Below are 72,089 nucleotides of genomic sequence, written 5' to 3'. Positions count from 1 at the left end.
GCTGGTACTGACAGGTAAGCAATTCACATGTGCTTGGAGAATAATTGAAATAACTGCAAGAGGTGAGTCTGGAATTTCTCTCACTGAAATTATAATTGCAAGAAGGTTCATAGAAGCCTTCCTTCAAGTCTCCTTGTGCTGATATGCCTATAATGAATAATACAGCTGCAATAAATGCTATTAACTTAGAAGGTAAATATATCCACCTGTAAGTGAAAACATACAAAAAAGATTGAAATGTTCCACTTTGAGAGAGCGCTAGAGGCAAAATAAAAAATACTAACATATATGTGCAATACTTTAGCTTTTTTGTAGGAAATGTTTGGAAGCATTAGGTGTTTGCACCCCAAAGCTCAAACACACATGCGTGTGTGCATATATATATATATATATATATATATATATATATATATATATATATATATATACACTGTATATACACAAATAGACACACTCTTATAAATGAATGTAAACAAACGTGTTTTAAAAAACAAATATATTAAAACACGCTGTCAGTAGGGCAGTGGACGGTGTCAGTAGAGCAGTGGATGGTGTCAGTAGAGCAGTGGACGGTATCAGTAGGGCAGAGGCTGGTTTCAGTAGGTCAGTGGAAGGTGCCAGTGTTTTGTTTTTTTTTTAATTATTTTAGTTTTTTATTTTAAATTTTTTTAAATATAAATACAGTAATTATTGAAGTTTTCAAATACTTTCATACAGTGCAAGACAATGCTACAAAAAACAGTAAGCACCAGAGAGAAAACAAGAGAAAAGGAATATGGGACATTAGGCCTATGACAACAGAGGCAATACTAAACAAATTGGTCAGTATCATAGCAACACCATATATATCAAGTACAACCAGAACACGAGAGCGCAGTTGAGCGGAAAACTGCCTGAACTTGTGTGGTCTGCACCTTATATGTGATCGGCACCACCTACAACCCAAGGGGGAGGTGGTCCAGGCCCAAAAACAAAAATACAGCAAGTTGGGAGAAGAAAAGAGAAAATAAGGGATAAGTGAAGAGGGGAGGAAGGGTGGGGAAGGGGTTCCCACAGGGTACAACCACACATCAACAGCTGATAACTAAGTTAGAATAATCAAGTTCAAAGCAAACAATCCAGGTTCAGATTGTTGATTATTTATGATCCACAGTTCCCAAACGTTTAGATATTGAGTGTGCATGTCTTTCAGAATGGAGCTGAGCTTCTTGTGCACCATAGTCTACATGAGTTGATGTTTGACCTGTGCATATACTGGTACCAATCCCCTGTATTTTTCCTTCTGTGACAGCTGAATGCTGGGGGTAGGGAGAGGTGGAGAAGGCTACTTTCATCTGATGCACATGGATTCCAGTAAATGCTGCCCCTCCTATCAAGGTTCCAGGGGTTGGCAAGGAAGGATTGTCACTTTCCCTCAATTGATGGGTTGCTGACCCACAAATTAGGTTGAGCCCAGGCACATCCGGCACACCCTGTGTGCCCACCTATGTTTGGAAGGATATATGATGGTGGGAATTTATCAAAATTGGAGCATCCAGAATCTGGAGAAGTCTTGTAGGGCAACCAATCAGCTTCTAGCTTTCATTTTCAAAGCTTAACTGGCCAAGCTGAAGACAGAAGCTGATTGCTTGCCATGTACAACTGCTCTAAATTGTGGCTGCTCCAGCTTTGATAAATTTCCCTCAAATGTCTCCTAAAAACTTGGGTTTGTACCAGGAAAGAGGCATGACTATGTGGTACATTAGTTTTAAGTGCTGATCTGAGATTGGTGCATGCACAGATCTCCCTTCACAGGTAGTGATGCCCTACTCTAAGTCCCAACACATACATTAACCCTCCTTGCAACCCTAAATGAAACACTAACATTCATTTATGTAAGCTTACAATTTCCCATTGTTGGTGTCCATTGGAGGAAGAATGGTGCACCCAAGCGGAGAATGCCCCACCCTTGGTGTCAGCGTGAGGAAAATAGCACATCCTTGGCACTTTGGCGTATCCTTGGTGTCAGTAGAAGGGAAAATCCCCCATCCTTGGTGTCAGCGGGAGGAAGAATGGCATACCCTGGGTGTCTGTGAGAGGAAGAATGCAGTATCATTATATCATTGACATGAGTTATCTGAGGAGATGCTTCATGTACCATGCTGTTGCCTGTAAGTGTCAGGTCAGCAACAGAATTATGTAGGTACTGTTGGGCAGCAGATTAACTTGGGCCATCCAGGTAGCCATGGGCCTAACTGAGATGTTTGGACCTCTGATATCAAAATGCTAGAGGTAACACTTTCTGCAGCTGGACTCTCACTTACTGATGGGGGTATCACTTCTAGTACCCAAACAAATGCCTACATCAGATATACATACAATATAAGGTAGCTGGATCAGTATAAGTACAATTTTACAGTTTCTACATGCGACCATCTTGAGTAAGGGCAGATAGTTCATGTAGCATTTACTTATGGAACTCATCTGCCCTTAGCTTAGGCTTGCAGGCAGGAGGATGTGCTTAGCTGAGAAAGCACCTCCACCCCTTCCAGATGTAAGAAAATACAATACCCATGAAAACTCCTGGGAGGGATGACATGATTTTGGCCTAGGCCAGAGACCAGAAAGCAACTGAAGAAATAAAAAAAGTGAAAACAGGAAAGTATACAGTAATATACTTTCCTACTTACTAATGCTAGCGGCATGAGGATTAAAACAGTTAGGATTTAGGGATTTAATAAAACTGGAGTGAGCAAAATCTGGTGCAGCTCTGCATAGAGACCAATCAGCTTCCAGTTTTTATTGTCAAAGCTTACCTGAACAAGTTGAAGATAGAAGGTGATTGGCTACCACACACAGTTGCACCAGATTCAGAGTGCTCCAGTTTTAGTAAATCAAGCCCTTAATGTTGATTGAGTGAGTTTAGTTCCACTTTAATGTGGATCAGTTTGTATAGGGGTACATTATTACTGCACCCCTTTACTAACAGATCCAGAGAGCTCTACTCTCTAGAAATGTTTGGTTAATTAGAGCAGTAAAATCTCTATGTGCTGTACATGGTAAGCTTGCACAATGGAGGCGTTGCTGGATACATATACTGTATGCTTTTTGATCAGGGTAACAGGAACTTGCTGAGTATTTACACAATTACCCACCCAAGCCCTTCACGTGCATAATGTTTAAAAGTCTTTCATGCTGATTGCAGTGTACACTGTAATAAATGCAACATTCCTGTTTTTTAAATCAACAAGTAACATGTGTTAACCTAAAAATAAAGAGTCAATTATGGTGTAGGTGGATAGCATCAAAAATTGCTTCTTAAACATGTCTACCATACAAATATAAGGACTGACACTTACACATGTCCCACCTTGGACACACTGAAATGTGACAAGTTTGTATAAATGTTTTGTTTCTGAATAAGAGGTTAGTGATTGAGATGTTCATCCCAATTGACAGTGATTAATATGACATGACTGGTATTTCAGGCTTACTTCAGGTGTAAAAGGTTGCAAACATTGACAACTTTAAAAGCTGTTAAGTTGACCTATATACAGGCACAGTGCAATACGTTTGTCCCACGGGGAAAGCATGAAAGCATTCAGATACCAGAAAATGGGCACTAACTAACCCACTTTATTTAGTAATACCTTGTTTGCTTAGTGTTATGTGACAACCCAGAGCTCATTTTTCTTTTTCACCTCGTAAGAAAGGAAAACGTTTTTATTTGCTAATCAAACAATTGTACCTTTGTGGTTCATTGAGAGCAGATTTTTTTTTTAGAATGGAATGTTAATGTTATTGTAAAGTTATTTGTAGAAACACAAAGGAGCAATAAAAACTAAATGGGCAAGTGCAGTTCATCGGGTCTTTGGGATATTCTATGACTGTTGTTTTATACTTGCTGACTAGACAGGAAAATTTTGAGTACGGCTACAACATGCTGTACAGTCCTGTATAGTCCAAGGAAGGTTAGCCATTGACATTCCACAGAGGTAGGCCTAAAAGATAATTTGCGTCAATCCTTAACAGATGTCATGCCCGCCTAATACCGATTTTAATGTACACACTTATACCCATGCATGAGTACGTACAGGTATATTTATTTGGAAAACAGACAACAAGCCAAAAAGTTCTTACATCGTCAGTAGCCTCTTCTCCCAGTAGACTTCTGCTAAAGATGTCTGCTAAAGTTGTGGTACATAATGACTTCTTCATTATCTAACTGTTTACATTGTAGGTTTAGACAATGATCACCTAATATTTATGACCTTACATAAAACCTATGAATATAACGTTTTGAAGCCTTATGATTAATGATAGGTTGCTCCAGTCTGTAGGCCAGCTTTGGTCCAACAATACCCAAAACCCCTGGTTTTTCTGTAAATACAAAGTTTGAGTGGTTGCTGCTGACCCAGGACTGTAAAGGGCAGCCTCCACAAACAACAGTAACAACCATTGAGCAGAGAAAGGCTGGCAAAACCAGCAATAGAAGCACTGAGAGGTGCCTGAGTGTACAACTGGGGACCAGAGGTGGTGTAGAGGCAACTGGCTGTGTTGGCTGTTTAAGGTTATCATGGATATATAACTTTTATTTATCACAGGTGCACACACCATCTATTCCTGCCACGATCAGTGGTCAGGCTTGAAGACTAGTTGCTATAGCAGTTGCGTGACTACCACCAACCAGCTGGATAGGTACACAGGCAGTCACCCTGGCGGACGATGCAGGCTCACCTGAAGTGCGGAGTCTAAGTACTAACTGGTGTTCACCAGAGCTCCTGATGGTGAAGATAAATTTTGCTTCATGTTAGTACCAGGTTGTGGTCCTCAGGATCCCCTCACCAGGAGCGTAGTCAGTAAAACAAGCCAAAGGTCAGTAATGAGTAATTGCAGTTTGGGATCAGGCAAATGCTTAGGCGAGGAACAAGCCAAGGGTCGATAATGAATGGTAGCAAAATGTGGAAGCCGCAGGGAAGACAAGAGCGAGATACTGGCTGAAGCGAGCACAATAATCTGGCAAACAGGAAGTGCAGAGACATGGCTTAAATCAGGAAGTTTATGGGAGGAACAAAGGGTTCAAGGTTCAGCAGAAGTCAAGGCACAAGGCGGGGTTGTCTAATGGATCAGGCAAGGCAAAGTCCAGCATCTCAGGTAGCTTAGCGAGAAGAGTCATCGCCAGACACAGCAGCGGTCCCAGGTTCAAGTCCAGGCCCTGACAATGCCAGCCTTGTCAAAATCCCTAAACATTGTAGATGTGGATCAAGTTTAACTCTAAGTTTGGTTACCCAAAGTCATGGGTTTTCATTCTACACCATTAAAATCTTCTAGCTGCGGACATCCTAAACCGCTTCTCCTCCAATCTCATTGTGTGGCTCCGTGTCCTCTTACACCCCCTTAGATTGAATAGCTTTTTTCTATGCTGGGATCACCATTGAGGTATTTGTAAATCGCTATCATATCCCCTCTCAAGCATCTTTTCTCCAGCGAGAATAAATTTAGTGCATGTAGTCACTCCTCGTATTTGAGATCCTCCAGTCCCCTTATTAATTTAGTTGCCCTTCTCTGGACTCTCTCCAGCTCCAGCACATCCCTTCTGAGGACTGGTGACCAGAACTGGATGGAATACTCCAGATGTGGCCAGACCAGAGTTTTATAAAGTGGCAGGATTATAGTTTTATCTCTGGAGTATATCCCCTTTTTCATGCATGCTAATATTCTGCCAACTTTGGTAGTTGCAGCGTAACATTGCATGCTTTTGCACAGTCTGTCCTCCACTAGGACCCCCAGATCTTTCTCTGTCCTTGACTCCCCCAGAGGTTCTCCCCCCCCCCAGCGAGTAGTTTGCATTTATGTTCTTTATGTTCCAAGTGCATTACAGGTGGTCCCCAGGTTACAAACAAGATAGGGACTGTAGGCTTGTTCTTAAGTTGAATCTGTTTGTAAGTTGGAACAGGTACATTTTTTAAGTATAGCTCCAGCCAAAAAATCTATTTTTAAGCTTTTTGGATAGCATAGGGAAGAGTTATCACCCCTGTAACATTTGTTTTGCTGTGTGTGCCCCTGTTCAGAAGATTTCACCTCACTTTCTGTCCCAATGACAATTGGATTTTGAAAATTTTAGGTTATTAGGGAAACAAGGATTGGTGATAAAGCTCCAGTAGAGACCCCTTTTTTCCATATTAACTCTTACAGGAGAGAATTTCCCTTCCTAGGGGTAGATTTCCTCTCACTTCCTGTTGTCTCCCTCCATTTGTAAGTAGGAGTCGTTTGTAAGTCGGATGTTCGTAAGTAGGGGACTGCCTATATTTTAAATGTTTCCACATTAAATCTAATTTGCCATGTAGTTGCCCACTCCATTATTTTGTTCAGGTCTTTCTGTAAAATTTCTATATCCTGCTGTGAAATTATTGCCCTGCTTATTTTTGTATTGTCTGCAAAAACTGAGATTGAGCTATGTATCCCTTCCTATATGTCATTTATGAATAAATTAAACACAATTGGTCCCAAGAGAGAGCCCTGTGGTACCCCACTTACCACTCCAGACCAGTCTGAGTACACGTTACTTATCACGACCCTTTGGACGTGCCCCTATAACCAGTTTTCTATCCAAGAACAAACCTTATGGTCCATGCCTGCAGACCTCAGCTTGTATATTAAGTGTTTATGAGGAACTGTATCAAAATGCTTTTGCAAAATCCAGATACACCACAGGCCTTCCCCTATCTACATGGCAGCTCACTTCCTTGTAGAATGTTAACAGATCGGTCTGGTGAGAACAACCCTTCCTAAACCCATGCTGATTACTACTAATCATACTGTTTTTATCAGCATATTCTTGGATATAGTCCCTTATCATCCCCTCCAATAATTTACCTACTATTGATGTTACGCTGACCGGCCTGTAGTTCCCCTGAATTTATATATGTCCTTTTTTGAATATTGGTATAACATTGGCTTTACTCTAATCAGCTGGTACAATTCCTGTCAGTATGCTGTCCAAAAAAGATTAGTAATAATGGTCTAGCTATAACCCAACTGAGTTTTTTGAGGACTCTCAGGTGTTAGCCATCTGGTCCTGGCGATTTATTTGTGTTAAGCTTATCTAGCCTTTTCTTGACTCCGGTCTCTGTTAGCCACAAAGGTATATTATGTGTTGTGTTACTAACAATACTGTCGTGGTCAATACACCCCTCCTTTTCCTGTGTAAAAACTGAGCAGAAGAAAGCATTTAGTACAGTTGCCTTCTCTGTGTCATCTGTAACCATCCTACGTTTATTGTCTTTTATTTGGCCAATGTGCTCTGATTTTCATTTTTTACTGTTAATATGTCTAAAGAATTCCTTGGGATTTTGTTACTCTCCTCTGCTATGTGTCTCTCGTAGTCTTTTTTAAGCCACCCTGATTTCATTCTTACACTTCTTATTGCATTCCTTGTAGTGTTGGAATGCTGACAATGCCCCTTCTGCTTTATATTTTTTAAAGGTAATTTTTTTCTCTCTAATAAGAATTTTTATGTTAGTTTAAGCAAAATAAGAATTTTTACGTCACGGTTTAGCCACCCAGGTTTAACCTTTGCTTGTCTATATTTATTTCCCATTGGAATGCACTGTGAGATACCTTTGTTTAAAATGTTCCTAAAACATTCCCATTTATCCTTGTTGTTCAATGCTTCTAGAATTAGGTCCCAATTGATGTCTTTCAAAAAAGTTGTCGCTTTTGAAATTTAGGGCACACTATTATGGAACTGGTGACATGAACACCTAAATCATTATTACTAATACATGGGATTTATATAGCACCAACAGCGCTTTGCAACATGAGGGCAGACAATACAGTTGCAATACAATAAAATACAGGAGAAACCAGAGGGCCATGCTTAGAGAGCCTACTGTCTAAAAGGGACAGAGGAAGGGGGGTCAAGTGATCCAAAAGGCAATAACTGTAGGGGATGTGCTGATGAAAATAAAAAGTACAGTTGTTAGGTGGAGGCAGCATAGGCTTCTCTAATGAGAAAGTTTATCAGGGATCGCCTAAAAGGGGACAGAGTAGGACATAGATAGACAGATTGGGGTAGGGAGTTCTAAAAGATGGGAGAGGCCCTGCAGAAGTCCTAGAGCTGAACATAGGAGGAGGTATTAAAACCAAAATTATAATATATTGCAGCTTACCAAGCATTAGATTTGGTGACTGCATTCGTTTCCCCCCCCATATAATTTCACCTGGTGATCTGGCCAATGACACATCCTGTATTAAAGTGACCCCACTTAGATAGCAGCATAGCAGGGTGAGATGTACTAGCAGATTTAAATGCACTAAACTCCAGCTCACACTTTATAAGCAGTTACAGAAACAGCTTTTCGTCTTTTGGGATAAATGTTTTACATAAATAAATAAAAGCTAATCATTGTAAGTGCTCATGTCCAACGGAAACAGTTTGTCTTAACCCTCTAACTGCTACATCAGCAGGAATCTTCTGTTGAGAAACACCAGACTTTTGGCTGGATCACTTGGTGAAAACATGAGCAAGAAAGCTTAACCCTAGGTTCACACTTGTGAATAGGCTATGGACCAGTTTGATGATCCAGAGAATGGCATTGACATAAATAAGTCACATCTGCTCTCTGAGTCCTTAACAAGGAGCTCCATGCTCCCCCTCAAAAATTAAAAGTCAGCAGCTACAAATACTGTAGCTCCTGACTTTTAATATAAGGACACTTACCTGTCCAGGGATCCATTGATGTCCTCACCTGAGCCAATTCTTCAAAGGCTTCTGGCAGGCGCCAGCACTGTAAGTAGGGGAAACAGGCAGTGAAGCCTTGTGGGTTCACAGCTGGTTTCCTACTGCGCATACGCGAGTCGAGGTGCGCTTTGTGAATGTTCCTGTAGTCTTCTGGGACCTTTGATGTTTCCCAGAGGGCTGGTGGGAAAGAAGGGGGGGCGAACTTCTAAACTGGGTACCTGCTCCCCCTTACCCCCCCAAAAGTTCCAAAAAAAGTAGAAGGCTGTGCTACATATGACTGGATGAAAAACATCTGGAAATATAAATGACTAATAAAATAATGAGAAGCATCAAGAGGGTTGGGTAGACGTTGTTATGTTTTTTTTTCAATTGTGTGTAAGGAATGTTAATGGCTAGTAATCAAAGAGATATTATGTGTTTAAGTATACTATACAAAAATCATGTTAATGATTTCATAACATCAAAGCAGGGTCCCTCCCTAACTATTAGGTAAAACATTAGCCAGTTGACACCAGAACCCTTTGAAGGTGACAACAACAGAAATAAGATGTTTCTTTAGATGACAGATTCATGTTCAAACCATTCCCCCCCCCCCCCCCCTTCTAACTGTTATTTATAGTCCCATCAGCTACATAGGAGAGCAAGTGCAGCCAAGATGTCATAGAGGGGGAAAGGACTTTGAAATGTGATTGCCATCTGTTATCTGTAATAGAGTAATTAAGAAGTTCAGTGACACACAGCAAGACAAATGAGACAATAGACCTCCCGCAGAGTTGTTATCTTTGTAGAAATGGCAAAGCCTCTGTGGTAAATGTATATTTTATGCATAATAAAACAAAGATAATAAAATTGCATGGGCAAGATGAGTTTTTTTTTTTTTTTTAAAGCCTTTGAACAAATATGAACAAAAACATTAAGTTTAACATGTAAAATTTTAATTTTAAAGCGAAACTAAGGCCTCCAGTATGTTAACCTGTAGGCCCTTGTGTTTACCTATGTAGCTCAAACCCCAAATTCAGAACCAGAGTTCCAGTCTCAACAAACAACACTATTCTATATATACAGTATCTCAAAAAACAAAGAGAAGCCATCCTTCATACTCCCTGTAATTTTATTGTGCAAAACACACATCTAGAAAAATCATTGTAAGATTAAATATCCTACAAAGTTGTTGACTCCCTAATTGGATAGCTGTCACCAAAATGGAAGTAAATAATATATGGCACATATGTGGTTATCTAGTTTTAGAATAATTATTAAAATCAGGATGGATAACCCCATAACACTAAATGAACAGTAGATGGTATCCACTATGACAGTGTTTCTGAACCTTCTTTTTTAGCCCTGATACCCTTTAAAAGTATACAAAATCTTGAGGCACCACTGATGGATTGCAAATCTCTGAGCTGCGATTTATAATACTGTGTCGGTAGAGTTGCTGCTTCATACATCATCAAATTTATTTTTTTATTTTCTGTAATACACAAGTGCAGTTTTTGCACAAATTTATGCCCCTGGTGAATTAAACCTTGTTTTTTTTTTCAGGACAAATTTGCCCTTCATTTTATGGTAACTATTAATATGTATCTTCTGATTTTTTTAATAGGAAAACAGACCCAATTTTTTTTAAATAAATAATTTTTTTTTTAAATGTTAGAATGTTATTTGATGCCATTATCATGCTCTACCACCTGACGTGCATGAGGATACCACCTATGCGCGCGTTATTTGTTGTTTCTTCCTGTAGTAGGGTAAAGAAACGCTAGTGCACATTTTGTTTTTTTTCCTACCTAAATACACTGACACTAAATTAAAAACTGACTTTTGCTATCTAAAACACACAGACCCTGACACTAAATAAAGCTGAAACAGTAGAAATCTCTCCTGCGCTCGGGTGTCTAGTATTTCAGTACGTGGTGCGACCACACTTTATAAAGTAATACCTGCCATCTTGCAGCCCTCCTTAGAATAAAGGGTATTTATAGACTAAAAGAAAAAGAAAAGAAGGAGGGCGCACCGACCTAGTGCATTAGCACTGGTAAAGCTTTATTGAAGCATAAAAAAACAGCAAAATATATACTCACAAACGAGCATTTGAATGAGGCTTTGACAATTTAACAGGCTTTATGCTGTTCTGAACACCGGCAAGCCGTTCTTACCAGTTGTAGCTTTTACACATTGTATTGTGGACTACATCCCTTAGCTCAGTATGTGGGGGTATTGGTTGGTATGTTGTCCTATTTGAGGAGATAGTGGTGACGCATATGACCGACGGGGTGGAGCCAGGGAGGGCCTGTCCATGTGGGTGGGCGTAACTCATTTGGGTGGGCGTCGTTAGTGATTGGGGTGGGCAGACACACATATATAGAGGTGACTATGAGAGAGTAGCCATTGCCCGCTTAGACTATGAAGAAAGGGGTACTTGCCTAAAACGCGTCAGCCATCTTGTGATATTGCTTTTACCCACATCAGGTCCTGGCTTGCCGGTGTTCAGAACAGCGTACCTGTTAAACTGTCAAAGCCTCATACAAATGCTCGTTTGTGAGTATACAGGTGAAACTTGAAAAATTAGAATACCATGCAAAAGTTAATTTATTTCACTAATGCAACTTAAAAGGTGAAACTAATATATGAGATAGACTCATTACATGCAAAGCAAGATAGTTCAAGCTGTGATTTGTCATAATTGTGATGATTTTGGCTTACAGCTCATGAAAACCCCAAATCCACAATCTCAGAAAATTAGAATATTACATGTAATCAATAAAACAAGGATTGTACATAGAACAATATCAAACCTCTGAAAAGTATAAGCATGCATATGTACTCAGTATTTGGTTTGGGCCCCTTTTGCAGCAATTACTGCCTCAATGCGGTGTGGCATGGAAGCTATCAGCTTGTGGCACTGCTGAGGTGTTATGGAAGACCAGGATGCTTCAATAGCGGCCTTCAGCTCTTCTGCATTGTTCGGTCTCATGTCTCTCATCTTTCTCTTGGCAATGCCCCATAGATTCTATGGAAAATGAAGTCAGCATCCCCATAGAGCTCGTCTGGGGAAGGAAGCATGAAGTGCTCCAAAATCTCTTGGTAGATGGCTGCATTCACCCTGGCCTTAATGAAGCACAGTGGACCAACACCAGCAGATGACATGACTCCCCAAATTAACACAGACTGTGGAAACTTCACACAGGACTTCAAGCATCTTGCAGTGTGTGCCTCTCCATTCTTCCTCCATACTCTGGGTCCTTGGTCTCCAAATGAGATGCAAAATTTGCTCTCATCAGAAAAGAGGACTTTGGACCACTGAGCAACAGACCAGGTCTGTTTTTCTTTAGCCCAGGTAAGACGCTTCTTACGTTTTTTGTTGTTCAGGAGTGGCTTGACAAGAGGAATATGACATTTGAAGCCCATGTCCAGGATCCGTCTGTGTGTAGTGGCTCTTGATGTACTGACTCCAACCTCAGTCCACTCCTTATGAAAGTCCCCAACACTTTTGAATGGCCTTTTCCCGACAATCCTCTCCAGGCTGCGGTCATCCCTGCTGCTTGTGCACCTTTTTCTTCCACACTTTTCCCTTCCACATACCTTTTATATTAATGTGCCTTGATACAGCACTTTGGGAAAATCCAACTTCTTTTGCAATTACCTTTTGAGGCTTTCCTTCCTTATGGAGGGTGTCAGTGATGGTTTTCTGCACAACTGTCAGGTCAGTAGTCTTCCCCATGATTGTGATTCCGAGACTGAGAGACCATTTAAAGTCTCAGGAACCCTTTGCAGGTGTTATGGCTTAATTAGCTGATTAGAGTGGAACAATTTGAGCCTAGAATATTGCACCTTTTCACAATATTCTAATTTTCTGAGATTGTGAATTTGGGGTTTTCATGAGCTGTAAGCTATAATCATCACAATTATGAAAAATCACGGTTTGAACTATCTTGCTTTGCATGTAATGAGTCTATCTCATATATTAGTTTCACCTTTTAAAGCGGGGGTCCACCTATCTATCGTTTTTTTTTTTTTTTTAGTTCATTCACAAACTTTTCTTCTCAGCATTACATACTCACATATTGTGTGTAATATGTCCGCCTGTGTCAGATTTCGTCGGAAAGAATAACTTATATTATTCACTGCAGGCGGTTTCTATCTTCATTGTGGGCATTTGAAGCCCACAAGCATTTATTTCCTGGATTTGGTGAATGCTGTGCTCCCAGCATTCACCGCTCGTTCCCGCACATGCTCAGTGGCATCCTGGGAAGCCTGAGACTAGCTCCCAGGAGTCTGGGAGAGGCTAGAAACACGCCTACTCCCACGGGAGGAGAACCAGGAAGTGCAAAGAAGAATAGAAAAATAAAAGGTAATTACTGCGATTTAAATTTTTTTAAACGGCATGTCAGCATCTAGGCAAGGAAGAGAATACATACAGATATTGTTCAAAATTTGGGTGGAACCCCGCTTTAAGTTGCATTAGTAAAATAAATGAACTTTTGCACGATATTCCAATTTTTCGAGTTTCACCTCTATATTTTGCTGTTTTTTATGCTTCAATAAAGCTTTACCAGTGGTAATGCACTAGGACAGTGCGCCCTCCTTCTTTTCTTTTACTAAATAAAGCCGTCCACAGATAGGTAGAAATTCGAACAAAAATTCATAAAAAATAAGGAAAATGTGCTCTAATCATTAGAGGGTCCAATTGACATTTGTTTTCAACTGCAGTGATGACAAAATTCCATGGAACAGGATGGAATTTTTTTTTTTGAAAGGACAAATTTCCAACAGTGTACTGTATGTGGTTTTCATTAAAGCGGTTCTATACCCTTACCTGTAGGTAAAATGAATATCTCCTAAACCTGTATGGTTTAGGAGATATTCACTTTGTATGCAGCCACTAACGTGCATGCACGGGAGTGACGTCATCGCAGCTCCGGCCACTCACAGCACAACCAGGAAGAAATGCTGAGGGCAAAATGTCAGCTCCCTCGGCATGGACGGGGACCTTGTTCTAAGGTAAGTATTTCATAATGAGCTAGTATGCAGTGCATACTAGCTCATTATGCCTTTGCCTTACAGGGTTTTTTTTTTTTTTTCATGTGCGGGTATACAACCGCTTTAAAGTCCATTAAAGTGTTACTAAGCCCAGGACCCTGCATTCACTATTTCTCGTCTCCCACGGTACACAGAACATGGAAATGCAATAGTTTTAGTAAATATAAACTGCTAAATACCTTTTTTCATCAGCAGTTAGAGCATGCTTGTGACTTTTATCAGTATCTGATTAAAGCTTGTAGGAGGAGTTTTCATTCTGCTCTGACTGTCCTATAAGGCTGCAGGACCCCTGACCCTCTGTCTGGACAGTGCTGATTGGCCCTGTGCTGATCACATGCACTCTCCCAAGAAAAAAAAAAAACTCTCTACACCAAACTGAGCATGTGCATCTTATCCCCTGGCTCTGTATTATCAGGAGATTGTTTGGGGACTGTGGAAGAAGGGGAGGAAGACAAGATCAAACAGCCTTTTTACACAATACAGAGGAATAACCTCTTAGGTTCCACAGTGAGTATAACAAGCATGCTTTATGGACTATACAGACTGATTTTACTGTTGCAAGTTTTAGAACACTTTAAGTCTAAAATCAAATCTTAAAAGCAAACAAAATCTTTTGAATGACATTCAAACATGCTGAGGATGTTCTTAGTATATTCATAGAAATTTTCTTAAGACTTTTCCTAAGAATTTTCATTTAAAATTCTATCCATCAATGGTCAGCTTAACTGACACTAACCTATCAAGTTCTGGTCTAACTATTTCATCTTTATTATTATTTTTTTTCAGCAGTTATTTTTTACACAGACTACTTTTCTAGCAAGAGGTTATCACAGTGATCATGAGCCAGTTTTACCAGCAATCCTACTCTTAGACCAGGAGCTGTCGGTGACAGTTTGGTTTGGGGGTACCTGATTGAGCATGCTCTCTGCACAAACACACGCCACATGTATTCAACTCAACAGAAAAAAGACCACTTCTGTGACGCTGTATATGTGTGTTACACTGTCATTAGGAGTGCCGTAGTTTGAGGGCTGAAGAATTAACCCATATGGCACCCTGGTTAAGAAAGGCTGCACTATGACAGTAACCTAATTAAAGTCCATATTGGCTAGACAAGTCAGCAATCAAAACTCCTGTATGTCAAAAATATCCAAATGTATACCCATAGGTAATCACCAACCCATAGGTGACAGAGTTGTAATGGTTGAACGCTGAAGGTATCTGCCAAAAATGACCTGATTGGGTACTGCTGTCAGAATAAGCACTGCAACAAAAGGGCACTGGAAGACACACTATTCAACTATTCAGCTCAGAGTGCTTTTTCTTTTATTATTTTCTTTAAAAAACGAAGAAAAATCATCGGACAAGCAGCGCTGAAGCTACAGCTTGTAGTGAAAATCAAGCATGGAAATGCTGGCGAAACTCAGATGAATTCTCTTTTACAAACGCTCATTCATTGGTCAGATGGTTTGCAAAAGAGAAGACCATGCACTTATATATACAGTTGTGCTCATAAGTTTACATACCCTGGCATAATTTGATTTCTTGGCCATTTTTCAGAGAATATGAATGATAATAAAAAAACTTTTTCACTCATGTTTAGTGTTTGGCTGAAGCCATTTATTATCAACTGTGTTTGCTCTTTTTAAATCATCATGACAACAGAAACTACTCAAATGACCCTGATAAAAAGTTTACATACCCCAGTTCTTAACCTCCCTGGCGGTATGATTATTTCAGATTTTTGGTGCTGAAAGCGGTACCATTATTTTGCATGGAAATTTGGCGTTTTATATTGTAGGCCTGTAATTCTTAGGAATGACTCACTTAAATCTGTCCAAACCAGAGTCTAGTAGACATCTCGGGTATGATAAAGTTTGAAAAACGAAATCATAAATTATAATATAATACCTATAAATAATTATACCAAATAATAATATAATAAAAATTATTCAATAATGTAATCAAATCAAAAACACTGAAATTTGCTCAGTTGCAGAATTGTCGCTGTCATTACTTTTCAGTGTTTGATGACGAATCTCCCCACAAATCACTATCGCTCAATTCTGTGAGTGATTCTAATTTATTATCACTGTTTTCTAGTTGGTCTAAAACCACTTTTGATGTAAAGGGACAGTTTTGGTTGCTATGGCCAATCTCCAGTTTCCAGGCAGAAAGAACAGTTTTTATAATATAAAACTGCATGCAGGGCACTGGACAAACCACTAGGGACAAAAGGGAGGTGAAATTATTTCATACAGTAATGTAATCTGTAAGATTACAGTATACTGTATGTATAGTGTGTCACTTTTTAAATTTGGCGCCGTTCTCCATCCCTGTGCGTCGCAACGCTTGCAGGGAACGGAGCTCGGCTCCTTGATGAATCGAGCGGAGGACAAGCCGCTCACACTGCGGGGAGACATGGCGGGATCCAGGGGACAAGGTAAGTAAGCTCTTCCTGGATCCTGCAATGCGATCCTGAGTCTGGCTCGGGGTTACCGCGTTTGGTTCTGAAATTCCACCCCGAGCCAGATTCGGGAATACCACCAGGGAGGTTAATAGCGTGTATTTCCCCCTTTAACATCAATGACAGCTTGAAGTCTTTTGTGGTATTTGTGGATGAGTCCCTTTACCTGCAAGGGTCTGTCAGGAGTCCAGAAACTCAATGACCTTTTATACATACACACTAATTACAAGCAGACAGATCACAGGTGAGGATGGTTACCTTTATTAGCCATTCAAACCCATTTGTGTCAACTTGTGTGCATGTTATCAGGTCAAAATCACCAGGGTATGTAAGCTTTTGATCAGGGTCATTTGGGTAGTTTCTGTTGCCATTATGATTTAAAAAGAGTAAAACACAGTTGATTTATAATAAATGGCTTCACCCAAACACTAACCACGAGTGAAAGAAATGTTTTTGTGTTATCATTCATATTCTCTGTAAAATGGCCAAAAAATCATAAATTCTGCCAGGGTATGTAAACTTATGAGCACAACTGTATGACCATTTACAAAAAGGCTTCATAATGTGCTATGAATCATGTCAAATTTTACAGTTCAGGGATAAAAATAACTAGAGATTAGCCTACGTAATCTTATTGTGTATAATTTGAGCAGCCCATACTATAGAAGTCCTCAGCTTTTCTGTTCCCAGAGGCACAGTTTTTTTTCCTATAGCTGAAAAAGCACTATAATATAATTTTCTTGATGCAGTAAATCCTGATAAAATTAATTGGAACAATGGAATTTCAGGAAACAGCACTAGAGTGAGTTATGGTTTGTTTGGGAACATAAACTCCCTTTTCTTTTGGCGTTTATCTGAGTGCTGTGTTATCTCATGAAAAACACATTGCATTTTGGGGCAACCACAAGTCAGTTTGCTCTCTTAGGTGATTTATTATAAAGTATTTACTGTAAAGTCTAGACAAGCCGTGAGTAATTGAGAAATGTTTTCAAATCACAACCATCTTGAAGGCAGTTTCACTCGCACTTCTACATCAAGAGGTCAGTACAAATGAAAAATGTGTTTTTATCTTAGCTAACACAGGAGGAAAAAAATGTATTTTATGGTTAAAATGGAAAGGGCACCTGTTTTTATGCCCTGAAAAGCTGACTTTTTCAGTTGTAGCTTTGATACTAATTTTTTAAAAACATTTATTTTAAAAGGTAGCATTTAATCAGTAACAATTATGCAAATCTCAAAAGCTCTGATATAAAATATGCCTCTCCAATAAATCGTATTCTTATTGCTGTGGCATTTCTAATAAAATAAAGATAAGTAAAATGTGTATCCATGGACAGATAGCATATTGACAATGATGGGTAAAAAAGATGTGCTTGTTGTTGATAACTTAGTCCCATATCTGATGAATATGTTTAACCAAGTAGCAAATTCTAAACTATTCCCCAAAGAGTTGCTTGAAGCTATAATTATTACTATACCAAAATCAGGCAAAGACCCCTCAACCCCCTGTACTATAGACCCATATCATTACTAAATTCTGACCTAAAATCTTGGCGAATCAATTAATAACCATAATATCCTCTCTTGTAGGCCCTGACCAAATAGGTTTTGTCAAGGAAAGACAAGCCCCAGATAGAACCAGACGAATGGTGAATCTAATCAACCAAAATAGATACCAATTGAGTGCTTTCCCTCCTTCTAGCATTAGATGCTGAAAAGTCATTAGATAGAATGCACTGGGAACAAATTTCCAAGACACTAACAAAATTCAGATTTAAGGGCTTTATTCACTCGACCATAATGAAATTTTACACGCAACCCTTGGCAAAATTATTTACATCAGGTATAATCTTTAGGAGATTCAACTTAACAAATTGAACCAGACAAGGATGTCCATCATCCCCTTTAATTTTTTCATTAGCAATAGAACCATTAGCAGAATATATACGCTCAAACCCAGATATCAAAGGTATAAAAATAGGCCAGTATGAACATAAAATAGGTTTATTTGCAGATGATATTATAGTTACATTAACCAATCCTACATCTTCGCTACCTGCAGTCAAAAAACTACTAGTAAATTATGGGGAAGTGTCATACTACAAAGTAAACCAAAACAAATGCTTTGTTTTACCTATGAATCTCCCTAAGGAACGCTCGAACTGTCTACGTATAAAATATGGCTACAATTGGGATGAAGACTCTATAACATATCTAGGGATACAACTTACTTATCCACCTTCCAAATTATATGAGGGTTATTTTCCCAATCTTTTAGACCAAGTCAACAAAGACCTGCAAATAATGCAGAAAACACAGCTTTTGTGCGTTGGGAAAATTGCTGCATTTAAGATGCAAACCCTCCCCAAAATTTTGTATTATTTCCGGTCCCTGCCTATCTCGATCCCTTCCAAATTTTTACGCAAATAAATACGAAATTTAAAAATTTCATTTACAATGGAAAGAAACTTTAGTGGCGTTTTCAGTACTTACTACTACCAAATATGCAGGGGGTCTACCAGACATTAAAGACTATTATTATGCCTCTTTACTGGACCAGATGAAGTTCTGGGTTTCCTCCCCTGAAGACAAACTTTGATTAAACATTGAAAAAGAGGCCACTATAGGCCATGATTTGTGTGCCTTATCGATTGCTAGCTATGTAGTTCCCAAAATTAGCACACCTAATCTATTTAGCATTAGATTCACACTAATAGCATGGAAACACATACTATCTAAAATCAAAGACAAGAAAAATTGGACCAGGGTACCCCTCCCAAAAAAGTAATAGATTACTGCAAAATTTGTTTCTCAGTGGATGACTGGCTTCAACGGGGTCGCCATTTTTACAAAGCTCTATCTATTCAATATAAGAACATAGTCTTGAGTAAAATTATTAAGTATCCCCATCTAAAGGACTTCAATCCCAACAACACCATATAATTTCTTCTAGAAATTTAACAATTTCTTACCAATTATAATGAACAAAAGAGGAAAGGAATTTTCCTTATTTACGGGGTATTAGCATTCCACTCAAAGGAAAATAAAAACTCTCATATGATCAAATGAGAGAACGATTTAGCTCAAGAATTCTCTTGGGACCAATGGCAGAAAGCTATACTGATATCCAGTAAAGCTTCCCCGTGTATCAAACATTGGGACAATTGGTACTTGACTCCATACAAACTATCAAAAATATACCCTTCCAATTCCCCTATATGTTGGAGATGCAACAAACAAATTGGCAACCTTCATCATACTCTATCGAGCTGCAAAAACTTGCAAAGTTTTTGGAAATCTGTATGCTCTTTCATAGCTACTCTTACAGGTAATCTAACTAAACTTACTTCTGCTATGGCTTTATTGGGCATAAATCTTGATAATTACCCCTTATTATAAAAAAATGATTGTGGCTTATATATTAACAGTGGCAAGGCTTACTATAACCTGTGGAAATCCACTGATGTACCTAACTTATTGAACGTAATCTCTAGATTAAATGCTCAAGCACAATACAAACTGATGCCAGCATATAAGAACTATTCCACTATTACCTTTATAAAAAATGGCAAGCCTGGGTTTCTCACCCTAGAACTTCTAAATCAGGGGTAGACAACCTTTTGAGCACAGTGTGGCAAAAAACATTTTAAAAGAAATTGAGCGTGCCAATTTTATAACAAAAAAAATGTCAACTTCACACTTTCAATCACGAAAAGGATTTTTTATAAAGTAAATGCTGTGAACTACTTTAGTAGTGAGAAATTAACATCCTACACTCTCACGCCTCAGATCAGCCCCAATTCCTGCAACTCCACACCTCAGATCAGCCCCAATTCATGCACCTTCACACCTCAGATCACTGTCCCTACTGAGCATCTGTTTCACCACTGTACCCCCTGCTCATTTGTCCCACCACTGTACCCCCTGCTCATTTGCCCCACCGCTGTACTACCCTGCTCATCTGCCCCACCACTGTAACCCCCTGCTCATCTTCCCCACCACTGTAACCCCCTGCTCATCTACCCCACCACTGTACCACCCTGCTCATCTGCCCCACCAATGTACCTCCTTTCTCATCTGCCCCACCAATGTACCCCCTTTCTCATCTGCCCCACCAATGTACCCCCTTTCTCATCTGCCCCACCACTGTAACCCCCTGCACATCTGCCCCACCAATGTAACCCCCTGCACATCTGCCCCACCACTGTACCACCCTGCTCTTCTGTCCTACCACTGTACCACCCTGCTCCTCTGTCCCACCACTGTACCTCCCTGCTCTTCTGTCCCACCACTGTACCACCCTGCTCTTCTGTCCCACCACTGTACCATCCTGCACTTCTGTCCCACTATTGTAACCCCCTTTCTCATCTGCCCCACCACTGTACCTCCCTGCACATCTGCTCCACCGCTGTACCCCTATGCTCTTCTGTCTCACTACTGAATCACCTTCTCATCTATCCTAACACTAAACGTATCTGCTCATCTGCGCACCACCGTAACCCCCTTTCTCATCTGCCCTACCACTGTACCTCCTGCACATCTGTCCCTCCACTGTACCCCCTGCTCTTCTGCCCCACCACTGTAATCCCCTGCTCATGTGTTCCACCGATGTACCGCCTTTCTCCTCTGTACCCTCCTGCTCCTCTGCCTCATCACTGTAACCCCCTGCTCATCTGTCCCACCAATGTACCTCCTTTCTCCTCTGCCCCAACACTTAACCCCCCCGCTCATCTTTCCCACCACTGTAATGCCCTGTACACATGGTCGGATTTTCCGATGCAAAATGTGTCATAGGTCCTTGTTGTCGGAAATTCCAACCGTGTGTGGGCTCCATCACACATTTTCCATCAGAATTTCTGACACACAAAGTTTCAGAGCGTGCTATAAAATTTTCCGACAACAAAATCTGTTGTCGGAAATTCCGATCGTGTGTACACAAATCCTACGCACAAAGTGCCACGCATGCTCAAAATAAATTAAGAGATGAAAAGCTATTGCCTACTGCCCCATTTATAGTCCCGAAGTATGTACATGTTTTACGTCACCGCGTTCAGAACGATTGGATTTTCCGACAACTTTGTGTGACCGTGTGTATGCAAGACAAGTTTGAGTTTGGATTTTGTTGTTGGAATGTCCAATCAATGTCCAACCGTGTGTACAGGGCATAACACTGTCAGAAACCATGAATCAGACTGAGACAGAAGTACAGATAAATCACACTTGTTTAATAATAACAAAAAACGGTAAACAGAGTAAACGTAGTCAAAACATAGCCAGAGTTCAGGAACCAGAATGGATAATCAGACAAAACATCAGGGAGCCAGAAGAAATGTCAGCCAAGCAAGTCTTTAACAGAAACACAGGAGAGCGTCTCTAAAGATGTGACCAAGGCAAAGGCAGAGATCATCTGGACTGGACGGCTTAAGTAGGCCGGACCAGCAAGCACGATCATCAACAGGTGAGTCATAGGAGAGATAGGAGCTGGCAATTAGCCGACAGCTGAGCGGTCAGCTCAGAGAATGAAGGGCCCAGCCCTGATAGTACCCCCTCCTCAATGACCCCTCCCCCTCGGAGGACCACCAGGCTTGAGGGAAAAACAGCTATGGAAATCACGGAGGAGGACAGGGGCATGTACGTCCGAGGATGGGACCCAAGAGCGTTCCTCCGGACCATAACCTTTCCAATGCACCAAGTACTGTATGCGCCCACAGAACCTATTGGAGTCAACAATGGACTGTACTTCATACTCCTCATGGTTCTCAACCTGAACGGGGTGGGGACGTGGCATTGAGGTGGTAAAGCAGTTGCAGACCAAAGGTTTTAATAAGAAGACATGAAATACATTTGAGATACGCATATTAGAAGGAAGGCCTAATGCGTAAGCCACTGGGTTAATCCTGAGAAGAATATGGAAAGGCCCAATAAACCGAGGCGCAAACTTCAGAGAGGGAACACGAAGTCGGAGGTTGCAAGATGACAGCCAGACCCTGTCCCCAACCTGCTAGGAAAGCGCAGGCAGGTGTCTGTGGTCAGCATGGAGTCTGTACCTATAATTAGCATGTTGCATAGCCTCTTGGACTTGTGCCCAAGTGGAATGAAGACTCCTCTAATTCAGGAATACTCTGCGGAACAAACGAGTCAGGCAACATGGAAGGTTGGAAACCATGGTTCGCCATAAACGGGGACAATCGGGTAGCAGAATTCAAGGCACTATTGTGAGCAAACTCTGCCCACGGTAAGAGGTCTGACCAGTTGTTATGATGGTCAGAAATATAGCAACGTAGGAATTGCTCCAAGGACTGATTGGCTCGTTCTGCAGCCCCATTAGACTGTGGGTGATACACAGAGGAAAAAAACAACCTGAATTCCCAACTGTGCACAAAAGGCTCACCAGAACTGGGACACAAACTGACTACCTGTCCGAGACAATCACATTGGGTAGCCCATGTAAGCAAAAGATCTCCCGAGCAAAAATGGAAGCCAGTTCCTTAGAAGTGGACAACTTCTTAAGTGGAATACAATGAGACATTTTAATGAACCGGTCAACCACCATAAGGATAACTGTGTCGCCCTGGGAGTTGGGTAACTCCACAATGAAATCCATAGACAGGTGGGTCCAAGGCCTCCCTCCATTGGGTATGGGTTGTAGGAGACCCACTGGAAGGTGTCGTGGAGTCTTACTCAAGCACACACGGAACAGGCAGCTATGAAGGTGGTTACATCAGCACGTAGACTAGGCCACCAGAATTGTTGGGAAATGGCCCAAAAGAGTTGATTCCTCCCAGGGTGGTAAGCAACCTTGGAAGAATGGTAAGTCTGGTGCACAGCAGTATGGAGACTCTCTGGGACAAAGCAGCGGTCACAAGGTTTCTCAGGAGGAGCATGGACCTGAGCAGCAAGAATTTTGTCACCCAAAAAGAGAAGTGAGACTGGTGCGAACCGTAGCCAGAATACTATCAGGAGGAATCACAGGGACTGTAACCGACTCGTAAAAGTGGAGGAAAATTGTTGTGACAAAGCGTCAGCCCTTACATTCTTAGTACCGGGTAAGAAGGAGACAATGTAATTGAAACTTGACAAGAAAAGAGCCCATCACGCCCTTCTGGGAGAGAGGCGTTTAGCCTCAGACAAGAATGGGAGATTCTTATGGTCAGTAAGAATGAGAACCGCACAGTGGTACCTTCGAGAAGATGTCTCCATTCTTTCAGGGCTAAAATGATTGCTAACAGCTCTCTGTCACCAATCTCGTAATTGCACTCCACAAGTGACAATTTCTTGGAAAAGTAGCCACAAGGATGCATAGCGCTCTCAGAGGTAGGACGTTGAGACAGAGAGACGCCAACTCCAGTCTCAGAAGCATCAACGTTAAGGATAAAAGGTAACGTAGGATCAGGATGTGCCAACACAGGAGCAGAAACAAAGGCAGCTTTGAGACTCTCAAAGGTCTCAATGGACTCTGGAGACCAACTCTGTAGGTTACCGTCCTCTCTGGTCATATCAGTCAGGGGCTTGACCAGAGACGAGAATAAAGTTCTGATAATAGTTGGCAAAGCCAAGAAAACACTGCAGAGGATGTAAATCCACGGGTCGGGGCCACTGTAGGACTGCTGAAAGTTTCTCTGGGTCCATTGAAAAACCAGCAGAATGGTTGAAAATGGAAATAACCCATGGAAATGGCATAACCCAGGAATTTAACCTGTTCACGATGGAATTCGCACATCTCCAATTTACAATAGTGATTGTTCTCTCTTAGTTTCTGAAGCACACGACAGACATCTGTGTGGTGGCTCTCCAGGGACTTGGAAAATATGAAGTTATCGTCGAGATAAACCACCACACATAACTGCAACAAATCTCGGAGGACATCGTTAATATGTGGAAAACTGCCAGGGCATTACAAAGGCCAAAAAGCATTACAAGGTATTCATAATGGCCTGTTCTGGTATTAAATGCAGTTTTCCACTCGTCACCCTCCTTAATCCTCACGAGATTGTATGCCCCTCTCAAATCAAGCTGCGTGAAAACTGTTGCTCCCTTGAGGCAGTCAAATAACTCTGTAATCAATGGAATTGGATAGGCATTTTTAATTGTGACACGATTGAGACCCCTATAATCAATACAAGGTTTCAGTTCACCACTCTTCTTCTTCACAAAGAAGAAACCAGCACCAGCAGGAGATGAGGATTTGCGGATGAAACTTTGAGAAAGTGCGTATGCAACATACTCCTCCATGGCCTTATACTCCAAGACCGACAAAGGGTAAACCCGGTCACAAGGGGGTATGGCACCAGGTTGAAGGTCAATTGCGCAATCATATGACCGGTGTGGAGGCAAACTACCGACTTTTGTCAAAGACATCGCTAAAATTGCAGTATTCCTCTGTCAGGGAGGAGAGTGAAGAGGTGCACAGGACCTTGGTTACCTTCTGGAAGCATGTCTTACTGCATTGTGGCGACCAGGAGAGAACCTCCTCACGGGGCTAATCAAAAGAGGGGTTGTGCCTCTGTAGCCAAGGATAACCAATAACCAGCGGAAATTTAGGTGAGGAAATAACTTGGAACTGTATTTTCTCATGGTGAAGAACCCCTACGGCCATGGTCAACGGAACAGTCTCATGAGTCACATGGGCAGGCTGTAGACGTCTCCCGTCAAAAGCCTCAATGGCAAGTGGAGTGTCACGCAGCTGCAGCGGAATCGAGTGCTTCAATACAAAGGCAGCATCAATGAACAGTCCTGCAGCCCCAGAGTCAATTAGAGCCTGTATCTCGACGGACGACTCAGCCCAAAAAAGGGTAATCGAAACCAGGGGCTTAGCCTTCTGGATAACTGGGGAGGGAAACAATGCCACGTAAGGTCTGTCTGTGACAGAACCTCAAGGTTCGGGCGTTCCCTGGACGGGTAGGACAAGACTTCAAAAAGTGACCTGCCTAGCCACAATAAAGGCAGAATCTCTCCCTCCTCCTAAAGGTTTTCTCATCCGCAGAGAGCCCCGTGAAACCCAAGTGCATGGGTTCACCTTCACTGACCGGGACTGCAAAGCTTGGAGACAAATGTACAGGAGGCTTCCACAAGCGCCCCTTAAAATCGAGTCTTTCTCTGAGTCAGGAGTCAATGAGAATGGCAAACATGATCAACTTCTCCAGCTCAGTGGGTTTATCTCCGGCTGCTATCTCATCCTTGATGGTATCCGAGAGACCATGAGAAAAAGCAGCCACGAGGGCGTCATTGTTCCAAGCAACCTTGCACAGGGACTGGAGCAGCAGCAGGGACAGCCTGCAACACAGGTTGTACCGGAGCAGCCACAGTGAGAGATTCCAGGTGAGCCGTGCGACGTGTAAGCGTTTGTAACGCCATGGCAAACTATGTGGTAATCCTGCTCATCCAATATGAAAAAAAATTACTAACAAGTGGATTGACTGCATCTTCTGAATTCATGGCCTTCGCCTACTGTCAGAAACCATGAATCAGACTGAGACAGAAGTACAGTTAAATCACACTTGTTTAATAATAATAAAAAGAGATAAACATAGTAAACATAGTCAAAACATAGCCAGAGTTCAGGAACTGGAACTGATAGTCAGACAAACCTAAACATCAGGGAGCCAGAAGGAATGTCAGCCAAGCAAGTCTTTAACAGGAACACAGGAGAGCGTCTCTAGAGATGTGACCAAGGCGAAGGCAGAAATCATCTGGACTGGACGGCTTAAGTAGGCAGGACCGACGAGCAGGATCATCAACAGGTGAGTCACTGTGGAGAGATTGGAGCTGGCAATTAGCCGACAGCTGAGCGGCCAGCTCAGAGAATGAAAAGCTGAGTCCAGCCCTGACAAACCCTCTTTTTATCTGGCCCAACACTGAACCTCTCTGCTCATCTGCCCCATCACTGTACCTCCCTGCTTTTCTATCCCACCGCTGAACCCCCTTCTCATCCCTCCCACCAATGTACCTCCTGCACATTTGCCCTACCACTGTACCCATTTTCTCATCTGCCCCATCAATGTACCCCATTTTCTCACTTGCCCCGCCACTGTACCTCTCTGCACATCTTCTCCACTGCCGTATCCCCATGCTCTACTGTCTCACTACTGAATCACCCTCTCATCTGTCCTAACACTGAACCTATCTGCTCATCTGCCCCACCACTGTAACCCGCTTTCTTATCTGCCCCACCAATGTACCTCCTGCACATCTATCTCACCTCTGTACCTCCCTGCTCTTCTGCCCCACCTCTGTAACCCCCTGCTCATCTGTCCCACCAATACACCACCTTTCACATCTGCCCCACTGCACTACCCCCTGCTTTTCTGGCCCACCACTGAACCCCCCTGCTCATCTGGCCCAACACTGAACCCCCTGCTCACCTGGCCCAACGCTGAACCCCCCTGCTCATCTGGCCCAACGCTGTACCCCCCCTGCTCTTTTGTCCCACTGCTGAACTCCCTTCTCATCTCTTCCATCACTGTACCTCCCTGCACAACTGCCCCACCACTGTACCCTCTTCTCATCTATGATATGCATGATATGCAGAGTGGTGAAAGGAAGCAGAGGTGAAACACATCTATCTGTCCTAGCACACTTATCCTGCTGATCCACCTCTCGCATCCAGCCCACGTGCTTGTATGTGATATCACATACAAACATCTGGAATGGATGCACAATGATGAGCTCAGGTCAGGGGCATTTTCTGAAACCAGTGGGCCTGTGTGCAGGATCATAAGTATGGCGCTCTGCGCCACAGGAAAAGTTGGGTGTGATTTTCATTGTGCTGAATAATGGCTGTGGCTTAAAGGGACACAGAGTGCAGGGGTTCAGTAGTAAGTGACGCAAAAGTTCAGGAATAATTTCAACAAAGTTCCCAGAAGCTCAACAGTAATTCCACAAACTGTCACCTGATTGTGGTTTTCTCAATCACAGTGAGATCTTTTCTTTCTGAGATTGGTAGTGGCAACCAAGCGAGTCATCTTCCTCCAGATGGTGGACGGGACTAGCAGGATTGTGATTGGCTTTAGCAGTGGCCAATGACAGTGAAAACAGGGACCGCCCCACCCTAGTAGAACTGCAACCAATCTCTTCCCCATCACAAAAGCTGACGATCGCAGCTACAGCCAAGTTAGAGAACCAAACAATGTTTCCCATCTTTTACAATGTGTGGGGGCACAGTGCCTCCCCCTTAGTGCAGGTGTGGTGTGGAGAACTCTGAAACTGGAATGCATTAGTGTTTCACTGACACTTCCCTGCTCTGCTCTGCTGATGGGGAGGGAGTCAAATACCGGCAAAAGAGGCTTCGTGTGCCGCTTACTGCACCAGTGCCGGGGGTTGCTAACCCCTGTTCTAAATACTTAAAGGAGTGTAACCGTATTCGTAATTTTGATACATCTATCTTTATAACATGAGATCTTGGTGTAGTTCATCAACTAACACTACTATCGTTGATCCTTGCTAACATTTTTAATTTGTTGGTCAATCCCTGCTTACAGCTTGATCCCATCTGGGGTAGGCGGGATCTGACTAACAAGAAATATATCATTACTTGTTATCCTTTCCTTCTGTTGTATTCTGTTCTTATATGTTGGATTACTACTATGACCAAATCTTTGCAGTTATGTCTAATATTGCTGATTATCTGTAATGATACTCATTATAAATAAATAAAAACTTACTGTTTTTTAAAAAAAAGATGTGCTTGTTATGTTCCTTATTTCCCCATTACTGGACCCTCTGCTGCTTGTCTAATTTGCTCAGACAGCCTTAAAGTGACACTACACGCCGAAAAAAAAAAATCTCCAAACTCTTTTTTTTTTTCATTCTAAACAAGTGGAAGTGAAAGGAGAAAGAAGAGGTTTGGGAGCTCACGGAGGATGTTACAAGGAGGAAAAAAACACGGTAAGAAATAATTTCACAACAAATAGATATCAAGGCCAGTATGTGTGGATGCATATGGATTCTTTTTGGAGAATAAAGATATATTATAGTGTCACTTTAAAGTGTATTTCCACCTTTGCAGTCAAATTTAGGAACCCCTCACCCACTATATGTTTATTATGTGTTTCCATTCACACAGCATACCTACAAAAAAATAAAATTTTCTTACCTTTCTGGTGGTTTCTTTGGAGTGGGTTTATACATAGAACTTTAAAAGTAGCTTCTATTGTTCAGAACAGCTTGTAAAGTGCAATTAGGGGACAGATTTAAGCCATACATGGATCAAAATTTTTCCAGTTCAGCAGGGATCGGTTGAATTTCGATCCATGTCTGGGCACCCTGTATGTAAAGAAGTTAATCTAACTATTGACTTCTGTACAACCAGCCTGTTGGGTTTTTCCTGATCAAGCAGTGCATATAGCCGGCAGCACTGATCATTGCATTCTGACTGCAGGAAAGGGCCGAATGCTGGCCAGTTTCTATTGGGCTTTAGAACCAGTTTTCTTTTTTTAAGTACATTAACATACAAGGTACCACCCTCGTTTGAGATCTTTAACCCCTTGCTAATACAGACAACGGGCACATCTAGTTTACACTTGATAAATAAGATATGCCAGCAAAGCACATAATGGGTTAATTGTAGTAAACTTTCAAGCTCAACCTCTAACTATTCCCTGGAACAGTACATCAGGATCAATGTGAGATTGCCAGCACTGTACACTACTGAGACTTTTTTTAAATTACAAAGAACTGTGATCCTAGATTTCAACTTTAAGTGAGGAAGAGGGTTGAGGAAGGTCTTTGTTGATAGGATCCAAAATAACTGATGGCAAGGTAGCTATGTTTGATGACTAATCTTGCAAACTCTTTGCATACCATTTCTATGCAGCAGTGGTATGGAAGCCTTTTGTTCAGGATGCCATATTGATCTAACAATTATAGCAAATGGACGAAGGGTCCCTCTTTGGAGCAACACAATACCATAGAAATTTATAGAATTAGGAAAATCTCAAATTCACGTCACTGTTTTGAACATTGACCTTTTTATTTGCTTTCTGTAGGTTTTCTTGACCATGTCTTGTCATGCTGGAGAAGGCTGAGCAGTTCAAACAACCAAATGATGGAAATCAGAATGAGGTGAACATCATTATTTAGCATCAGCCCAGCAGTAATGTTTTTTCCACTTTAATGATGAAAGCTGAAAAACTTGTGCTTGAAAATAAAGAACATATTCATTTTAAATAATGAATATTCCAGGTTAGAATTTTAATAATCATATACCAAGTGTGGAACAGACACAACAGCTGAATGGAACGGGAGGACCATTATAGAATATATGTCATTCGAGTAGCAGACACCTGCTCACTTCTCTGGGCCCATGTGTGAATATGCCAACTACTTTTTTGTTTCTATGCCATTACTGCTGGAAACCTAAGCTTCAGGGAAGGAGCCCTTTATTCACAAATTCTCCATTATTTTTTATTTTTTGCAGAAGAGATGATAAATTAGTCTTTTTAATATGAAAGAGCTACCTCAATGTGTCCAAGCCAGTTGCACTGAAGTCCAGATTGAGGAAGGAACACATCACCATTATTCATTTTCACATTTTAGATTTCAGATTTTACTGGAGGGCTGGGGCCCTTCTAACCTTTCCTCATATTTTCCTTCTAGTAACTCACATGGTATTTCATATACTTATATTTATAATTCTGTCTTAATTTTCCTGAGGTTAAATTTGTTGTTTCCATTCCATTTCCATTCCATTTTTGGTTGAGGGTATTTTATTCTTCTTTGAAACTAATATTTCATCATGGCTGGATCATCTAGCATGCAAGGCTGGTCAGTCACTGCTGCATGGTAATGTATAAATATTTGGGCTCCAAAACTTTTCTTGTTCAATGTATTTTATTAAAGTTTTCAATACAGAGCAGGAAGTGTAAACCAACATACATATCATGTTTCCAAATCATTACATAATTAGAAGGGCCATATCATGAAATGATGCAGTCCAAATAACTGTTGCCCTGTATATGAAACACATATGTGTATACATTAATGAATATAAACCAATTAGTTTCATTACAGGGAAATCAGGACACTGCTAGTCGACAGGGAAGTGTTCTTGGTATATTACACTATTGAAGGAATATCTACAGATGATTCATTGCATACTATATATATAAAGGCAGTTGTAGGTGTGCACAGCCTATTGCATTGGGGTGTGCACACCAAAGCTCAAACACACATGCATGTGTATATATATATATATATATATATATATATATATATATATATATATATACACAGCCTTCCTTGTGGCACTCTGATCTCCCTGCCTGCAGATTCAGAGTGAGAGAGAAATGCTTCCGCACTTCTCTTATAAGCAGAGTTGCTCAGTGAGAGATTAGGGAGTGCCCAGGCGCATCTGGCACACCCTGTGCGCAGACCTATGATGGCAGTGTAACTGTATAAAATACAGAGCAATAGGGTAAAAAAAAAACAACAATTAAAAAGGGAGAGAGGAAAGAAGAGTAAGAGAGGGAAGGAAAGAAGGGAGGGGTGAGGGGACACTACACAAATAAAAGAGGAGAGACATTCCCCCATCCCTGGGACAAAAGAATTACACATCCTCATCTGAGAGCTCAGAAGTTAGATGTGCAATGCTCCATGGTCAAGTCAAAAGTAATTATTTCATGGTATCCATGATATCAACAAAGGGGACCTCCAGGAGTGAGCTGTAGTTTGTTTAGTGGCACTAAAAATATAAAATGTTGCCTTTTTTTAAAGGATAGCTTGGGTTGGTTTATTTAACAAAGCCTCAATTGAGAACTGTATGTATTAGGAAGTGCACTAAAGCCTCTGTGCCTTATGGCACATCCACCATAAATGTAACTTAGTCCCTTCATGTCCACAGCCCTTGTAGCAAAGGGAAGAGTAACTAGGAACATATTTGGAAATCTGGGAAGGAGTCAAATACCAATGTATTAAGACTTTTTACAAAATTTTCACTGCTGAAATGTTTAGAGAGCTGTGGAAGAGCAAACGTCTTTCCAGTTCTCCTCTGGGATGCTGGGATTTAACTTTTATTTCCAGTGAAGCATGTATTTCACTTTATGGATTATTTTGGAGGAATTGAAGGATGCTTATATGAGAGAACAAAGGCCAGGGGAATGGGGATCAGTTCAGCATTTACTCTTGAAGCTAGTAAGGACTAACGAAGGTGTTATATTTGGCAGGAAAGAGTTAACATGGTGTTGAATTTGTATATAGCGGAAAAGTTCTTGTGAAGTTATTACATATTTTTCTCAAAAATAGTTTACCGATTTGATGCTGTGTGAAGTGAGGAAGGAATAGATGTTGGTGAAGCTTTTGCTAATCCTCCATGTAAACCTGGAAGGAGTTTAATTTCCAGGGGGGAATAACAGACATTTTATTAGTCTGAGACTCTAAGGGAATACACTGATTAAAATTATTTCAGTTCAGTGAGGACTAGCTGAATTTGTGTGGCAGTCCTCGCACGACAGATGTCTATTGGTTGATTTACTTCTGTCAAAAGTTCAAAAGGTACTTCAGTTGAAAAGTTTTCCTTGATTGGTGGCTGCAGTCACTGATCAGTGTAAAAATTTCATATCAAATAATTAAAATTGCCACCTTTAATCAATAAATGCTCTGTCCTCAAAAGAATAAATACATGATGATCTTAATTCCGGTGAATTCATTGAAGCATTGTCACCCTACCCCTCCCTGCAGAACACAGAATTGCCAGAGCTGATGAGAACAGAGTGAATAGCTCTGTGGCTCTTGTGATATCACAGGGCCAAGCAAGATGATAACAAAAACTCCCAGATAGGTAAGCAAAATGAACAAAACACTGGAAATGCATCCATAAGGGGTGGGGGGCTGATTAATATAAAAAATAAGCCAAAGAGGGAACTTGACAGTAAGTTGGATATGACTAATTTAAAGAGAACAAGATCAACTGTTAGTGGTAAACCATGCACAGGAAAGGAACCCCAAGAACAGGCCACTTTTATTCAGCAAGGCAGCAAAAAAAAAAACACAGTTGAATGCAGGAGGGCTTTTTAAAGCATGGAATAAAACAAACTAAACCTATCCTTGTTTGAGCGACTAACTAAAGTTATGTCAGTTTCTGACTAACAGGGTGTCCCCTAAAGGGTTCCCAAAACAAATAGGCAGCATAATGTACCTTTTTAGTGTTCTGTCAGCAGTCAGCCTTTTCACACAGCTGCAGGTCCCACAGAAGAGGGAGAGGAAGTCCTTTAAGCCTCAGTCAGCTCATATATAAACTATTTAGGACGACCTGCATGCATCATACAGTGGCTCGTACAGGCCCAGTGGCATGGAAAGCAGGAAGAAGGAACAAAGAGAGTTTTAGTAAAAAGCAGCACATAATAGACACATTAACACTTGTTGGGCACACACTTAACCCCTTGATTGCCCCCAAGATGTTAACCTCTTCCCAGCCAGTGTCTTGACAGACAGACAGTGTATAGTATTATCACTGATCACTGTATTAGTGACACTGGCATAGGTGTGCGCAGCCTATTGCATTAGGGTGTGCACCCCAAAGCTCAAACACACATTACCGATAACTCACAATGTTCATTCAGATAGGGAAGAGGCCGGTAAATTACATATTTACCGGCCCCTTCCCCCACTCATCCTAAAACATCTCCACAGTAACAGCTGTCGGGAAAGGAGAGGAGGAAAGGAGAGGAGGGAAGCCAGAAGCGCTGTGGGAGGAAAAGGGGGGGGGCAGTAGGGGGAATCTGTGCTGCACAGGGTGATTAGGGTGTGCCTGGGCACACCTGGCACACCCTGTGCGCACATCTATGGATACTGGTGATGTCACTTCCCACCCAGTGTCTGTTATTGTCAGATTGCTTACCACACTATCAAAGAACCACTATAAGTCGCTGATCACCGCCATTAATAGTATAAAAAAAAATTCCACTAAAAAGTTCATAGATACTATAACTTTCACACAAACCAATCAATATACACTTATTGGGATTTGTTTTACCAAAGACATGTAGCAGAATACATTTTGGCCTACATTTATGAAGAAATTAACTGTTAATATTTTTTTATTGGCTATGTTTTATAGTAGAAAGTAAAAAATATTGTTTTTTTTTTTCAAAATTGCAGGGCTTTTTTTATTTATATATTAATAAATAAAAACCCAGTGATTATCAAATGCCACCTATAAGAAATCTCTTTTTGTGTAAAGAAAATAATAAAAAGGTTGTTTGGGTACAGCGTTGCATGACTGCACCATTACCAGTTAAAGTAGAGCAGAAAAATAGCAAAAAAATAAAATCTTCTGCATCCGAAGTGGATAAAAAGGTTAGCAGACAGCTTGAGACTAATTAATGAGGTCTGGCTACAAGGTACAATGTGGACATAAGAATGAAGAATTTACCCTACTCAAAGCTTTATAAAGCCTCTGAGTTCCATAGTCCAGTAAAGTACTTGTTAACCACTTGTCCACGGGGCACTTTCACCCCCTTCCTGCCCAGGCCAATTTTCAGCTTTCAGCGCTATCGCACTTTGAATGACAATTGTGCGGTCATGCAACACTGTACACAAATGTATTTTTTATCATTTTCTTCACACAAATAGAGCTTTATTTTGGTGGTATTTAATCACTGCTGGGTTTTTCATTTTTTACAAAAAAAAGAAAAAAGACGGAAAATTTTGAAAAAAAAAAGGTTTTTCTTAGTTTCTGTCAGTACATTTTGGAAATAAGTAATTTTTCTTCTTCACTGATGAGCGCTGATGAGGCTGCACTGATGGACACTGATAGGCTGCACTGATGCGCACTAATGAGGTGGCACTTATGGGCACTGATGAGGTGGCACTTCTGGGCACTAATTAGGTGGCACTGACGAGGAGGCACTAATATGCCACACTGATGGGTGCTGATAGGTGGCACTGATGAGCACTGATAGGTGGCACTGATGGACAGCACTGGTGGGCACTGATGGGCATTAATAGGTGGCACTAGTGAGCACTGATAGTTGGCACTGATAGGTGGCACTGATGGGCACAGATAGGCACTGATGGGAACTGATGGGTGGCACTGATGGGCGGCACTGATGGGAGGCACTGATGGGCATTGATAGGCAGCAGTGAATGTCATCACTAATGGGCACTAATTGGTGGCACTGATGGGCACTGATTGGTGGCACTTGGGGGCTTTACTGTATTCAGGGCACTGGTGTTCCCTGCGAGGAGATGCCGCTGATTGACTCTCCTCACCACACACTCTGTCAGTGTGAGGTGATGGGAGACGATCACTGGCACTTCTGTGTTTACATGTGACTGACTGTGATGGGACACAGCCGATCACATGATTAAAGAGCCCCGTGATTGGCTCTTTACAGAAATCGGTGTTGCGCCGTGTCCCAGCGATTGCCACGCTGCACGCCCATGTGGGCGGGCAAGAGCGGCCGTTCTGGGTGCCATCATATGACATCGACACAGAACGAGAACCACACCATCCCCCTGTCATGGGACGGTGGGCGGGTGGCAAGCGGTTAAAGTGATATTAAAGTTGTTTTTTTTTGTTTAAAAATAACAAACATGTTCTACTTACCTGCTCCGTGCAGTGGTTTTGCACAGAGCAGGTCCCCAGCCGGCACTCCTGGCCCCTCCCTCCTGCGGAGTGCCCCCACTGCAAACAGCTTGCTATGGGGCCCCACAAGACGAACCGCTGCTCTGTGTGTCCATTCAGAGACAGAACTGTGACTTGGCCCCGCCCCCCCTCTCTCCTCATTGGCTCCCTGAGCCGAGGCTCTCGTGCAACAACGCTGGATCGAGATGGGGCTGAGGTAAGTATTAGGGGGGCTGAGAGGGGCTGCTGCACACAGAAGCTTTTTAAAAAAAAAACCTTCTGACTTTACAACCACTTTAAGGTCTGAGAAAACACAAAGATTGTTTTCTCCATAACAGACACAAATCCTGGAGTCCCTCACCATGTGTAGGTGCAAAACCTAGGTGACATATATACATTGGGGTTGATTTAGTGCAATTGCAATCTGCAAGAGCAGTTGCTCCAGAGCTTAGTAAATGAGCAAAAGCTCTGCTGACTTCCATCATCCAATTACGTTCAAGCAAAAATGCATTTTCTAAAATTTTCTTTGCACGTGATTAGGTATTCTTTGCAAAGTGAAGCTTTACCTCATTTACTAAGCTCTGGAGCAACTGCACTTGCAGAGTGCAACTGCACTTTGCAAAGCGCACAGCCTATTTGCCTTTAATAAATCAACCCCATTGTCCTCAACCTTGCCAGCCAGTGTCTTATGCCCTGTACACACGGTTGGACTTTCCGACGGAATATGTGCGATCGGAGCTTGTTGTCAGAAATTCCGACCGTGTGTGGGCTCCATCGGACTTTTTCCATCGGAATTTCCGACACACAAAGTTTGAGAGCATGCTATATAATTTTCCGACAACAAAATCCGATCCTATAAATTCCGATCGTGTGTAGGCAAATCCGACGGACAAAGTGCCACGCATGCTCAGAATAAATTAAGAGACAAAAGCAATTGGCTATTGCCCCGTTTATAGTCCCGACGTCGTGTTTTACGTCACCGCGTTCGGAACAATCGGATTTTCCGACAACTTTGTGCGATCATGTGTATGCAAGACAAGTTTGAGCCAACATCCGTTGGAAAAAATCCATGGATTTTGTTGTCGGAATGTCCGATCAATGTCCGACCATGTGTACAAGGCATTACACTAGATATACAACGTAATAAAGGAGTTTAGGCATACTAAAAGTGTACATATTATTTAACCACCCTTTTTCCCAGTGACTGAAACATACAAGTTAACCACTTCAGCCCCAGAAGGATTTACCCCCTTCCTGACCAGAGCATTTTTTGCAATCCGGCACTGCGTTGCTTTAGCTGACAATTGCGCGGTCGTGTAACGCTGTACCCAAACAAAATTTACATCCTTTTTTTTACCACAAATAGAGCTTTCTTTTGGTGGTATTTGATCACCTCTGTGGTTTTTATTTTTTGAAAAAAAATTGAAAAAAAGCAATATTTTTTTACTTATTGCTATAATAAATATCCCCCCAAAAATATAAAAAAAAAATAATTTCTTCCACCGTTTAGGCCAATATGTATTCTACATATTTTTGTGCAAAAGTTATAGCATCTACAAAATAGGGAATAGATTTATGGCATTTTTATTATTATTATTTTTTTTTTACTAGTAATGGTGGCGATCTGCAATTTTTAACAGGACTGCAAAATTATGGTGGACAGATCGAACACTTTTGACACTTTTTTGGGACCATTGACATTTATACAGCGATCAGAGCTACAAATAGGCAGAATAGGGAAATGCCTTGTTTACATAGGCAACTCGCCGTTCTGCCTCCCCTCACCGCAATCGCGGGCCACCGGCGAACATGGAGTTTGCGGGACCCGCGAGCACGCTCCCACCCTCTAGGTGGCAAATTCAAAGGGACGTACGCGTATGCCCTTTTGCAGTGGCGTAGCGTGGGTTGTCAGCACCCGGGGCAAGGCAAGTAATTTGCGCCCCCTAACCTGTGGACTTTTAGCACTCCCCGAGTCCTGTCCCTTCTCTTCCTACAATAGTACTAACCAACCTGATTCCTATACTGACCACTACACTCTACTGTCCACTACACTGACCACTATACTACACTGACTACTATACTGTCCACTACACTATACTGCTCACTACACTGACCGCTATACTGTCCACTACACTATACTGCCCACTATACTGCCCACTACACTATACTGCCCACTATACTGTCCACTACACTCTACTGTCCACTACACTGATCACTATACTACACTGACTACTATAATGTCCACTACACTATACTGCTCACTACACTGACCGCTATACTGTCCACTACACTATACTGCCCACTATACTGCCCACTACACTATACTGCCCACTATACTGTCCACTACACTATACTGCCCACTACACTGACCGCTATACTGTCCACTACACTATACTATCCACTATACTGCCCACTACACTACCCACTACACTGTCCACTATACTGTCCACTACACTATGCACTATACTGATCACTACACTGACCACTATATTGTCCACTATACTATACTGTCCACTATACTATACTGTCCACTATACTTACCACTACACTATACTGTCCACTACACTATACTGACCACTATACACTATACTGCCCACTACACTGACCACTATACTGTCCACTACACTATACTGCCCACTACACTGACCGCTATTTTGTCCACTACACTGCCCACTATACTGTCCACTACACTATACTGTCCACTACACTGACCACTATGCTGTCCACTACACTGCCCACTACACTATACTGTCCACTATACTGCCCACTACACTATACTGCCCACTACACTGACCGCTATACTGTCCACTACACTATACTATCCACTATACTGACCACTACACTGTCCACTATACTATACTGTCCACTACACTATACTGAGCACTATACTGTCCACTACACTATACTGTCCACTATACTATACTGAGCACTATACTGTCCACTACACTATACTGTCCACTACACTGACCACTATACTATACTGTCCACTACACTGACCACTATACTATACTGTCCACTACACTATACTGTCCACTACACTGACCACTATACTATACTGTCCACTACACTATACTGTCCACTACACTGACCACTATACTATACTGTCCACTATACTGCACTGACTACTTTACTGTCCACTACACTATCCTACCTACAGTATTTCTATACTGACCACTACACTGCATGACTCTAGCTGCTCTTCTACTCACTCACTATCTGGTTGGCTGCTCCCTCTTCCCAGACTGTGCCCCCCCCCCCCCCCCCGGGCCAGCAACACGACTCTCATCACGAGGGAGTCTCACCTTCTCTTCTTTGTTTTCCATCGGTCCGGAGGGGAGCAGGAGGAGGAGACAGCAGCGGCTCACAATCTTGAATTTTCGTGTCCCCCGCGCTCCACCACGTTCAGTCTCCGGCGCCTTGTGATTGGGTGTATGGGCTCATGTGCGGCGGCGGGGCTGGCCTGTTAACGATCGCGCTTGCTCCTGGAGTCCCGCCTCCGCACATGACCCCATTTACCCAATCACAGGGTGCCGGAGACTGAACATGTGCAGAGGCGGGACTCCAGGATGTACCGCGATCAAGGACAGGCCAGCCGCGCCGCCGCACATGACCCCATATGGCCAATCACAGGGCGCCGGAGACTGAACATGGCGGCCAGAGCGTGGGGACACAGGGCAGTGAATTTAGGAGGAGGCAGCCAGCATTGCGCCCCCCTAAATGTTACGCCCGGGGCAACGGCCCCCTCCGCTACGCCACTGCCCTTTTGACATTCTGCTGACGTAAATCGGCATGTGGCGGTCGACAGGTGGTTAAAGTGGTTCTAAAGGCTTAAAGTTTTTTAACTTCATGCATTCTATGCATCAAAGTAAAAATCTTTGTGTGCAGTAGCCCCCCCAATACTTACCTAAGCCCCATCGCGATCCAGCGATGTGCACAAGAGCTTCGGCTCTCTGGCATCTCTACCTCCTCATTTGCTGAGACAGCAGTGGGAGCCATTGCTGCTGCTGTCAGTCACAGCCAGTGAATATTACAGAGAGGCTTGGAACGCACGCGGGTCCGCCATTTTGGACGAACCCGCAAGTGCATGGCTCAACACTGTACGAGCTGGATTCTCATCATAGGGGTCACAGTGTCTTTATTAGGGAGTATGGCTGCAGTGGACGAGCACCCCAGACGAAGTGAGATGAAACGCATCGAGAGTGACTCCACTGCCGCCACGATTTTACTTAAAGTGCTTTTTTTACAACGTAAATGTAAGTGTTCTACTTTTTACTAAAATTTTCCTGCTTACGGAATTACGCTATGTGGCCCCTTTTTTATCTTTCACAGGCTAATTTTCCTGGATGTATAACCACCCTTATGGAGAAAACCCCTCATCATTAAAGCCTGGATGACTACAGATTTCCATCATCGTGGTTCTCTAAGGCTCCCTTTCCATTGCTGGTGGCAATACAAGCACATTTGACTCATAGAACGTTTGTTCTTTTGGGTCCACATTTTCTGGTACAATTTACTCTGGTGGTGGGATTATCACAAATTGCCTTCCATTTATTATACTGGCTACTCACAAGGTGAACAGGACTGTTCCATCTCAGTATGGACTGCGAATGATCAGTATGCATTAGTGACCTTTGGAGACTATTAGAGACTTTGTTATTTCACCAATTTTTTACTTTATTTGATATATGTACAACTTTCACGATTTGTGTATTATGGCTATCTAATTTGACATAATAGCACTACACTTTGATACACCAGTCACAGCCTGTGAGCTAATGAGAAGAGAGAGGGGACGGGGCCAAGCTGAAGCTCTGTGTCTGAATGGACACACAGAGCAGTGGTCCCGGAGTGAGCCTGCTTGGGTGCCCCTACAGCAAGCTGCTTGTTGTGGGGGTACTTGGCAGAAGGGTGGAGCCAGGAGCACTGGTGGAGACCCGAGAAGAGGAGGTTTGGGGCTAACTTGTTTGTTATTAAAAAAGAAAAACAAACTTGCCTTTAATATCACTTTAAAGTAAATAAATAAAAACTAAGCCTTCAGTCCAACAAAGTCACTTCTGGTTTCGGTGGAATGCACGCTGGATGCGGCATTTCCTGGATTTTATCCTTGCATTGCTATATGCCCATTTGTCTTCTTTGTCCTGTAAGTACTAACTTGCATTTACGCAATAAATACCAGCCTTACTGTGCTTCACTATCAGTGCCTTCTTTTAATTTTTGTCTAATCTACTAACTTGTGACTGTCACGCTGGGGGAGATCTCCATAGGACCTTCTGTGAGTTGCCATTCCTGGCCAGTTATACAGCTTATATGACCCCTAGACTGAAAAGCTAGGGTTCCATTTCATATGGTCCATTTCATCTGGTGAGTGGGGACACAGGAGGGATGCGTGTCACACAAAGAAGTGGAAGTTTGGTGCACTAAATGCACTTTTTTTGTGGATTGGAGCACTTAAGCATTTTTTTTGGGACATTTTGCAATACTTCAACAAGAATATTTAAATGATTTGTATTATTTTGAAAGATTTCTTATTGAATCGATTTATGCACTATTGCAAGCGCTGTAATTATTTTATTTTATTTAACATAACCTATATGGCAAAAAGAGTGTCCACAAGGTCCAATGAATTTAAACAGAATCTCACTTCACAGATGAATTGCAAGGGATGAAATGGTTTTGTATTTCTGTGCTACAGGAAGATTAATCGTTTTACACATAATATTTCCCCGGAGAAGTGAGAATGGGAAATGTGTATCTGTGAAAATCTTTCCACTATTAAATTAGTGAGGGAAAAAAAAAACATCAACACGGAAAGGCAAACCCTCAGTGTAAGCACAATTTATCATGTAAAATTCATCAATGCAGCTTATTCTTTATTGAGATACAAGTCTCTTATGTGTAGGTTATGAAATGAGATCTGAGTTTTTGAAAAATTAACATTTCTGGTCTAGCTCTTTGTCAAGATTTATTGCAGGCAGCATGTCATATTTGTTTCCATAGAAGTTTTTTTTTAAGACATCCAATAGCTCTGACCCAGTTCGTGAATATTATAAAAACAATCGCAAAAGGTAACACTAAATGGTTTGTGTTTATGAAGCACAGATACGACATGCACAGATAGTGCTCCTGAAATACTATCTATTTCTACTAACAATTCCTTTTTGTCATGCAATATTTATTAGGAAAAAAGCACAAGTTTCAAGAAAATAGCACACTATAATATGAAACTAGCACATAAGACAGTAAAACAACATAGAAACCTGTTTGTTCAAATTCTATCTGTGCTGGAGCAAACCTTAAGGTTTGTTTATATTATTACTATAGGTGAGTAGAAAATAGGGAGATAAAAAGCTAGATACAAAACAGAATTTATTAAAAAAAGGGTTTGTAATAGGAAGGGAACCCAGATAGAAAGGATAACTTGCCACAAAATTGTGGCAGTGTTAAATTGTAAGTCTGTTAGCTTGCTGCGCATTTTCACTGGCAAGTTGTACATTTGAAGCACAAGTTTTAGTTGACACTTTTCCAATTTGTAGCAATTTTGAGTGACAAGTCTCTAGCAAGAGCAAAGTTACAGTGGTGATTCTACAGCAAGAGCTCTGCAAGTATACAGCATGAAAATGCACAACATAGCTGAGCCAGAATTTGCAGCAGACTTGCAGAATGTTTGCAAAGAAAGTTGATCTGGAGTCATGCAATGCAGACTTGCTTCAATTTTGCAACACACTTGTGGAGCCTGGCACGTATAGCAATAGCTTAGCAAATTATTTTCAAACATGCAGCACAATTGCTTGCGATCTGGGAAGTTGCCAGAGCTTAGTGAATGTGGTACAATTTCACTTTGCAAAGAATACCCAATCGCATGCAAGGAAAAAAAAACTGTATTTTTTCATGTACATGATTGGAAGATGGAAGTTAGCAGAGCTTCAGTTCACTTACTACGCTCTGGGAAAAATTCACTTGCGATGTGAAACTACCCTTGCAAAGTGAACAGTCTATTTGCTTTTAGTAAATTGAAGAGGAGATGTTTTGCCTAACTTAAATTCAGAAGTGGCCAGAAATACTACGTGGCAATATAAAATCAAACTTGTCATAAGTAGCTGTTATTGTCATAATTGTTTTTCAGAAAGAAGGGGTACCACTAGGCTCACATGCTCACTTTAAAAAAAGGAAATGAAAAGGTTTTCTTAGATTATAGAGAGTAATTCATTACTCTGTAGCTAGACCACTGATTGAAAGCAAAAACACTTAAAGAGAGACTTTTTGTTGAGAACAAAAAAAAACAATCCCCTCTGGGTGATCAATGTACATTGCAAGGATTTTAAAGTGGTTCTAATGTCAGAAAGTTTTTTATCCTAAGGCTGCTTGCTGCAGGGGCACTCGGCAGGAGGGAAAGGGCCGAGGGAATTTGTTCCACCATACCTTTTAGATAATGTAAAGGAAATTTGTAAGTTCTGTATATAATTGTATTCTGTTTTGTATGCACACGACACTAATAATGTTTTCATTACATGTTTGCATTCTTTCGAGTCCTAATTAGAATTAGTCTGCCTATGTTACGTCCCTTGTTACCATAAAAGTACAATTGTAATATTAATGTGATACCTGCGTATAAAAACCTTCAATTGCATCATAATAAAGCAGAACAGTTATTTGGAAAGATGTTTAGTGTATCTTTTGTGTCTGCTCCCTACTGCCGTAGTTATTAATTTGGAACCACTAATCAATATGAGGATAGGAGTTGCCTATCTATAAAATTCCATGTCAGATGGCAAGCCAGCCAGGAGGTGATTTACATGTGACCCTGAGAATCCAAAACGAGGAGCTTGAGATGATCCGGGAATTTCTGATAATCAGCCGGCTGAGGGAAGCCTTTTGCTTACATTTGAGTTATCAGACTTCCTTGATCGATAAGGCATTTTCGGGACAAAGGGTACCTATTTTACTCCCCTAATCGAACTCTATTGATTGGTGGTTATATGTTATGTTGTCCCTGTCTACTGTCCATCGGAGTGTTATAGATAAGAAAGGGAAGAATAGTGCTGTTCACAGGTATATGTAGTACATCTGCTAGATAAAGAGACCCTCAAAAATGCCCAGCGCAAGAGGAGCTCTATAAAATATATGAACTGAAGGTGCGGTTCCGCCTATACTGAGCCCCTAGATAAATGGTTAGAATGGACGGGATCCAAAATGGGTAACTGGGTTACTACCAAAGTCCACAGGGACTAAGAATCATGCAGAGTAAACAGCTAGAGTAACAGCTATATATGTGAGGAGGATGGATCAAGGGTGACAATTAACACTAGACAGAAAGGGACATTTTGATGTTAAGTTGTGGGATGAATTTGGGGTCAGGCACTACAATTATTAAAGTCAAAACAGAGAAATGAGAGTTAAAACAGAATACTTTATATGTTGTCAGAGAGGGAAAATGGGATGAGTACTATGGCTGCCTGTCTGATCATAGAATCATAGAAGCTAGAGTAGTGAAGTATGGGATTACAATACATGGGATGCAAAGGATATCAGAACAAAATAAGGAAAGCAGAATTTAAGCAGGGTAATATTAAAGAGTTAAAAGAAAGTGAGAGAATGATGCATGTGTTGTGTACAAATGGGAAAAAGGTAAGCGATTTTAGAGAGATATTCGTGTATGTGTGTGAATGCTGGAACCTTTAGTTCTATCTCTTGTGTGTGTCATGTATGCAGAAGTGACCCCCTCCTTTGCACTCTCATGAAAGAATGTAGCTGGGATGAGAGATCAGTGATAAGCTGGAAGGATACCATTTCAATTTCTGTTTTTTACACAATACATTAATAACAAAATGTGCCGGGTTATATAATCTAATGATAAACAATGTGATAACAATTATTTTGAATCTGTTTTCCAAACATAGTGAAATGAAGGTTACATTTAACCGTGTATTACACAAATTGAATATCCTTTGATAGTAGAAACAGTGCATTTAAAACAGGGAATTTAAGTAAAATGTCCTCCTTTAAGGAAATATATCTGTGTATATATATTAGTACTAGGGTGTGATAGTGAGATTATCACTTGAGTATTCATTTCTGATATGAGTTTAACAATTGTATTAATAATATAGATATATTGTAACTGGTTTAGATAACCTTTGGTTGGAAATGAAATCCAGGTTATTGGGCAAAATTGTAAAATGGGATTAGTTTAGATTAAGATAACATTTTTGTAATTTTACATTTATACAATAAACCCTTATTGAGAGAAAAAAAATATTAAGATGAGGTTGTTAATTGGAATACAGCTGCCATAATGTTTAACAAAGCCAAGATGGATGGGATACATAAGAAGTTGTTCTCCAAAAATGAAATCTAAAGGTCTGATAATAACTTGATCTGTGGTCCATGATGTGAGAGTAATAATAAATAAAATTTAAATATAACAGACCCATCACATCAAGTCCACACACCCTGTTAGGATAGATGCCACCTGCAGCCAATTGTATACCGTATTTTTCGCACCATAAGATGCCCCCCCCCCTCAAAAAAAATGGGGGAAAATGTCCCTGCATCTTATGGAGCAAATACTGACCAGGCACTGCCCCCCCCCCCCCCCCGCCGCCGCATCAGAATATTGGGTCGGCGTCTCTGGGAAGGAGAGAGGACAGGATGTGAGACGGATCCTTGCAGGGGCATACCAAGTAGGACTGGGGGGAGGCGGTCTGCCCCGGGTGCCAAAACATGGGGGGTGTCAGTGGCATTGCAATGGTGGTGCGCTCCGCACCCAGGTCAGTTGACACCCGCCAGATGTGACACCATCCCATGGCGGCAAGAGCCCTGGCTGTATTTTTTTCAGCCGGAACACCCCCGGTGCCATGGTCTGGTCCAGTCTTACTTCCTGCTCCAGAGCCAGCCAGCCAGCGAGCCAGCCAGCCAGCCAGAGGGGGTTGTGGATTGTAATGGCAGTGTCCTCCACTGCCTGAGGTGAGCAGGTGATAAGGGCGGAGGGAGGTGTGGGCTGGCATGGTATCCACTGCCCAGTCACCTGAGCTGTTGTGATAAAAGAGGCTGAAGGGGTATTTGTGTCTGCCCTGTCACCATGAGCTGATCTGGGAGGGGGGGAGGTTGCTGTGTCCACTACCACCACCACCAACACCCAGGTATAGTGTAGCTGAGCTGATCTGGGAGGGGGGTGGTATTACTGTGTCTCCACCACCCACCTATAGTAGTAGTATAATATTAAATATTTTAGGACACCATTTGGTTCAGAATATTTTTTTTCTTGTTTTCCTCCTCTAAAACCTAGGTGCGTCTTATGGTCAGGTGCGTCTTATGGTGCGAAAAATACGGTAGTTTTTGATCTGGCTGAGAGCTTTCTGTTCTGTCATATACAGATTGTTGGTCCTTTTGTTTTTATTTATTTTTATTTTTGAAATCCAAAGCAGAATGTGTGGATTGTGCAATAATGTGCCCCTTTTCCTTGTAAGTGCAGTGGTATAAGCAGAAGAATACTTTGGATTTATTGGACATCTCTGCATGACAGCAGGGTATTGTTATCATTTAATATGTTATGACATCAGGAAAAGAATGTCAGATGGAAACTAAGGACTTGTGTTATCTAGCTAAAACTAACAACAGAGCAAGCAATGAGAAATGTATGACATTGCCAGGAAAAAGTTGTCTTTTTGAAACATGAAACTGGAGTTCTTACACAAACAGCATGATAGAAAACAAGCCATTGTAATATATTTATGCAAGCTGGACCCAGTAATGAAGGGTTTCCCCCAAATATTTTACAGCTGTAGCTTTATGCAAAGGTGCTATTAGACAAAGTTAGACATTATTTTGGTCAAATACTACATTTTTAATGGTCCCACATTCTGCACAGTAAATATACAGCTAAACTACTAAATGTTTTTCTAATGAAAGGTTCAAAATATGAATTTGTTTTGTTTGTTTATGTACGAATCTAACAGTGAAAAATGCATACATTTGAATCCAGCAACCTTACTATCTCTATTGGAGAAGGCTGGAGACAAAGGAAAACCACATATGTTACATTGATGATGTAGGAATCAGCTGCTGTGAGCCCAGTGCAGGACACACTCCCTGAAGACCCAGATATTTCATTTTTTGTAGAGTTGATCCCGGTTTTATAGTGAGTATGCAGTTTATCACCCAGAAGGATACTCTGTATTTAGAGTAATTTGATTCTTTTTCCCCAGCTCAAGAAGCAGAGCTCCATGTTTTAGCAAAGTCTGTGAGCTATAAAAAGAGTATATAAAAAGAGTATCGTATATACTCGTGTATAAGTCGAATTTTTCAGCCCCTTTTTTGGGGCTGAAAGTGCCCCCTTCGACTTATACACGAGTCACCGCCGTCTGCCTACATGATCAGCGTGTCATGCAGGCAGACGGCGGCCAGCGTGTGCTACATAGCACTCGGCAGCGGCTCTCACTGTTCAAAAGCCTCGCCTCCTCATCTGTGATAGGCAGTCAGTGTACAGCCTATCACAGACATTCTCTCGTCCTCGTCCGTGGTATGAGGATGAGAGAATGTCCGTGATAGGCTGACCGCTGACTGCTGGGAAATTAAGTTTTTTGGACGATGAGGAGGAGGCGCGGCTTTTGAACAGTGAATGGCCGCCGAATACTCGAGTATATATGGTATATATTTTTAAAGGTAGTTGAGATATAGAGAGCTTTTGGTTCCATTTGAAGGGCCAGAAGTTTGTTTTTATTTTGGCAGGTAAACCAAACAAGCATGCTAAGTTAATTTGATTGGCTGTTTTCAGCCTTCCAGGTTCTTGCTGAAGTAGCCATACTACCATTAAAACTCACACATGGAAGCAGACCAGGCGACTTAGGATGCTGCATTACAGCCCCGGACACTTGCTGGGTCTGTGCAACTCACAGATTCCACCCTAGTTCTGGCCCAGTATAGCTGGAATTAATAATTCAACTTTAAGGACCCCAGAACGAGAAGAACAAGTGGTCTACAGGGGGCAACTTCTTATGAAACAAGATTTTGGAAAAATGTGATCTTTTATGTCTGCCAGTCACTCTTTTCCCTCCAGGTTGACAGATGGACTGTGTCATCAGTCACAAGCAGTTATGGCTGCCTTAGTAAATGAGCATGGGATAGAGCCAGGGTTCTCCACAGTTGTTTTTTATAACATACTACTTCTTGTTTTACCTGTTACCGAAGGTGTTACCAAAAGCTGAACATCCAGAGATTACAAAAAGATATATCCAGGTGCCCAAGTCAGGATCTCACGAATATGCATTTTGTCTGTATGGACATGTTTTCTGGATGCTACTGCAAAGGCCACAGTACAAAGTGTTATCAGAAGTAGTTTGTAAGTACCGAATGCAGAATCTACAGAGGTAACAGAGGAAATCATTTTTATAGGAGAGTCCTTACTAGAAGCTTTGAGGTTTTATTTTTACACCCCCTACTGTCTACAATGTAGCGGAAAAAGTAGATTAAGAAACTAGAAAACTTTTGCCTGAATGTTTTCTTAAATGTTATCAAGCCCTTAAGGGGATGTTGGACTCTCTTCCTATGGGATTTGGTTTGGGAATGTGTTACTCACTTGCTTATATTTTGTTGCTGATCTTTTAAGGTTTTTGACAAACTCTTTTATGTCTTTTCTCCCCAATTCCAGATCCTAAAAGTTTGGAAGGCCAGATGACTTGTGCATTGTTAAGAGACATTTATATATAAGGAAATGTTTGGAGACTCAATACAGCATCTATTTCAAGTACAATTGTGCAAAACTTGAAGGAAAAGTCACCTGGATCCAGACCAGACACTGCAAAAATGACTAAATTAAATAAATCTCTGTGTTTGATTTGTTTCCCTCTTGGAATCACAGTCTAGGGTACTATTTATTGAAATACTTTAATTGTAAGGGATATATATATATATATATCCCTCAAATTTTCCACTCGCTTCCGATCTGAGCTGCCTGCCTGGGAGAGGGGGGGAGAGCACTGCTGGCGGGGTTGATTGGGAGACGTTCTCCCAGCGATCACCCCAGGGAGGAAGAGGAGAGCCGCAGGATAGCATGCTGTTACCGGTGCTTACATTATCCAATGCTGTGATGCGTTCTATCTATCACAGGCATGGGATCAGGAGGAGGCGGGGCTGTATCGAGCAGAGCGGAGACAATTATAATGTAAGCGCAGATTAACAGCATGCTATCCAGCGGCTCTCCTCCTCCTCCAGCCATGCATTCCTCTGCCCAGGCGAGGCTGCAATGGGCACAGTATGGCTGCAATGAGCACAGTAAGGCTGAAATGGGCACAGTATAGCTGCAATGGGCACAGTAAGTCTGAAATGGGCACAGTGGGACTGCAATGGGCACAGTATGGCTGCAAAGGGCACAGTATGGCTGAAATTGGCACAATAAGGCTGCAAAGGGCACAGTAAGGCTGCAATGGGCACAGTAAGGCTGCAATGGGCACAGTGTGGCTGCAATGGGCACAGTGTTGCTGAAATGGGTACAGTGGGACTGCAATGGGCACAGTGAGGCTGAAATGGCCACAGTGTGCCTGCAATGGGCACAGTAAGGCTGCAATGGGCACAGTGTGGCTGCAATGGGCACAGTGTGGCTGCAATAGTGGGCACAGTGTGGCTCCAATGGTGGGCACAGTGTGGCTGCAATGGTGGGCATAGGTGAGGCTGCATTGAGGGGCACTGGTGGCGAGTAACCTTTGAGACCTGGCTAGTAGCTCAGGACTTGAAATTCTGAGCCCTGTATATATATATACACATATATCTATATATATATATATTTATATATATATATATATATATTGTGATATGAAAAGTAGTTTAGCCATGTAGAAGTCATATTTGTCTTTTGTACATCTTCCATTCTATGTAGAATTGTCTGTGGACATATGCTGATAAAATCAGCATGCCAACAATTAAGCTAGAAGGCCATTCTGGCCACAGGAGTGTACAGCCAATACTCTGTAAATATGTCTTATCAATCATTCATTGTTTTTCACAATGAAAAGTAATTTTGTAATGAAAAGCTGCTCGGCTATTATATTCTCCACAATGGAGTTTTGCCTCTTTGACCAGGACTACCTCCACCTAAGCGCGTGTAGGTTCCGGGTTAAAGGTTATAGCAGGTATGGCTAGTGATCAAAATATTAATCAAAAGAGAGGAGACTGTAAAGGAAATTTGTAAGTTCTGTATATAATCGTATTATATTTTGTATGTATTGCACACTGCCCTCACTGTGCACATGGCACTAATAATGTTTTCATTACATGTTTTCATTCTTTCGAGTCCTGATTAGAAATAGTCTGCCTATGTAACGCCTCTTGTTACCATAAAAGTACAGTTGTAATATTAATGTGATACCTATGTAATCATGTGTATAAAAATCTTCAATTGCATAAGGCAGAACAGTTATTTGGAAAGATGCGGAATGCATCTTGTGTGTCTGTTCCCTACTGCAGTAGTTATTATTAATTTGGAACCACTAATCAATATGGAGGATAGGAGTTGCCTATCTATAAAATTCCATGTCAGATAATCACCCTTGATGGGAGTAACAAATTAATTTTATTCGGCTGATGCACTTTCTATGTTCTTATGAGAAAAGTTGATTTATCTGTAGTTTAGAGTTATACACACCAACTGTGTACAGAACGCTTCCAGGTTGCTATATTGCATTAAATTTTACAGAGAATTTCAGAGGCACTTTAGGAAATGTTCATAAAGCTTCCGAAAACTGTCAGCAAAGGCCTCTTTTGGAATCGATTTGCGGAACCGCTGTCACACATTCTTGGATTGCTGGCATGCCCGCAAAACGTGCGCCTTTCATGACACTCTTCAAGCGGGGAAACAGAATTTTGCAGGTGACTCTTTTAGGGTCGTGGGGAAGATGGTGAATGCTATTCCATCTATTGCCGCTTGGATTCTGGATCAAACTGATAGTACCAGGTCTCATCCTCTGTAACAATGATGCGCAGTAAGGATGGATCCTGGTCGCACATGGTAATGAAATCTCCAGAGGTTTCCATCTGTTTTGCTTTCTGTTCGCCTGTCAGCTTGTGCGGCACAAACTGGGAACAGATCTTCCGCTTACCCAAATATTTGTGGACGATGGTGCGCATCATGTCTTTGCTAATGCCAAATTCCTCTACCATCAATCATAGAGTCAGTCGCTGATCTCGTGCCAGCATTTGTTGCACGTGCTCAATCATATCTGGGGTTCTGCTTGTCAACGGCCGAGCCAAACGTGGCTCATCCTCAGTCGTTTTCTTCCTGTTGGGAAAGCGATTGAACCAATCGTAAACACATTTTCTGCTCACGGCTTCTGTCCCGTACACTTGCACCAACATTTCATTGCATCTCCATTGCCGTTTTCCACAATTTGTAGCAGAACTTGTTGTTCACTCATTGCTCCATTGCACTGTGACCCTACCTCTCACACTGACTACGTTTGACTGCCTGCATCGGTTTTACCCTGACGGTCACGTGTAGTCCACGCTGGGTGGAGCTTCTCGACGTGCCCTCGAATAGCCATGTGCATGCGCACGCACCTGGCCCATGTTGCCATTGAGATATCGGACCATTCACCACTTTACACTAGAGCAACCTGGTGCAAAAATGGTCAGATCTCAGGGAACCTCTGCTAAAAATTATATCTACATTTCATGGCACATAAATGTGTTCAGTAGGTTTTAGATATAGAAATAAATAAAAAAATTGAGAATTTGGCAACCCAGAGTATCTGCCTTCCCAGGCAGAAGATTTTACAGCATCTCCCACTTTATATATAAAAAAAATATTTTTTAAAATAGCTATGAAATAAAAACTGTAAAATATGTTTGTATGCTATGGTGGTCACTGCAGCTTGAAGATTAATTCAGTATTGCTAAAGGAACCTCTAGCAGACTTTGGAGGAACCTTAGGGAGCCACAGAACCCTAGTTGGGAAAGGCTGTTGTAGGCACTGGAACATTTGTGAATGCATTTTTGGGAATGGCATTAGCTGTACTTTTACATGAAGGCAACATAAATGTATATTATTGTTACATAACATCCAGGATGTGCCAGATAGATCAGGTAGAGAATAATCAAATGGAACGTTCTTAAACTGTAATATTTGATTTACACATGTATGCCAAGGCTATAATTTCTCTTTTATTCTTAAGAACCATAGCGCACTAAAGAAGATGCGGCACACATCCAGCTCTTCAATGAGGTCCTCATTTTCATCACCGAGGAGGTTATAATGATGAGTGGCAGTTCATCTGAAACTCATTGGGAGGCCACTTTCCTGTTCAAAAGCATTAAATGAAGGTGTGAGTCATCAGCAAACCCTCTCAGTAAGGCAAAGAGAAGAATAGATTAAGTTGCTATGGACCAGTTGTTTTAACTCCCTAGGATTCATGCACTATTACATATGAATTCATCTATTGGCCGCTGGTCAATACATTTAAATGAAACAATTAAAGGTAGAAGAAGCATCTCACTTAGAATTTAAGAAGAAAATGAAAGTGTTCTTTTAACACAAAAGTATTTCTACATACATATGTTAGAACACGGGCCATAATTACATGCCTTGGTAGAAGAGGAGAGGGGTAGGTTGTTTTAAATTTAAAATGTTTCAACTTTCACCCCGAATAACTTATACTGTATATCTAAAGTCCCAATGGCAATGACTACTAGTACAAATAGAAAGGGTGAATCTTCCAAGCAGGGGCACAAACTGCAATAAAAAGCTGATAGGGGCTCTAAATTTTCCCTACTCTATCCAAAACTAAAAGGTTTTGGATACACAGCAGAGGAGGCTGAGATTGCAAAGATCCACCGAAAGGATAAAGCAAGGATGAACAGCCAGTGAGGCTCGAGGCATTGCAAGAGCACTGTTGTTTCTTCAAGAGTAATTCAAGACGAAAAGTTATTTTGTGGGCACTGCTTAGACACAATTCAATTTTCCCTTTTGATTTCAAGTCCACATTAAGTACTTGAGATTTTAAGTAATATGACAACTTTATGCCACTGTTGTATATGTAACTATTTTGTATTGTTTAGTTTATCAGTACCAGTTCACAAAAGGATATTGGGAAACTAAAGAAAGTTCAGAGAGGAGCAACCAAACGGATAAGAGGCATGGAGGAGCTCAGCTATGAGGAAAGATCAGCTGAACTGAATTTATTCTCTCTTGAGAAGAGTTGATTAAGGGGGGGATATGATAACAAGATACACAAGTGGTCCATATGAATGTGGTGTACAGTTATTCACTTTAAAAGATGGGTTCACCTGTCACAGATACTGGCTACAGGAACCCTTTCTGCCCACATTCACCCTATTTGTTATTGTTATATTTCCCTTTTTGTTACATTTTTCAGGGACTTTTTTCTTGGATTTGTCCTAAAGACTATTTCTGGTTTGTTTTATTTGAAACTATACATGTGCATTGAAAGAGCTGGCCACATTGGTCTCTGTCCCATGTACTCCAATGTAGGTGCCGGACTGTCTGGGTGAACTCCCTGATTACTCAAAGCATTGTCTGGGTGGGCAGTGACCTGAGTCACCTAGGTTAGTCTAGGCGACTATTTGGTAATTAGCTTACGGTTTAATGAAATTCCTGTTTACATTTTGCATTGTTTAGGGTAATGTAAGCAGGCTCTTACCTAATTTTGTGTGGTATATATTCATTGTGAAGTCAGTTCCAGTTTGCACCCAAGCTAGTGTTGTATAGATCTTGGGTGCAATATTCCGCTATAATACCTGGTTCCTGGTTCCAGAGTGGAGGGCACAATATCTTGACAGAGGCATCCAAGCTGGGTGCCCGGTGGTCCGTCACATCACCTTTACAGATAAAAATAATACATGAACATGTTTTTGCAGAAAAATAATGCGTATTTATTATTTATTCCAGCAGTAGACTGGAAAGAATTGTATCCATGATCATTAGATCATGGATGCAATGTGGGTTCCAATGTGGGTTCCAAGATGTCCTCTCAAGCACTCATCATCGCCTTCGCAGCACATTGAAACTATAAGATCTGCCGCAGGGGTTTAGTAGTTTTTTGTTTGCCTGCAGATACACAAACTAATGCAACAGCAATTAGATACACTTTAATATTTTTACTTATTTAGCCTGTGTATCTATTGAATAAGAATTTCACATTCAGCAAGAAAACGACAACCCTCTCTGGAGTGCTGAACCAGCAGCTGATTTATGGTTGGGAACAAGCACTTCTGAAGAAGCTCAACTATTTTCTCTTTGACTCAGCTCAGTTCTGTGCTCCACCATCATTATATCACAAAAGGTCAAAGCTGGCCAACATCATCATTATCACCAGTGAAGAATTTTTTCCCCAAATCTTTTAAAATGAATGGAATAATTCAGCACTCTATATATAAGAAATATCAATTTTAAAAAATGCAAACGTTTCTCCCTCTTTGCAAGAACACAGGACTGGTGATAAGTAGAACAGCCCTGGGTTTGGTTCGGCATCAGTTCATCAAACTTAAAATAAATTTGGATGCTGAACCCAAGTCCCTTTGAAATCACATGGCCACATTCTCTCAACATGGGAAGGGGGGGTGTGCCTTGATAAGGACTAGAGCCTCTTCCCCACAACCCTTCCTCGGTGGTTGTGGTGGTCTGGCAGAAAGCGAGTTAGCGGAATCTGGAAGCCCTCATTAATACTAAGGGGACCACTAAATACTGCCCCCCCATGTGAATGAGAACTCTTTCACAAAAAAAAGTTGAAGCTTAGAAATAAAGACCCCCAAATGTCCTTTATTAAAAAAATAAAAATCCCCAAAAATGTCTAACATCATTTACGATGCCCGTCTCTGACACATTGAAAAAAAAACAGAAGACCCATCACACACAACCTAGTCCTGGTGGTAACATTAGCCACATGACAGCTCCCCAAGCTGTCATCGGCAATATAAAGGAAAGGGAAGGGCTAGTGGTGACATCATTGCCCAAATATGGCCATGGCCATATTTAGGCATTGATTTAAGGCTCTTTTGCCCGCCCATTTGTTTAGGTGTCCAGGGATTGCCAGCCATGCGCTGGGTGAGGTGAGTGGTTGATAAGGATGTGGCGCCTGCCAGCAGCCGCTGCTTCATTAACTACCATTGACAGCATTGCCCAAATATGGCTCTGTAGCCATATTTAGGCAATGATGAAACCCACTCCATTCCCCACCCATTTGTTTATGTGGCCAGAGATCAGTGGTTGCTAAGCACTGCTGCTTCCTTAGCAACCACTGACAGCTAGAAACTGTAATCTACGCCAAACACCCTAAGGATATATTCACACCTGAGATTTGTCAACGTGTGCAAAAGTGGGCGTGTTTGTGTGCATTCACGAAATGCGTGAAAAACATGCTTCACACTTGCGGTGCCATTCATTGTTAGTGGAACCCCAAACAGATCAAGCAAACATGTGTTTTTGTGTCTGTCAAGGTGCATTTTTAAAAAAACACCTCATGCTCAATGCCTAAAAAGGTACATGAGTTACTTTGGTGTGTTTGTCACACATAGGGCAGCCCATTAAAATGAATGGTCTGCTGTATGTGTATAGTGCGAAAACATGTGAAAAACTCACACAAAAAATGTGCTCACAAAACATGTTAGCATTTGGACTAACATCCCAACAGCCAGTGTTCGAACTGAACACTGAGCTCATCTCTACTTAAGACAAGCTTTCAGGCCTACACCCTTCTTCTAAGGTCCAAGCAGTCCTGATATGCAAAGGTTTTAGCAAAATGTTTAAATAACAGATCGTTAAGACAACAATATCTGAGAAGGAAAAAAAGACACAAACAGGCCAAGCTAATAAAAATAAAAGCGTTGGGCAGATAAGGAATAAGGAAGGAGACCGTGGAATGAAAGAGAGGAGAGAGTCACAGAGATGAGAACGGCCATAATATTGTTTTATAGACATCCAGTCCATTATGTTATTGTCCAATAGAAGTATCATTCATAGTTCAAAGGTTTTCTCTTTTACAAATTCCCTTTGAGAGCCAAAAGATTAATGTCTTCCATTCAATGGTCTGGTTATGTGAAATGATCTTCCTTATGTTCTTTTAAGGTGTGTCTGTGTACATGAGTTTTTATTCCTGTACTGTCTCACCAATGTAACATCCATGTTTACATTTACAGAAGACATCAAGTCAGGTGCCGTGACGTAACACATAGGGCGTAAGTGGAGGCAGATGCGGACCGGAAGTGACATAGGAAGAAGCGAATCCCGGGATATTGTGATTTTTCAGTGCTTTTACAAGTTTTAACATTGCAAGTGCAATTTTAATTTAATAAATTGGTGCTTATCAATCTACTACACTATGGGAGGCCTGTTTGTATCCTTTTTCATCCCGAGTAAGGCAAATATAGCCACCTGAATTATTTAAAGCCTTAAAGGGATCACACCTCATATATTGAGAAAATAATAAAGTGTGGCGCTAAAAGGTGATATAATCAGAAAAGGTATTAATACCAAAAGTGATAAGTAAATGTGCACAGTCCCGGGGTATGTGCAAAGAAAGCTTTGGTGAAGTGAGAATTATAAGGTGGTAATCCCCATACATATACCAAATATCTTAGTGATGATCCTAGGAGTGTATGGAGGGATAATAACTTCCCCACCTAAAATATCTTAAAACCAAAATAAACAATGGTAAAAATTGCATGTGTAGTGATAAATTACATGTGTAATAAAAAATTCAAACTTAATATCAGCAATGATTGAAAACAATAAGGTGATATCCGATGAATCAATAATGGATAAGATGACTCTACTTAAGTATTGGGACTCTACTTAAGTATTGGGAGTAACACAATGATGTGTAGTACTGCTCCTACAACCCTATAAATAGACAAACAAATATGAAATTAAAAGTCCATCAGGGTAATGAATATAAGGATGACTTTTAGAGTCCACCACCAAATGATGGAATAATTTTGGATTGTTTCATATCACTCTAGGTGCAGGCAGTCCTTTTAAGTGTGTCAAAACAGAAAATGTTGGCCGTATCCTTGCACATAGGTCAATCCTTCCTTAATATGGTGATATTGGCTCAAAGAAAATAGGTGTGCAATGCCCTTACCAGATAAGGTGGACTCACAGGCCCGTGGCGGTGAGTCAAACGAGCTTGTATCGTCAAGCGGTGTGAGGCTGTAAACCCGTGAGATGGCCTCGGATAGAATCTCCCCTGGTAACTCCGGATAGCACGCCTCTAGCTCAATATAGCTCAACAGATGTCATCTGGAGGTATCTCCTTGGTACGACTCCGCTGGGGTCCCAGGGCTGTCTCAATCCTCAGACGGTGAGAGAGGTTCCATCAGCAACCGTTACCGTGTAGATGGGCAAAGAGAAGGAAAAAACTTCCACATAGTCTAAATCTTTCACAACGTAACAACGTTTATTAAAAAAAGAAGGAAATTTTGCAATTAATTACAAAAATTGGGCGGTAAAAACTGGGCTCAAAGTAGTAAAAAATGACAAAATTTTGAAAAAGTTGCGCAGTGGGTGATGGTAGGGGTAAATGCATAAGATCCCTCATATACACCTCATATATTGCTGGAGCCATTGGAAACCATAGAAGGAGAGTACATAGTGGGCAGGAGGCTTTCCCGGTGTATAAGAATCTGAGAAAGACCCTGGAGATTTCCCATATAAATGCGTGTTCATATTGAATGGAGGTGAGATTTCTGAGAGCGCAGTGGTTACACGTGTGTTTGTATCATAGAAGCATGTTTCGATTATTGGTGTTGGGTATCAAAATCCGGTAGGATATATCATTATCATTGGATGTAATGGAAGTCTAAGAAGAGTCGGATTCTAATATATTACACAGTGTTCAGCATTGAATTTAGGAATTTATGTTTATTATTTATCTACTGGAATACTATATATATTTCTTTGGGATTTTATGTTAGTGTATTTGGTTTATATCACATACTTACCTGTGAAGTGTCATATATACTTTCTTTGGGATTCTATGCTTATGTATTTACTCATATGAGTCACTTACCTATGGAGCATTGTTTAGGAGTCTGTGCTTAACTAGTCACATACATCATACACAAATTGTGGGTATCTAATTTTTTATTTTTTTATTTATGTTAGTAGCGCAGCACCCTTTATTTTGTCACATTGTCTACAAGGCCTTGTTCAGTGAGTGTATTCAAGACAGTTATGACGGGTCTGCCAACATATGAAGTGACATGGGAAATACAGGCAGTGCTGGGAACCCCAGCAAGGCCTCATTCTTGCACTATTCCAGTTAACAGGTTCTTCAAACTCTTGTAAATACTAGTGTATTTTGGTATCTGTGTAAAAGTAACTTTTGTTTTAGTTGGTATTTCCCCTCACTTTGGGTAGATTTCCACCTCTGGATTTATATCATCTGGCCGGTAGCTGCGCTCCAACCACATAAATGGGATTGCTTTCTGTAAGAGACTTGTACTCAACCATACTCAAGACATCATCTCTGGGGAAGTTATTCAAATACTGACCATTATAGCATATAAATAGTTTAACTGACCATTCAATGTCATACCCCTCTATCTATCATCATTGTGCTTGGCTATATAATATGTGTTCGTTGTCCGAGATGATATCTTAATCTTGTGAGCTTGTTACAAGCCATCTTAGTATTTCTCCCCCATATGTCTGTTGGACTGCTCATTTTGAGGAATTGATCCTCGGGCCGTTATGTATATACATACTTTTACCATGGTGAAAAATATTGATAAGTTCCTGAAGAAGGATCATATCGCGAAACATGTCGAGCTTGCATCCATAAAACTTTATCCTGCTCCCACTCTGCTGAGGGATTATACCTGTGGTTGTCACACTTACCGACCCAGGTCCAGCAGTTAGAGTTGAATGTGCTGATTATCATTTACATGAGTCTGTGTTCCTTTATATGCTTTTATTAAGAATTTTGTATATTTGCTATGAATACATTTTTTTTTCTTTAATACTGGTGCCTGTAAAGTCCATGATCTTTCCTAAATGAACAAACCTTAGTTAATATTATGTGGCACTTTTTACCATTACCTATACACCCACAGTACCATCCTGTGGTGGTGTAATTTGCTAGTTTATCAGATTTCCACTTCCGTCTTATCATGCTTTTGGAATAGGACAGGAAGGTAAATCAACCCGACAGAAAACCAGTTTGTACAAAAACCTTGCAAAGGTTCTAAGCTTTTGCCCTTCTATCCGATGGTAAAAAAAGCTTTTTAAATGGAAAATGACTGTTATTTTGCACACATTAAGCATTAAGATTACAGAGATTTCTCTGCAGATGTGAAAAATAAATGTCATAACATAAAAGCGTAACAAAGTTTTATTGAATAATTCGCTGTAGCCGCATTTACCATGCTTTTTTTTTTTTTGAGTGCTTCAGGACCAGACTGCAGCTTTTTGTCCTATTATCATGAGCAGAGCAATCTTGTTCTGTGAAAACTTTGGAGGACAGTGTTTGGAACCTGGAAACACAGGGTAGATTGACTAGACATCCCCAGTTTCTGGGGACAGTCCCTGATTTTAAAAGGCTGTCTGAAAATAGTGTCTCTGATTTGGTCCCTGGTTCTAAAAATGGCATCCCTGAGCCTTATATAATTTAGTTATCGGCTGAGTCTAGAGGAAGAGAAAGGAGTGGAAGGGTGGGCCTGCATTAGCTCCCGGAACCCCATGTCCTGCCACACTCACTACTCAGCAGGTAAGTAGCAAATCAGAACTGTTTAGCAGATAAGCATTTTCTGAGTGAGTTTAAGTGCAAAAGTGTAACATTTGGCAGAAGTATAACTTAAAGGGTATGTATAGCTAAAACTGTTATGTTACTTTTAAATATAGCAGAAAAGGATTATAACCCCTGTAAAAGGTTTATTGCTGTCTGTGTCTCTGCTGGGGATATTCACCCTCACTATTGGTCATGGTGACCACTGTCACCTGGAGAAAAAATTAAGCGAAATCCAAAATTCTACTGTTGTCACCAGAAAAAGAAATATAGCAAAAAGTGGTAGACATGTTCCATTGACAACTGCAGGGAATTCCACTCATTTTGTGAGATATCATCTCACTTCCTTTTTCATCTGTAGAGTCCTTCCCTGCTCTATCCAAAACATAAAAAAAGAAAAGTTTTTGCTTTGCATAGTCGTATCTGTACAAGGAACATTCTACAACAACCTTTGCCTACAAAGGAACATCGGGCAGGAAATGATAGGCTAACAACCATTTTATCAAATATAAATTATTAACAATAGCTCATGGAGGCTTAATATTCTTGCAATACATGTGGTCTCCTTTTAGATAAACATTTTCAACCTTTTCATTTGGCAGCAAAGAAGAAATAATGAGGAGTTTCCAGGACAACAAGCTGCTTTCTTCCGACAAAACTGACTAGACAGAATGGAACGGTGGTAATAATGTCTGTTCCCCATGTACATAAACAACTATAATAACATGCCATTCTGCTAATTTGTAAATATCAGTCTAACATTTGGTTAACATTTGATGCCTCCATGTAAATTATTTGTGTTGTACATATCCAATTTGTATTGATTGGGTATTTTTTATTCTAGTGAAAGGGCTTATTTTTATGGTAGCTGCCTTTCTGCCCCTGGCTGGGGTAGACAGCTTCAATTGAGGCATTTTTTTATGGTAGCAAGAGTCATTATAACCTTTTAGTTTCAATTTGTCCTCCACCAGTTTTTTGCGTTGCCAGCATTAAACGGACAGGTAGATTTTTCAGCATTTAAACATCTTAGAAAGTGAGGGTACTTTAAGTATTTAAGAATGTTCACACAATAAAATGTGTGAAGTTACACCAAAATGATCCAATCATGCGAAAAGAAAAATCTTGTTTACTTATTTCATACATACATGATTGAACATTGGATATACAGTATATGCATGGAACTGCTCTTTTCTCTGGTGTCTGTATTTGTAAATAGCTGTTGCTTGCTAATTAATTATCACAGGGTTAGCTGCTTAAAGCAGGCACATCCTTCTTAGGGGTGAACATGTTCCTGTCCCTGCTAGATGAGTCTGAAAACCCCAGGCTGGAAGGCTTTAATATTCCTTTGTTTCCAGAAAGGGCAGAGAGAATGGGACCTCATGATCTTTCACGTAAGAGGTTCTGCTGCTGTTCTCTGTATTGTATTTCATTTTGACCAGGAACAAAGGAGAGACAGCTAGGCAGGTTTAACCCCTTCACGCCTAAGGGTAAATCTAATTTTTTTTTTCCCAGGACACGATTTTTATCTTATTATCAAAGGAAAACTGGTCCAAAATAGTAAAAAAAAATGTAGCTGTATATTTCTTGTTACTGCCATAACTTACCACCAAAGAACAACCCAAAATAAATTCTCCTGCTCCAGACAATACCACATACAGTATCTCACAAAAGTGAGTACACCCCTCACATTTTTGTAAATATTTTATTATACCTTTTCACGTGACAACACTGAAAAAAATGACACTTTGCTACAATGTAAAGTAGTGAGTGTATAGCTTGTATAACAGTGTAAATTTGTTGTACCCTCAAAATAACTTAACACACAGCCATTAATGTTTCAACCGCTGGCAACAAAAGTGAGTACACCCCTAAGTGAAAATGTCCAAATTGGGCCCAAAGTGTCAATATTTTGCGTGGCCACCATTATTTTCCAGCACTGCCTTAACCCTCTTTGGCATGGAGTTCACCAGAGCTTCACAGTTTGCCACTGGAGTCCTCCTCCACTCCTCCTTGACAACATCTCAGAGCTGGTGGATGTTAGAAACCTTGTGCTCCTCCACCTTCCATTTGAGAATGCCCCAGAGATGCTCAATAGAGTTTAGGTCTGGAGACATGTTTGTCCAGTCAAGCCAAGGCAGTGTTCGTCTTGGAGGCGTGTTTGGGGTTGTAATCATGTTGGAATACTGCCCTGCGGCCCAGTCTCCGAAGGAAGGGGATCATGCTCTACTTCAGTATCTTACAGTACATGTTGTCATTCATGGTTCCCTCAATGAGCTGTTGGCTCCCCAGTGGTGGCAGCACTCATGCAGCCCCAGACCATGACACTCTCACCACCATGCTCGACTGTAGGCAAGACACACTTGTCTTTGTACTACTCACCTGGTTGGCGCCACACGCTTGACACCATCTGAAACAAATAAGTTTGTCTTGGTCTTGGTTCCAGTAATCCATGTCCTTAGTTTGCTTGTCTTCAGCAAACTGTTTGCGGGCTTTCTTGTGCATTATCTTTAGAAGAGGCTTACTTCTGGGACAACAGTCATGCAGACCAATTTGATGCAGCATGCGGAACATGATCTGAGCACTGACACGCTGACCCCCCTACCCCTTCAACCTCTGCAGCAATGCTGGCAGCACTCATATGTCTATTTCCCAAAGACAACCTCTGAATATGATGCTGAGCACATCCACTCAACTTCATTTGTCGACCATTGCGAGGCCTGTTCTGAGTGGAACGTGACCTGTTAAACCGATGTATGGTCTTGGCCACCTTGCTGCAGCTCAGTTTCAGGGTCTTGGCAATCTTCTTATAGCCTAGGCCATCTTTATGTAGAGCAACAATTCTTTTTTTCAGATCTTCAGAGAGTTCTTTGCAATAAGGTGTCATGTTGAACTTCCAGTGACCAGTATGAGAGTGTGAGAGCGATAACGCCAAATTTAACACACCTGCTCCCCATTCAAACCTGAGACCTTGTAACACTAATGGGTCACATGACACCAGCGAAGGAAAATGGCTAATTGGGCCCAATTTGGATATTTTAACTTAGGGGTGTACTCACTTTTGTTGCCAGCAGTTTAGACATTATTTTAGTTTTTTTTCAGGTATTTACCAAAACATATTCAAGCTATAGTTATATAATGGATATGGGCTGCACACTCTCAGGTTTAATTTGCGGGTATGTACATTCAAATCGGAGGAAGGGTTTAGGAATTACAGCTCTTAAGAATAGCCACGCCCCCTTTTTTAAGGGACCAAAAGTAATTGGACATTTGAATCAACAGCTGTTTCATGGCCAGGTGTGGGCTACTCCTTCATTATTTCTTTATCAATTAAGCAGGTAAAAGCTCTGGAGTTGATTCAAATGTGGTATTTGCATTTGGAGTCTATTGCTGTGAACCTACATCATACATTCAAAGGAGATATCCATGCAAGTGAAACAGGCCATTGTAAGGCTTCAAAAACAAAACAAATCCATCAGAGAGATTCTGAAAGTCTACACTTCAAATTCATTTGGATTGTTTCATTTACATTTTATTCTGGTGGCATACAGAGCCAAAAGTATGAAAATTGTGCCTGTGTGCAAATATATATGGACCTAACTGTATGTGGGAGATACGTATATATGCGACCCCATGGAAAAAAGCCCCATTTCGTGAGGCTGCATACAGTATATGTGTTACGTCGGCATTAAGGAGTTAAGTATTGCTATGCTTAGCTTCTGTGTATATCTGAAGTCTAATAACAGAAGTATCCAATGGTTAATATCTCTCTCGCATGCACAGTGCAAGGTAGCCAGGTGTGTGCTAATGTATATGTGTAGTGATTACCTTGCAGTATATTATTAGGTAAACCTATTTATTAAAATAAAGTTTATATGCAGCGCATATTACTTTAATTAACTGTCATCTCTTCTGATATGGGATTAGCTAGTTAGTTAGGTTCAGCTCAGGGCTCAGTAAACAGCATAGGGATGAGACAAAAAGGCAGAGTAGATAAGCTGATGTCACCCCACTGACTTGTTGGTAAAAAGCTACTGTACATCTCAGGCTGGCTGGAGGATCTCCTCATCATTATCACTGACATAGTATTTAACTCTTCAAAAACAGAATGGACGCTGCACTTGCGATCATCCACCCAGTGGCACCTACAATTGGACTCTGCTGATACTTTCATCAGGAAGTATCTTCACAAAATAACTGTATATACCTGGGTAAATGTGCGCAAATCCACTCTTCAGCTATCCATGGCTAAAGGGAGCACAGAATGTATGCATGTTTCTTCTAAAGACACAGTCTCTTGTTTTTCTAGTTTTCTGGACCCCATCCTCATTGGGCTACATTGGCTAGACATTGAATCTTTATGTTACCTTAATATCTGAGGTTTTAGTGGCATCTCAGTTTAGGACAGGGCGATGGAGAGCTGCCCATGTTTTTCCTACTTTCAACTTTCTCTGTCGTTATGGGGGGGGAATTTCTACAGTCTGCATGCTAAGGCCTTAAAGCAAGACTCCTCTTAGGGGTATCCTTGGAGAGAGCTCTCCCAGCATGCACAGCAACCTCCCAAGCCTGCTGATTGGTCAGGTACCCACTTGGCATGCTGTATAAACTGTATGTAGAATCAACTACATGTTCCAGCAGCGGAATGGAAGCTTTCTGTCCCACTCCTGGAACAAAATAGAGTCTAAGTAAACGCTGCTCAGATATTCACAGGAGACATTGTATTTCAGCAATGAATACAAAGCTTCCTCTGATTGCCTGAAGTAGAGATAGTGGGTCAGCTGCCCACCTCTCCACCTCAGCCAATCAGAGGAAGCCCTGTATTCCATGAGTACATACAATGTCTCCTATGAATTGCAGCACTCAGCTCAACTTGAGTCCTTACCTGACTGCTGCAACACAGCACTGTATACTGTATGTAGCTGATTCTACATACAGTTTATACAGCACTTCCAGAGAGTGCATTTTTCAGTGAGGCAAATAGCTAATAAAATCATAAGAAATCTGTTAGGCTTTAACTTACCGTAAGAGAAGAGGGGAGGGAAAAAGAGGCGCCAAGCGGGCTATGGTGTAGCACAATTTAATATAAAAAAAGTTAAATGAACAACAAATTGTACTTACAAGATAATAAGAGCCAGGGGGAGCAGCTGTCAGTTTGAGGGACCAGACAAGGGCAAGCCGAGGCCGGAGAAGCCGGGCTACACCATAGCCAGCTTGCCATCTCTCTTTCCTTGCCCTCTTCTCTTGCAGCTTTTGGATTCCCCTGTCCATAATGAGTTAGCAGCCTTGCACAAGTGTCAGCCAGTGACAATTTCAAAAGTGGCTTTTCCCCCAACCTCTGGGAATATATTTTTTTTATTCTTTTTTAATACAAACGTTGGGAACACATCCTGTGTTTCATTCATTTTTACATAGGGTACTGGTATAAGGCTAGCGCTCAGTGACGACACGTCCATTAGGGGCGCATGGGCGCCTCCCATCCATGCGTCCGGCCCCCTGATCTACATACAGGGATGCCGGACCATGGATTCCAATGGGGGGGTGTTTTTTTTTAAGCATGTGATTAGAGCCAGAGGCTCTAATAGGCTTCAAAAAAGGGTGGGCTCTGGGCAGAGAGCACTGCGCCTGAAGCCCACCCAGTTGTGTGACAATAGTGAATTAAAATTCGCTATTTTTACACTAAATCTCCTCCCCGCCAATCAGGAAGCGGGTCATAAGACCCTTTTCCTGATTGGCCGAAAGGAGAGGCAACCTTATTGGCCAAGAAGGAGGAAGAGGAAGGAGACGCACAGAGGTGAAGACCAACCCAGCAGCCGCACAATGGCTCACCCGCAGCAGCTCCACTACCCAGCTTGGACAGGGGAGGAAGGAGGAAAGAAGATTGGAGTCATCCTGGGCAGGCAGGACATTTCTCCCCTAAGGTAAGGAGACCGCCCGTTGTGGTGTGGTGTTGTTTTCCCAGCAATCATCTCCGAGTGGGAGTTGTTGGTTTGCTGCAATGCCCCCCCCCCCCGGATTTTCGAGCACCGGCTGCCACTGGCTCACTAGACCCACTAATTCACTGTCACTGAATCCCTTGAGCGCCTCCAATCTTCACGGTGGTATCTTCCTCAAGCGTCACCCCTGCTTCTCTGCCGGGTCCCTAGCTTGGCACTCTAGATACCTCTCAAGCTTCACCCACCCTGGCCTGCTTGGTCCCTAGCTTGACACACAAGGCTGCTCTGCAAGCATCACCTCCACTGGCTGGGTCCCTGGCTTGATTCCCACTGAAGTTTCCCAGTTCTTCACTGTCTCCATCTGGTGAGAATGCTGCTCCGGTACGTGCTTCAGTTACTCACTGTGGTCCCTGGTAATAAGGCGGATAGTCCCTTACTGGCGACAGCTTCCCCTCTACCTCCAACGACGACAGGTTCTCTGGCCGACAGAACCGATACTTTTGGTTGGACTGCAAGCCGCAATCTCAACCCTGCGCTGCTCTCTTGCTTCTGGATAGCCTTCAGACAGCCTAGCAGCCAGATGCCCCAGGATAGGCCCAATCTCCAGCCTAGCAGCCCAGGGTGCATGGCACACGTTCACCCAGACACCTGTCCAGGTGGCACAGAACGTAGATCACCTGACTCCTCCCGAATATATAGGTTCTCCTAGCAGGCCAAGAGACTCAAGAAAACCCCTGCCCATCGGCTGAGATACTCCATATACCCATAACCTGACCTTGAGTTGCCCTTCTCGTATCTTATCTTGCCCTTATCTAGTACCACCAAGTACCCGGCCACCTAGTAGTAGAAGAGAAAAGTGCAACAAGGCCAAACTTAGGGAGAAATTAATAGATCTCTAACAATCAACCAGGATAACTACTGGTAAGTAAATTTGTGAGGTCAACCCTGCCTAAACAGGGTGCTACAAATACATTTGTTTAAAATGTTTTCCTTTCCTTAAAGGCAGTCACCTGGTAATCTTAAATCAAGCCTTGCATTGAAAAACAGTATGATCTACAGTACATTTCTCAACTTTGTAAAGTAATTTAAAGTGTTTGTTACCCCAGCATTTCATATTCCTGATATGTGCCTGTTGTACCATGTACTCGTATGAGAAAGTATCCTGTTCCTTTTGTATTGCTTGCTTTATGTGAAATCCCAGGTGTTCCTGTCAGTTCCTCTGCTTACCTATTAAAAACTGACCACACTATACCGACAGCTGGCGGGTTTTGTTCATTCTCTTCCAAAACTTCCAGAAGCCGCTTTCTCTGAGGACCAAGCAGTGGAGAAACCTGTCTCCTACTTCTACCAAGCACTACAAACGCTAACCCCCACAAGAGAGCCTACCTGTATAAACAATTGGGGAAAAGATCTGCACAAAGAGTTGTCAACAGTTCATAGATCCACCATCCTTATTATGTCACATACCTCTTCTGGGGCCTCCAAAACGGCAGAGGTGAATTACAAACTGCTGACGAGATGGCATTACACCCCTGTGGTCCTTCACAAAAACTTTCCTCAAGCATCACCGCTGTGCTGGAGGGGCTGTGGGGAACAAGCAACTCACGCTCATATCTGGTGGTTTTGCCCACTTATCCGCCCATATTGGCTGGCTATATTACATTGGGCCAAGGAGATTCAAGGATCCGAGATCTCCAATAATCCGTGGGTTGTATTGCTACATTGTACAGGCAAATCAGTGGGAACATATAAGAACACAGCATCTCCTCAATGCTGCAAAAGCACTAATTTCCCACTTTTGGAAACGACCAACCATACCTACATTAAGCCAATAGCTACTGGAAGTAGACCATACGTATTATATGGAAGACCTCACTTTCTCCCTTCAAAATAAATCGGACCTAATAAACAAAATATGGTCCTGCTGGTTTGCCTTTAAATATACATCCGCATACGCGGAAATTATGTCTCAACCTAAGTAATATGTTTTTAGTTGTTTACATCATAGGAGGGGAATTGGACTGAGGTGGGCTCATCCCCCCCAACCCCCCCCCCCCAACTCCATCTTTCTTTTCTCCCCTCTTATTCTCTAATTTCTCTCTTCTTCTTTCTTTCACTTCCTGCTTGTGTTCCCAAGGTATCGACACAGGTTATGGATGGTATTTGAATACCACCCTACACTTATAATTCTACGCATATGGTTAACTGATTGATATGTATATTACGAGGTTTACTCATCAACATGTTTAATTCTTCTCTGTACCGTATACTGTACAACACTACTTTCCAATTTCTAATAAAAACTGATTAAACAAAAAACTGACCACACTAAGCAGGAGAACACACTGTGGAGGGAGAGTCACACTCTCTATTTGTCCTGTTTACCATTATCTTTGAAAGTGAAGGGAAAAGAAATTCCCAAATATTGAGTTGATGTCAGAACACTAATAGTGGGGAAATATCCCCAATGGGACACAGATGGCAAAAAAAACCTGACAAGAGTTATAATCCTTTCTTACTCTATCCAAAATGAAAAAGAAAGTTTTGCCTTCAGTTACACTTTAAAGTGATTTTTGCTGTGATATATCATTGCTATATCTTTAGACACTTGTCTTGTTAGAGAAAAGCCATTGGGGGAGATTTATTAGAACTGGAGTCCAGAGAATCTGGTGCAGCTGTTCATTAACCAATCATCTTCTAAATTCATCTTGTTCATCTTTGACAATAACACCTAGTAGCTGATTGGTTAATAGGCACAGAGTCTCTGTGCTCCAGTTTTAGTAAATTTCCCCCATTGTCATTCTCTGATCTTCTTGAAAGTCTCACTCAGGTTTCTATCTGTCAAACCTTCAAATTGAAGACACCTCTCTTCTAACAGCTCAAGTTCCACAATTTGTAAGAATACTTGTCTATTCCTAATCCAATTCTGTCTTGCAAAACATTGCACCAAAGATATCTCTAAAAATAATTGTGAAAAAATAAAATATTCTCACTACATATGACATATGGTTATGCAGCAAATTATGTATATGCTTACAGTATATACACGAAAAAAGTCTCAAACTCTGGTGAAATGACAGGAGAAAATAGATATATTTCACTACATGTAATGGGATTGATTTACTAAAGGCAAATAGACAGTTGCTCCTTAGCTTTGTAAATGAGGGGGAACTCTGCTGACTTCCATCATCCAACCATGTACAAGCAAAAATAGTTTTTTTTTTAAATTCTTTTGCATGTGATTGGGTATTCTTTGTAAAGTGATGTTTTACCTCATTTACTAAGCTCTGGAGAAACTTGCAAAGTACACAGTCTATTTGCCTTTAGTAAATCAACCCCAATGTTTCTTTGTTTTTCCATATTTAGGTTTCTATGTATTACTGCTGAGAGACTGATCCGAAAAGGTAGAGACTACTCTAAATTGTATATTATATTTTTACATTCCTTAACTACCGCATGCCTGGACCACTACTTATTTAAAGGAGAAGTACAGCCAAAGCTTGTTTGGCTGTGCTTCTCCTGTGGATCACAGCAGTGCAGTTTGCTCTGCACTTCTGTGACCTGTTTTCAGAAGATCGCGATAATGAAGTCGGGATCCGCCCCCATATGACTGGACCGGCACCTGGCTCAGCCTCTCTGCGAGCCACTGAGAGCCTGAGCTGGTTGCCCCCGCACCCTCCACAGCCCAGCCCCAGAGCAGAGGGCAGAGCAGAGAGCACTGACTAACAGTCACCAGCTCTCTGCTGAGGGAGACTGAGAAACGAGTAATCGGTGGTGTTTCTACGGTTTGCAGTAGGAGACAATCACTTCCAGTTTGTTACAGTGCTAGTTGGCCTATCCTCTGCTCACAAAGGTCCTTGCACCTGTCCTTGCAATTCTAGGAACTCTGAGCATGCACGTCACAGGTTATTTAGACAACCTTCTTCTGAAGAAGTCATCTGCCTTCCACCTATGTGCAAGTGTCCACAGTCCAATTCACATGCTTCATGACTTTGGCTGGGTAATTAACTTCCATAAATCTGCTCTCCAACCTTTTCTTTGCCTGGACACACCCCAAGCAAAGGTCTTCCTTCCAGAGTAGAAACTGCTTTCTCTCAGAGCTTTGCCATCTGGGTCCCATTGGGGAGATTCCTTTCTATTCTTGTCCCATAGCCAAAACAGAAAGGGTATATGGTGTATCACCAGAGTAACCAGAAATAATGTCCCCATTGGCAGATTTCCTCTCTTAGTGCTCTGATGTCAACCCAAAATGTGGGATTTTCTTTTACGTTGGATGATAATGTTAAGCAGGGCAAAGAGAGGGTAAATCTCCCTAATGGGGGCACAGAGAGCAATAAAAACTGGACAGGTGTTCTTAGCCCTCTCTGATCTGTCCTAAACTAAAAAAAAAAAAAAAAAAAAAAAAAAAAAGTTTTGCCTTTTTTTTTAGTTTTGCATTTAATTACAGCAAGTCTCTCTGAGATTCTTCATGAGAGTTTTGGGACTCATGATAGCCTTTCTATGAGGCTGTTCCATTTAGCCAATTTAATTTGAGACCTCTCCAAAACAATGGAGTTGGTTTTTGAAAGGCAAATAGACTATTCACTTTTCAAAGTGCAGTTGTACTCTGCAAGTGCAGTTGCTCCAGAACTTAGTAAATGAGGTAAAGCTGCAGTTTGCAAAAAATAACCAATCAGACGCAAGGAAAATAAAAAAAAAATGCATTCTGCATGCAATGCAACTCAGCCTGCATTCAATCATAGGTGTGCACCTCAAAGCTCAAACGCATATGTGTGTGCACATGTGTATATTTACTGATGGTGTCAGTAGGGCAGAGATTGGTGTCAGTAGAGCAGTGAATGGGGTCAGCAGTTTTTATTTGTATTATTTAATTTTTTAAACATTTGTACAATTTTATTATTTATTTATTTATTTTTTTTACATTTTTTTAGGAGTCCTGTTAGGGGGCTTTGGTGAAATATTAGGGGTTTTAACAGGGGGAATCTGCGCACACCCTGTGCAAACGCCTATGCATTCCGTATAGTACTCAGTCAAATTTCTTCTTTTTATTGAGAGAAGAATTGTGTGGTCTCCAAACTATAGTTACACCAAGAATAAAAGAAGAGACTTCTCATCCTAGGATACTGCCATGAGGTTGTAGCATCAGTGGTGAATGGATTCCTAAAAGACGGTGAAGGTAGCTACTTGTGTAGGTAAATAGATGAATGAAGGTTTGTTCACAAAGGAATTTATTCTAGAGGTATTCTGTTTAGTTTTCCCTCGTTCCCCATTGTGAGAGAGCCCCTGAGTGCAGAATGTGAGCTTGGGCTTTAAATGTGCTTTATGGCTTTAAATTTAAACCAACCACTGAGATATCTCATTGCCTGAGAGCCAGATGCGTAGCTTGAAGCTTGTGGGCCCTGATGTAAAAGTTGACCTGCCCCCCCCCCCCACTACTTCCAACATGCGTGCAGTCACGTGCACGATGCAGATGCGTGCATCCACCACAAGCCAAGATACTCAAAGTGGCTTGAGAGTTTTGAGTTCCCAGAGTTCCTCTTTACATCAGAGGACAGGGATCACCGCTGGAGAATCAGAGGACAGGGACCCCTGGCAGTTCACTTGGCAGAGCTCCTTTCCCATCCCAGCACTGTATACAGCTCCCCCCCCCCACACAACACAGGGCTGAAATCACATTCCTTTACACACAGTCTGTCAGTCTTCACAGGGTGTATCTGGCTTTTATGTTGTCCTTCTGACCCGTGAAATTCTCTGGTCGGAATGGCAGTGTAGTTGCAGTAGGTAGATACACCCTGTGCAGATCATGGCTAACTGGCTGTGTTGTAAAGGAATGTAATTTTAGCCCTGCGGAGGAGGAACAGTATAGAGTGCTGTAATGGGAAATTAGCTCAGCAGCCAGGCATAGCATCCAGGATGGAGGGGTTGGTCAGGGGGCTTTGGAGGGGGGCAACTTAGATCTGGGAGGGCAAAGCCATGTGTCACAAAATCTGGAGCCTGCAGCCCTTCAGGGGCTCCCTGAGGAGGTGTTAAGGGATTTGTTTTAGCAATTTCTGAAGGTTTCTCTTTCAGTGTTGGCAGGTGTTGGGGGAAGGTCACCTCCTGGAGGTGTGTGTCTTTTTCCCAGTTGTCAGGGAAGTGGGGTAAGTAGACATCCCTGAATGGGAGGGTACAGAGAATCCCAGCTGGTGACTGGGAGACACTGAGCAGTGTCATACCTCACCAAGGACATCGGTCCCAAGATGGCACTCTCCTCCTCTTGCCTCGCTGAGCTCGGTTACCATTCCATGTTGCCAGCACACAGCACAGACACTTCCCCATCCTGGGCTGTTCTCACCCCATGCTCCTCTCCATTAAGGAAATGGCTCACAGCTTCTCCCCAGCCAATGGGAACAGAGGGGTGTGGACTGTGGAAGGCAAAGTAGAAGCCCAGTACTGGAGCGTGGCTGTGGGGCCCTAGGGCAGATCATAGCTGGATTTTGTGGAGCATATTATAATATGACAGGGAGCCTGCTGGGGCCCCCTGGAGCTAGAGGTGGGGTTGTGATTGTGACCCCTGCAACTCCTTATGCTATGCCCATGCTGAGAGCTATAATAAAGTTTCAGGTATTTCCAAAAACTGAAATATTATTTTTGTGACAGCTGATTTTATAATTATTAGGTGCTGAAGAAACTTGTTCCTTATGAAACCTTTCACACTTGACAATTTCTTTCCCCATCATCTATTGATATCACATGAATTACGGTAAAATAACTAAACCAGTTTTTAAGGAAATACAAAACTGGAGTAATAATTATTTTCCCAACATCTGTTTCTAACATAAAGCTAGGTAAATGTCCAGTAAAATCAATTAGGGGATTACAAAATGAAATAAAAGGAAAATTCACAGACATATCAAAGTTATAATTAAATATGTATGGCAATGAGAATGACTTTCCTTCTTAAACGTAACTTATGATATGGAACATATGGAAATATGTCTGTATGTTTGTGTGTGTATGTGTGTGTATATATGTGTTTGAGTACATTAATTTAGTTTCAACCAATCATTTAACCAGTTTGATTATTTATAAGTAAAGTTTATCTTTCCTTGTTTCGCTTTCTGATGACATCTGCCAAGCATTGCTTGAGAATGGAAAAGGCTGTCATAGTCTCAGGTTGACATTGCCAGCGTCATGTGTGATACACCATCAAAGGGCACCCAGCTGATCATTGTGTGCTTAATGAGATATGCCCAATTATGCACAGCTGCCACCAGACCACTTGCAAAATATTATGATGCTTCCTCTATGGAACATTAAGCAGTTACAGTAGCATCTGACAGCACGTTTGCCAGATACACACTGACCGTGCCAAGTTCGAGCACAAATAAATTGCAAGTTAAACAGATGGCTGAAGTGTGTGGTTGGTAGAAAAAAGAATGCTATAGAAACCTAATCAAATTTGCTGAATTGAATTCATGTGACTGAGCTGTGTGTTTCTTAATGGGCAAAAAAAAAAAAAAAAAAAGCCTAAGGCTTTGTACACACGATACGTAGGCTTTCAGCACTGGGAGTCCAGCGTAACTGATCTCAGTGTAGGGCTATCAGCACTAAAAACAAATGTGAAAAAAGGATACCACCTGAACTGCTCCCCTAAGCCTAT

General features: G+C 41.6%; 1 long non-coding RNA gene across 1 annotated transcript; it reads left to right on the top strand.

Moving 5' to 3' along the window:
• The first annotated feature begins 28,038 nt into the window (after positions 1-28,038).
• LOC141119879 (uncharacterized) lies at positions 28,039-42,440 on the top strand. Its single transcript, XR_012239720.1, has 3 exons — positions 28,039-28,115; positions 29,216-29,291; positions 39,121-42,440. It is a non-coding gene; the product is annotated as an uncharacterized lncRNA (long non-coding RNA).
• The last annotated feature ends 29,649 nt before the right edge of the window (positions 42,441-72,089 follow it).

Source organism: Aquarana catesbeiana, linkage group LG01, assembly GCF_042186555.1.
Source record: "Aquarana catesbeiana isolate 2022-GZ linkage group LG01, ASM4218655v1, whole genome shotgun sequence".
NCBI lineage: Eukaryota > Metazoa > Chordata > Amphibia > Anura > Ranidae > Aquarana > Aquarana catesbeiana.
Note: the sequence above shows the minus strand (reverse complement) of the source record. Positions and strands in the feature narration are given on the sequence as shown.